At 44.3% G+C, this 59,792-nt stretch overlaps 3 protein-coding genes across 3 annotated transcripts; all 3 read left to right on the forward strand.

Moving 5' to 3' along the window:
- Window positions 1–6,287: 6,287 nt before the first annotated feature.
- LOC123239372 (zinc finger protein 260-like) lies at window positions 6,288–18,189 on the forward strand. The gene is made up of 7 exons (XM_044666644.1): window positions 6,288–6,394; window positions 6,512–6,622; window positions 7,255–7,378; window positions 7,493–7,645; window positions 12,002–12,128; window positions 15,089–15,093; window positions 16,158–18,189. The coding sequence occupies exons 1-7, from the start codon at window positions 6,288–6,290 to the stop codon at window positions 17,580–17,582; spliced, it is 2,052 nt and encodes a 683-aa protein (XP_044522579.1). The 3' UTR covers window positions 17,583–18,189.
- Window positions 18,190–25,412: 7,223 nt separating this feature from the next.
- Window positions 25,413–42,380, forward strand: LOC123239375 (zinc finger protein 69-like). The gene is made up of 5 exons (XM_044666646.1): window positions 25,413–25,439; window positions 25,902–26,024; window positions 31,283–31,436; window positions 34,101–34,222; window positions 42,225–42,380. The coding sequence occupies exons 2-5, from the start codon at window positions 25,992–25,994 to the stop codon at window positions 42,378–42,380; spliced, it is 465 nt and encodes a 154-aa protein (XP_044522581.1). The 5' UTR covers window positions 25,413–25,439; window positions 25,902–25,991.
- A 5,502-nt stretch (window positions 42,381–47,882) lies between these two features.
- Window positions 47,883–49,898, forward strand: LOC123239761 (zinc finger protein 665-like; the record flags this gene model as incomplete). Its single annotated transcript, XM_044667054.1, has 2 exons — window positions 47,883–48,450; window positions 49,207–49,898. Coding segments are annotated over 2 exons (1,260 nt in total), but the record flags the coding sequence as incomplete, so codon positions are not given.
- Window positions 49,899–59,792: the final 9,894 nt, after the last annotated feature.

Genomic DNA, 59,792 nt, shown 5'->3' on the forward strand with positions numbered 1-59,792 from the left:
CAAAGATGAAAAGGGAGACCTCACCTCTAATGAAGGGGAAATTAAGGCAATCATTAAAAACTATTTCGCCCAATTACATGGCAACAAATATAACAATTTAGGAGATATGGATGAATATTTACAAAAATATAAACTGCCTAGATTAACAGCAGAAGAAATAGAATACCTAAATAACCCCATATCAGAAAGACAAATTGAACAAGCCATCAAAGAACTCCCTAAGAAAAAATCACCAGGACCTGATGGATTCACAAGTGAATTCTATCAGACATTCAAAGAGCAACTAATCCCAATACTATACAAATTATTTGATATGATAAGCAAAGAAGGAGTCCTACCAAATTCCTCTTATGACACAAATATGGTACTGATTCCAAAGCCAGGGAGATCAAAAACAGAGAAAGAAAACCATAGACCAATCTCCCTAATGAACATAGATGTAAAAATCCTAAATAGAATACTAGCAAAGAGACTCCAGCAAGTAATTAAGAAGATCATCCACCATGATCAGGTGGGATTTATACCAGGAATGCAAGGATGGTTCAACATCAGGAAAACCATCCACATAATTGACCATATCAACAGTCTAACAAACAAAAACCACATGATTATCTCAATAGATGCTGAAAAAGCCTTTGACAAAATACAGCATCCATTCCTATTGAAAACATTGAAAAGTATAGGAATAGAAGGACCCTTCCTAAAAATAATAAACAATATATACCTAAAACCATTAACAAGCATCATATGCAATGGGGATAAATTAGAAGCCTTCCCAATAAGATCAGGAGTAAAACAAGGATGCCCATTATCACCTCTATTATTCAACATAGTACTAGAAACGCTAGCAGTTAGAATTAGAGAAGAAAAAGAAATTGAAGGTATCAAAATAGGCAATGAGGAGACTAAGCTATCACTCTTTGCAGATGATATGATGGTCTACTTAAAAAATCCTAGAGAATCAACTAAGAAGCTTGTAGAAATAATCAACAACTTTAGCAAAGTTGCAGGATACAAAATAAATGCACATAAATCATCAGCATTTCTATACATTTCCAACACATTAGAGCAGCAGGAGGTAGAAAGAGAAACACCATTTAAAATCACCCTAGACAATATAAAGTACTTAGGAATCTATCTACCAAAACAAACAGCAATTATACGAAAACAACTACAAAACACTTTCCAAACAAATACAAGTGGATCTCAACAATTGGAAAGCCATTGATTGCTCATGGGTAGGACAAGCTAACATAATAAAAATGACCATTCTACCCAAATTAATTTACCTATTTAGCGCCATACCTATCAAATTACAAAAAACTCCTTTACTGAATTAGGAAAAACTATAATAAAGTTCATTTGGAATAACAAAAGATCAAGAATATAAAGGGAAATAATGGAGAAAAATGTGAAGGAAGGGGGCCTAGGAGTACCAGATATTAAACTATACTATAAAGCAGCAGTCATCAAAACAATATGGTACTGGCTAAGAGACAGAGAGGAGGATCAATGGAATAGACTTGGGATAAATGACATCAGCAAGACAGTGTATGATAAACCCAAAGAGCCCAACTTTTGGGAAATGAATCCACTATTTGACAAAAACTGCTGGGAAATTTGGAAAACAATATGGGAGAGATTAGGTCTAGATCAACATCTCACACCCTACACCAAGATAAATTCAGAATGGGTGAATGACCTGAATATAAAGAGGGAAACTATAAATAAGTTAAGTGAACACAAAATAGTATACCTGTCAGATCTCTGGGAAAGGAAAGATTTTAAAACCAAGCAAGAGTTAGAGAAAATTACAAAATGTAAATTAAATGGTTTTGATTATATTAAGCTAAAAAGCTTTAGTACAAACAAAAACAATGTAGTCAAAATCAGAAGGGAAACAACAAATTGGGAAAAAAATCTTTATAACAAAAAACTCTGACAGGGGTCTAATTACTCAAATATACAAGGAGTTAAATCAATTGTATAAAAAATCAAGCCATTCCCCAATTGATAAATGGGCAAGAGACATGAATAGGCAATTTTTAGGTAAAGAAATCAAAAGTATTAATAAGCACATGAGAAAGTGTTCTAAATCTCTAATAATTAGAGAAATGCAAATCAAAACAACTCTGAGGTATCACCACACACCTAGCAGATTGGCTAAAATGAAAGAAGGGGAGAGTAATGAATGTTGGAGGGGATGTGGCAAAATTGGGACATTAATGCATTGCTGGTGGAGTTGTGAACTAATCCAACCATTCTGGCTGGCAATTTGGAACTATGCTCAAAGGGCTATAAAAGAATGCCTGCCCTTTGATCCAGCCACAGCATTGTTGGGTTTGTACCCCAAAGAGATTATAGATAAACAGACTTGTACGAAAATATTTATAGCTGCGCTTTTTGTGGTAGCAAAAAACTGGAAAATGAGGGTATGTCCTTCAATTGGGGAATGGCTGAACAAATTGGGGTATCTGCTGGTGATGGAATACTATTGTCTCAAAGGAATAATAAACTGGAGGAATTCCATGTGAACTGGAAAGACTTCCAGGTATTGATGCAGAGCGATAGGAGCAGAGCCAGAAGAACATTGTACACAGAGACTGATATACTGTGGTAAAATAGAACATAATGGACTTCTGTACTAGTAGCAATACAATGACCCAGGACAATTCTGAGGGATTTATGGTAAAGAACGCTGCCCACATTCAGAGGAAGGACTGCAGGAGAGGAAACATATAAGAAAAACAACTGCTTGAACATATGGTTCGGGGTGGACATGATTGGGGATGTAGACTCGAAACTACCACACCAATGCAACTACCAACAATTTGGAAATAGGTCTTGAACAAGGACACATGATAAAACCAGTGGAAATGTGCGTCAGCATGGTTGTGGGGGGTTCGGGGGGTGAAGGGGAAAGTAGGAGCATGAATCATGTAACCATGTTAAAAATTAATATTAATAAACGTTTAAAAAAAAAAGGAAAAAAATGTGGCATTTATGGCTGTCACGGCCAAAAAGGTTGCCGACCTCTGGTATAGAGAGAGGGCCAAGCTGAGTGGGGCTGCTCAGGACAGAAAGGATAGATGCCAAGGCAGTGACCAGCACTTTAGCTATGGTCAGGGGCTTAGCAAGTGTAGGGGAGGGTTTGGGGTGCCCTCCTGGCCCTCTCCCTGATACCTCTGCTCTTCCCACCTCTTCATGGTCCCCTCACCAGACACCATGTCCTTACCCTTTCTCTCCTCATCCGCTCCCATGTGTCCCACTCTCCCCCCCCCCCTCTTATTGGCAAACTAAAGTTGTCAGGGGTTAAACGGATTTGTGGGAGTTGGATGGAAGGCTGCAAGCAGTTTGATCCAATCTTTCTATTTTCTTCTATGGTGAAGAGGTAGGGAGAGACACAGGAGGATAGAGAGTAGGAGGTAGGACTAGGATAGGATATCTCTTAACTTTACACTAAAAGATCTAAGTAGAATCCCCCCAAATCTGGCTGCTTTCATTGCAGCTTCTTCTTAGCCAAAGCCAACCTACACTGATCTACTCTTACTAAGATAATAATTTCTCTGTCTAATCCTAAGCTTAGAAAAATGAATCTTTATCTTCTTAAACCTCCTTGAAGCAACCTATGAAAACCAAAAGGCTGTCTGAAACCAACTGTCAGATCAAACAGTCAAAGTCACTGGGCAGACAGACCCCGAGTGCCTGCTCCAAGCCAGAGCGAGGGGACTGAGCCCCCTCTGGCTGCTCTTTCTCACTGCAGCAGAAGAAGCTCTCAGTCACAGACTTTTACTCAAAGTCCTAGATGTTTCCCAAACTCTCAAAGTAACTGTCTCAAAAATAAGGAACATCTTCTCAGAGAAATGATCCAGCAACCTTCTCCGAAGGAAGTCAGAAAGACTGGAGGCCCAGAACTCACAGCATTCTCTTTTATGATTGGCCTCTTAAAGAGCCCTCATCAGGATTGTCTGCTTTGTTTCTTAAAGGAGACAGCATGATAGGAATAAAACTTCTGCTCTTAATGACAGAATAACCTTAATAAAACTCCTTATAACACCTCTACCCTGGAGCTCCTCTGAGCAGATGCCCAGGTCCCCTTGGCCCCGCAATCCTCAGGGAGCCGTCCCCCTCCCTCTGCACTGTCCTTCCTCCCCAGGTAGGTCCTTCCTCCCCTCCCACACCATCAGAGGTGCTCACTCTTCTTCCAGACCAATGACAGGGTTGGACTCCGTCTCCAAGAAGAGCTAACATTTAGAGAATGCTTCCTGGGTGCCAGGCCCCGTGCTGAGGGCTTTACAATGACCACCTCAGTGACCCTGGGCAAGTCATTTAACTTCTCTCTGGTTTTCCCTCTCCGTACAATGGGGTGTTAAGAGCAGCTTCGTCTCAGGGTTGAGGGGAGGATTGAGGGAGGTGATCTTTGTAAGACGCTGGGCGAGCCTTCCCTCCCTGTGGCAATGCTGGCTTTGGCAGGACTACGACTCCTTGGGGTGCCCGAGTCCCAGGAGAGACAGCAGAGAAAACACTGAGGCTGGCGTGGCTTCCTTCTTCATTCAAAGGGATATTCAGAAAAGAGTAGAGGAAGTAGCTGCCATGGGCAGGCCCTGGGCTTAGAGGTGGGGCCAGCGTTGATGCTTCCTCCTGCTATGACTGACATTATCTTGAGAGACTGATGTGGGGTCAGAAGTGTCCGTTTATTGGTTAGACCAGCGTCACCCCTGAGAAGCGGCAGCGAGATCGCTGGCCCTCTGCAATGGCCTCAGATCTTGGTCAGGCAGCTGAACAAATACTTTGGGGAGCCCATCATTCAGCCCCTCCCTTGGGCCCCCCAACATGTCTATTCACCAATTGGGGAACGTCTGATTAGCAGACGGTTCCTCGGACCCTCAGCCCTTTGCCCACAGACAGGGTGGACGAGCGAAGGACCAGCATGTCGCCCCGAAGAGCAGGAGCCATTCCTCATGCCTGCGGGCTGAGAGATGAGCTCACTGGAGACAGATCAGAGGAGCCACGAAGAAGATGGGCTCCTGGAGGGGGGAAGAATTCACCCGCACCCGGGGCCCAGCGGACTGCAGAAGACAAGCTGAGCAAGCCTTGTTGTTAGAAAAAGTGCATCCGTGATGGAAAGGGAAGCCGTTAGCCGGGACAGGCCTCGTACCAGGCATGGAAAGGGCAGACGCTCATCCCGGAGAGCCACATGAAGGACGGAGACGACGGACGAGGCTGCGAATGGCCAGCCTTTCCTTTGGTCTTTGGATCGGTTCTAAGGTGGAAGAGCTGAGAAGGTCAAGCCATGGAGTCAGTGACTTGCACAGGATGACGCAGCCCGGCAGTGTCTGAGTTTAGACTTTTCAAAGAGAGAAATGCAGATTATGAACTAGCAGATGGGAAATGATCTCCCTGTAGAAGCACTCCTGGAAGTCACTAATCCCTGGAAGGACTTCCAGCGGGATAAAGGGGACGAGAATCACAAATAGGGAAGTTATGTTCCTCAGTTGTGCATTTCTTACAAGTTTTTCCCTTTTTCACCTGGGAAGAGGCCGATCGGTCCGGGAGAAAATATATGTAATATATCAATACCACATTTAAACAAAAGTACTGCAAATCAATACTAGAAAACTACAAACTAAATTATCTCTCAGGCTCTACCTTGCCCCCATGCTGTTGACAAAGTCAACAGGGGGAGCATTAAAAGGGCTTTGGGAAAATAGGTTTCAGCCCAGATCTTGGGGGTTCCAGGCCCAGGAGGGCAGCCCCCGAATCACCCGATTGATCCAACCAGGGATAGAGTTGGCCCCTCCTTTGGGGAGCCCCCAAGATTGCCCCCAAAAGCAGAAGGAGCAGCAGGAAGTTCAGAGAGATCCCTGAAGGAGGGGAACGTGGTGGGGGGGGCCTTAGGACTGGGCCCGGACTGTCAGCTGCTGCCCCCTGCCTCAGTTTCCTTCTCTGTCAAAAGGGAAGATCCTAGCACCCCTTCCTCAGGTCCTGGGGGGGGATGGATCCATTCACTGATCAGTCAATCAATAGACACTTATTAGGCACCTGCTGTGTGCCAGGCTCTAGCCTGAGGCAGCCTTCAGTGTAAAGAAGCAGCAGCAGGGCTGGAGGGGAGATGGGGGAGGGGAGAAGGTTGCAGCCCCCAACTTTGGGAAACATTTCCTTTATAGTTCCTCCCCCAGCAGGCCTCTAAACTGAGGGGCTCTGGCCGCGGGATTCCATTTCCCAGAATGCCTGTCAGGACATCCCGCCAGTCTTCCCCCTCCCCTTGGAGGACTCCATTTCCCACAATGCCGTTTCCTGAGTTCTCCCCAGTCTTGGCTCCTCCTCACCGTGGCAGCCCCAAGGCATGCTGGGAATCTCCTGTGGGCTGTGTCAGCTCCTGGAAGTCTCACAGGTGTGCTTCTAGGATCTTTGCTGGTTGAGAGGGGGATGGGAGGGAGTCTCTGCGCAGGCGCGGCTCTGGCTCCCTGCTCTGGCTACTGAGACTTTCTCCTCCCTAACTTTTGGCTAGCGGGAAGACCCGGGTGGACCAGTTCCTGGTTAATGAGTTTGGGCGTGGGGGGGGCGTGTGCGCATGTGCGGCAAGAGAGGCGGGGCAGGAGCCCCTGCGTAAGTGCTTGTGGTGGGGGGAGGGGCTGTCTCAGAGTGTCTCCCTGTCTGTCCTCACCTTAAAGGACCACAGAAAAGGGCCAAAAACGGAAGTGCCTCTTCTGGCCGGGCGGCTCTGGACTGGGAGCCATGTCGGGGCTTTGCCCTCCCCACAGCTGAACCAGGAGGCAGCTGGGGGCGGGAGTGCAGTCATAGGCTGGGGGCGGGGCTGGTCCCGGCCCTTCCCCAGAGGGGACGTTCAGGTCAGAACATACTAGGGAGAAGCTGCCCGCTGGAGCCCAGTCAGGGAGCAGCGGGGTGCCCGTGCCCACGTGCCAGGGAAGGAGCCCCGATCTCGGGCTCTGAGGAAATGCCAGCACGCTCTCCCCGCCCCCACCTGATGCCCGACTCTCCCTCCAGCCCCCCCCATTCCCAGTAGCCCCTCCCCCCCAGCAGTCTCCCTCAATCCCCCCAGAGCAGCTTCTGAATGGACTGAAGCCAAAGATGGCTTGGGGGGGGCGGGGTTCTTCCTGGCCAGTCCAAGGCCCTCTCCAAGCCTGAGGCTCCCTGTTCCCCGCTGTGGGGGAGGGGCTCCTCTGAGGCCGGGGAAGGGCCCCGGGGTGGGGGCCCCTCTGAGCCCTCCCCCTCTCTCTTTCCTCACTGTAGGCGCACAAGCAGGAAGTCTCCCCCCACCTCGGGGCTCCACCCCCTGAAGGAACCCCGTGTGGCCCCAGCAGAGAGCCCGCAGGCACAGGGAATGGCCCCCGGGACCCCGAGGCCCCCCTCCCAGGTGAGTGCAGCCCATCCCCAGCCCTGGCCAGGCTCCCCCAGGCTGAAATCCAACAGAACTCAGCGCTGTGTCTCCGCCAGGCCTCCAGGGGGCGCCATCCCTGCTTGTCCTCAGGGGGAGCTCCAGGGTCAGCCCTGGCTGCCCCCCATCCCCCGTGTTCTGGGGTTTCCCGGCCTCAGGAGCCCCTGCCAGAAGGAGATGGCCCAGGTTGCAGCCACACAGGCCCAGGCGCTGCCCTCCCCCTCAGCGGGCATGGCCAGGGGCAAGGCAGGGGCTGCTCAGGACATCTGGGCCCTCCTTCTGTCCTCCCAGCAAAGGCAACCTCCAGGGCAGTCCCTGAGGTTCTCCCCCACATTCCCTGCTCACAGCCATTCCTCACTGGCTCCAGGAGGGCCTCAGGGGAGGTGCTGGGAGGGGGGATGACAGACGGGATGGGGCTTCCTCAGCTGGAGGAGGAAAGAGCCTGGGAGGGGCTGGCACCAGGTTGGGCAGGGAGGGGTGCCAGGGGAGGGGGCTGGGCTGGCTGAGGAGAGCTGCCCCAGGGAGGAGAGCAGGCCTGGGTGGGAGCTGGGGAGGGAGGGAGGCAGGGCCTGGCAGGAAGGTGGCGTCCAAGCGCCCTTCTTGTTCTTGGAAGGCCAGTCAGGGACAGGGCGGCCAACTGACCTGAGGGACCACCCCCACCCCCTCCCGGCCAGGTTGGTTCCTGCAGTTCATCCATGTTTGTTCCCTCCATGGAAAATATTGTGAGGATCAGAGCCATCTCTGGGCCATCCTACTGAGCTGAAGATCCAAACTTTAGTTGTGGTCAGTGGAAGCTGGAGATGGCAGGCAGCCCCCCTGCAGCAAAGGCCCCTTGAACCACTTGGTTCATGATCAGTAATACAAAGGCAGTCAAACAATCTTTCTTTTACTGTGTATAAGATCAGTTGTAGGAAATCAAACAGAGAAAATGGGTCCATCAGGTTTTCCTGTAGAAAATTAGATGTTTGTCCAGACCTGAAGGAATCCAGTGCACTCGGGAGGCAGAAACTAGAGGGGATAGTAGTGAAGGCTGGGGAGGAGGCTGAGAAACCTGGGAAAATGCAAGATTGGGAGATGGAGAGTCTTGTATAAGGGACTAGAAAGGATCCAGTGTCACTGGATTCATCGAATGTGGAAGGGAATAAAGAGAGAGAGAGGAGACGAAGAGAGAGAGAGCCTTGTTGGTGGCATCCCAAGTAGAATACCAAGCCCTGGGGAAGTTTAGATACCTGGAAGGAGTCTAGACTCAAGAGGGTCATACTGGTGGCAGAGACTTGGGGTGGAGACTGGCAGGGTCCTGAGGCCTTGTGTGCCATTGGAGGACAGCTATGATCACAGGATGTCAGAGGCAGGGCAGGTAGGGCCTTGGGGGCTACCAGGAACCACCCACAGTAGACAAGTTCCAAACAAGAAGTTGTCCTCTTTCCTTGGGACTGAGGTCTCTGCATTCTTCCCTTTAAGCCCAGATTTCTGTGCTTTTCTTTGGGACTGAAATCTTTCTCCCTATTGGTTCTAGCTGTATCTGAATGAAGACCTTTTGCTACCCCTGTTTCTGGTGGCTGCCCTTTCCACTGGGCCTTGTCTTTCCTGTCTGAACTCTTTGAATGTCTTTCAGATATGTCAGGAGCAATTCTCCCTCCCAGGCCTGGCTCCAGGGGCAGTTCTCTGCCCCTGCTACTGTTGTGGGAGAAGGAATGCTGGTCTTGGCCCAAAAAGTGGCAGCTCCAACCCATTCCTCTCAAAACATGAAAGTATCTATTGAAGGAAGTTATACTTAGTGTAGTTATGGGAATGGAAAAAGCCATTGCAGGGCCAATAGAGTATCCTCTGGATAACTGTAGAGGACAGTGGAATGGCCCCTATAGTGTTTCAGGTTTCTAGATTGTATTGAGTTTCTGGGGAATTGTGTCTTCCAATGCTTGGAAACTCAGCCTTTCCACAGACTATTCCTCTCCTGGATATTCCAGGCTGAAAAATAGGGAATGGGTTTGGAAGGGGTGAAATGGAAGAAGAGTTTCCAATACCAACTACACCCTGTGTTTTCCATGGAGCAAACTAGAAAAATAGCAGAGCCCTGCCAAGAGGCATGTTATTGTCAGATCTGGCCACTGCCTGGCCAGTTATTCCTCAGTCAGCCCCTTAACTTCTTGACCCCTGATCCTCAGGTTTCCCTAGTTACAGGGCTCTACTTAGATCCTTTACTATTTATAAATGAACTGTTTTTGAAAATAAATGTTTAATTCTGATGTTTTTGTGGAATAAATTTCCCTTTAACCTGGCTAAGGTTAGAGCTCCAGAATTGCTGTCCCCTTCATCCCAAGTTATGAAACTAAGGGGGAACCTCTTTTCTTATGTTAAGCTCAAAGGATTAAGGGCAGGACAGTGTGAAGAGTGAATCAAACTTTCTTTGTCTATCATTCAGCAACTTCTAAATTAGTCAATCAAAAACTTAAACACTGCTACTTAACACTAAGTAAGAGTGTTGCAAGTCACTTGCTAAAGTAGGTAATAACTTCAGAGGCCACTGCCCTGCCCCTGGGCAGTGCTGGGTAAATTCAAAGACTGCAATTCATTCCTGTAAAGTGGAGGAAGGGACAGGAAGTGATGTAGAAAAAAGGACTCTTAAAAAGTCCTGAACTAGGGCAGCTGGGTAGCTCAGTGGATTGAGAGCCAGGCCTAGAGACAGGAGGTCCTAGGTTCAAATCCGGCCACAGACACTTCCCAGCTGTGTGACCCTGGGCAAGTCACTTGACCCCCATTGCCTACCCTTACCACTCTTCCACCTATAAGTCAATACACAGAAGTTAAGGGTTTAAAATTAAAAAAAAAAAAAAAAGTCCTGAACTTCTTGTCCAAGGGATTTTGACTTGGCCTTGGGATTTCTTCAGTCTTGGCCTTGGGACTGATCTTGAGACTACCTTTTGTACTTCTCCCTGGATCCTGGGTCAGTGAGCTGGGTGAGTAACTGGCCCTCCTTTCCCGGGTTCTGGAGAGATTGGTTCCAGGCAGGCCTTCCTTTTCTGGAGGAGGCTGCATTGGTAGAACCCTTTCTGAAGATACCACCGGGCTTCTGGCTGAGGACTTCTGGAAAATCCATGTGGGGACAAGGGATGTGGTGAAGCCCTGTCAAAGTTGAGCCCCACACTGGAGCAGTGCTTAGGGTGACAGGCTAGATAATTCTCTACCTTCTTATATTTTCCCACTTTCACTCTTTCCACCTCTTTGTAAATAAAGCTACTAAAAGTAATTTTGACTAAAGTTATAATATCTTTAAATCGGCAACCACAATAGTACTAGAGAATTCTGATATTTCAGATAAAACCTAAATTTTAAATTCTTACAACTAACAAGCCTCAGTGAACCTTGACACATTCTGAGAGTGTACTAGGCCAGCCACAAGGCTATGGAAAGCTTGGACTGACATCTTTCTATGAACAATGACCTGCTTCTCCTATGATGTAGTAATAAGGGAGGAGTTGAGATCTCCTAAGCTCCCTTTCAGTGCTTACTTATGAATCTGATGCTAGGGGATGTCTAGGGGAGGGAATGAGTGGTGAGCTCACCAGGGAAATATATATATATATATATATAATGAGAGAGAGAGAGAATGACAAAGACAGAGATAGAGAGATAAAGACAAAAGACCTGTGCTAGAGGAGAGAACTACCGTTTTTCTTTATTTTTGATATTGGCAAGTCACCTGAACACATTAAATGACCAGTCAATTCATAAATTATTTAAAATGAAGAAATTCTGCTTCTTGATAATTCTACCAATTATACTCATAAAATCCTTCTTTTGAATTAGCTCAGTCCTCAATCCCAGTTAATAAAATGTTATATTTTAAAAAGATGAATACCCCTTCATTTCCTCATCATACTTACTCTTTTTTCTGTGTAACTAAATATAAAATGACTGAATATATTTTCTAGTAACAAATGATATCCATCATAAAGCAAAGACTGAATGTTTTGGCCATGGTACAACCTACTCACTGGTTCCCAAATTCTCAATATAGCACAAGGCTGTGCTTCTTCACTTAGCTAGAGTCAGCATTGGAACCCATATAGCTTTGTGGAATACTCTTTATGCTTTCATCTGGATAAGAGTATTTCAGCCTTTTAAGAAATGAAGTCGAGAATTCCTTTTTTTCTCCTCATTAATCACTGGTAATATTTTCCTTAGGATACACAGTACATGCTCCATTCTCAGAAACTCTTCAAAAAAATATTATCAGATCAATTCTGACAATTGTGATTAGGAGGAATTTCAGATCACCTTCTCTCTTTCTCCTCTACAGAATCTCCCACCTCACTCAGACAGCACTTCCCATCTCCATTGTTCCACAGGGGAAAACAATTTAGAGTAAGACACTCCTTCAGGTTTTACTCTTCCAAGATCATTCTTACTTCAGACAAAACATGCCTTTGTCAGTATTCCACTTGACTGAATGAGTGGTCTCCAGTGCTGGCTTTGACACTCTTCAAGGTTAGGAGTTTGGGTAAATCCTTTGTGTGCTTCAGTTTCTTCCACTCTGATGAGGGTTATACTATATGAATTCTGAAGGTTTAGTTCTAACTTTCATGACTTTTGCTGGTTCAGGGGTCAGTAACCCTCAAAGATGTGGCCGTGTACTTCACCCAGGAGGAGTGGCCCTTATTGGACCATTCTCAGAAAGAGCTGTACCTGGAGGTCATGCTGGAGAATGTGCAGAATCTACTCTCTGTGGGTAAGGACCATTTCTTCTATTATTCCTGAATCTGCCATTAAGGGAATGTCATCATTCCATGCCAGTTATACAGCATATTTAGTCTTTGTCAATTATTAAAAAGTAAAAGTGCAGGGGCAGCTGGGTAGCTCAGTGTAGTGAGAGTCAGGCCTAGAGACAGGAGGTCCTAGGTTCAAACCCGGCCTCAGCCACTTCCCAGCAGTGTGACCCTGGGCAAGTCACTTGACCCCCATTGCCCACCCTTACCAATCTTCCACCTATGAGACAATACACCGAAGTACAAGGGTTAAAAAAAAAAAGTAAAAGTGCTGATCTCTGCCCTGGGTTCTCCTCCTGCCTGCTTTTCATGAAAATAATCAAATCAATAAGAATCCAAATCATTCCCTAGTTGACAAATGGTGAAAAGTTATGAATAAGCAGTTTTCAGGTGAAGAAATCAAAGCTCTCCCTAACCATATGAAAAATTGTTCTAAATCCCTCTTAATTAGGGAATTAAATTAGAAGAACTCTGAGGTACCATCTCAGCTTTACCAGATTGGCCAGTATGGCAATAAAGGAAAATGACAAAGATTGGAATGGATGCAGCGAAACTGGCACATTTAATGCATAGCTGGTGGAGTTGTGAACTCATCCATCCATTCTGGAGGGCAATTTGGAATGACTGCCAAAGGGCTATAAAAGAATGCACCCCTTTTGATCTAGTAATACCACTACTAGGTCTCTACCCCAAAGAGATCCGGAATAAAAGGGGAAAGGAGCTACTTGTAGGAAAATATTTGTAACTGGTCTTTTGGTGGTAGCAAAGAATTTGAATTTGAAGACATCTATCAGTTGATGAATGGCTGAACAAATTGTGGTATGTGGTAGAGATTGAATACTATCGTGCTGTAAGGAATGATGACCAGGATGATTTCAGAAAGAGCTGGAAAGACTGACATGATCTGATGCAAAGTGAATTAAGCAGAACCAGGAGAACATTGTGCACAGTAACAGTAATATTGTGGAATGATCAACTGTGATAAACGTGGCTATTCTCAGTAATACAGTGATCCAGTGCAATGTTTCAGTTGTTGATTTGGGTTTTTGTTTTTAGGTTGTGGTTTTATATTCTCATTCACTTACAAAACTAAACAATATAGCCATTCACATAATTGACCATTGTTAAAAGAATATGTGGCTTGAAAGGTATGGGCTTGATTTGGTGAGGGAGAGAGAGCATACTGTTATCCACAGGCCTCTGAGTGAATGCTGATGGCAGAAAGGCTATGCCTCTCCCCACCTGACAGGCTTTGATGGATTAAGCCTGTCAGCTGTTCTCTTTTAACAGTGGCCCAGGCAGGGAACCACTGAGAAGTTTTATGTGTAGTGTTATGATTATAATAAATATAGATGGATATTAAAAGAAGTATTAATATTTTAATTAAGACCATGTTGGTAAAATATATGATGACCACATGCCTGCTAAGATCTAATTCAAATTCCTCGCCATACCTTTTCCCATTTGGCTCCCTTGTACCAAAAAAGGACGCCTCCAGTCACCTTGGGAGTCTTATACTGTTCTTTTACGTAATCATACTTCCTGTCTACCTGCATTACAAGAGGAATCATGGGAAATGTAGTTTCCAAGTCCCCTAAACATCCACAGGAAGTTTTTCATATATCTAAATATTTTAAGGCTCAAATGAACTGCAAATAACTCAATGGAACCCCAAAATTCCAAATAACACAACAGTTAACTTCTCTAGTTCCTCAGCCAGGGGTTGGAATGATTATTGATAAGGGCTATTGGTGAGCTGAGCAGATAAAGATGAGGATCTGACAGTGTGACTGCCTCCCCTTCCCAAGGGCTTTTGGTATATTCACCACTCAGGAAAGGTACTTATAACTAAACACTATATTTCATTCTAATTAAAGAGATTAGGAACAAGGGCAAGGATAGAGGATTTGGGAACCTTATTGCTAATTGCCTAAACTAAAGATCAAGCTGTGGAGATTGCTTGATTAGGTAGAGACTGCAGGTTCTTCACCCTCTCACTAACTCTGGCCTGACTTGGCCAGAGCCAAGCCAAAGATTAGGGAAGGCTATTGATGATCTTTGGTTAACAGTATCACTGTTCTCTCTCAGCTCTATTGTTGATGATTGTAATAGCTCTCTAGCTCTCTCAGTAAGACAGATGGGTTGCAGGTTCAGGTCTACCCTCCCTCTTTACCTCCCACCTCCCAAATTCTGCTCCAGACTGAGCCATCTTGTGCTGTCCCTGGTGGGTATTTATAGGGTTGGCTTCAACTGACTTTTGCCTTGGCTCATGGCACCTAGGTACATTCTGAGGTTCTCAGCTGCCAGTCTTATCACTCAAAGTGGTATCCATTTTGTCCCAGAAATTCAGTATAACACTGTATCAATAAATAATCAATAAAAAATCATATCAAAACCGTATCAATCAATAATCAAAAAAATCAATAAAACAGAAATTACATGATTATCTTAATAGAGGCAGAAAAACTGACAAACTACAACCCACATTCCTATTAAAAACAGTAGAAAATATAGGAATAGAAGGATCCTTCATCAGAATAACAAACAGTATTTATTTAAAATCATCTGTAAGTATTATCTGTAATAGGGATAATTTAGGAGTCTTCCCAGTAAGATCAGGAGGGAAGCAAGGATGCCCATTATCACCACTGTCATTTAATACTGTACTAGAAACACTAGCTGTAGCAATTAGAGAAGAGAAAGAAATTGAAGGGATTAAAGTAGACAATGAGGAAACTAAACTATCACTTTCTGCGTGTGATATGATGGTATACCTAGAAAATTTTATCTCCTATATTCAGCAAGAGGAAGCACCATGGCTGCCAGAGCAAAAAGACCCAAGAAGCTTTTGTCCAGGTGAATGAGGTGAAAGCAGATGTTTAAGGGCTGTTATCACAAAAGACTTTTATTTTTTGTAGTGAAGGTAGTGTTAGACTTGGGGGTTAGCAGAACATCACTGAAGCATGCTGTTCATTTCCCAAGAGATGGATGATGGACTCCGTATAGAGTGTTAGACACAATATATGGTAGCTCATGAAATAAGATGTACATTTAGTGTGTCCACACTCAGTGGCATAATAACTTTGCATCTGTAGAGAAAAGAAAAAAACATTCCATTTGAAAATTATTGCATGAGAGTTTAAAAAAGGTGAAGTTGTTTCTCTGCTTAGCTTATAAAATAAAAAAAAAAAAACTGGTTCTTGTATAAATTTGAAAACTCCTTTTGGGGAAATAGAATAAAAATCAGTTTACTTTCTGCAATCAGAGAAAAGAACTTCTATTTTTTTGCGTTCTCTTTCCTTCTGTGTTTATATCATTATTTGTTTTCTTCAGAGGCTGAGACTACTTTTGAAGTGAAGGAGATGATTACAAAGCTGAGTCTTTTTGTGGAAGGATGTGGCCCCCAAAGATGTATGAATGAGGGTCCCTTTGACTTCATTTTGAGAGAAATCTTTGACTCTAATATCAAGGCAAATAAAAATCCAAAGAGTGACAGTGTATTTGATGAGACTACAGAGAAATTCAACCAATATTTAATCCTCAATAAGTATATGAAATTGACCTCAGGAAATGACTGTTGTCAAGATAGTGAATATGTCAAATGCCCTCCTGAAGAAATAGGACTCATTCAGTCACCTGAGAAATGTCATAAAATGTCTATGTATCAAGATGACCTAGAGGGAAGGGCTTTTCACTATATTTCAGACCTCATTAGACATCCAAAAAGGAAATGTGTAAAGATGGTTTCTATGAATAATAAAGGTGGGAAACCTTCCAGTCAGAACTCTGAGCTTGCTGCATATCAAATAATGCACTGTAGAGAGACCCCATATGAATGTAAACAGCATGGAAAGGTTTTCCCAGATAGAAGCTCTCTTGCTAAACATCAGAGAATCCACAGTGGACAGAAACCTTATGAATGTATACAGTGTGGAAAGGCTTTCACAAAGAGGGGCCATCTTGCTACACATCAGAGAATCCACACTGGAGAGAAACCTTATGAATGTAAACACTGTGGAAAGGCTTTCCCAGATAGCAGCTCTCTTGCTAGACATCAGAGAATTCACACAGGAGAGAAACCATATAAATGTAAACACTGTGGAAAGTCTTTCACTCAGAGGAGCTCTCTTGTTACACATCAGAGAATCCACACTGGAGAGAAACCTTATGAATGTAAACACTGTGGAAAGGCTTTCACAAATGGCAGCTCTCTTGCTAAACATCAGAGAAGCCACAGTGGAGAGAAACCTTATGAATGTGAACAGTGTGGAAAGGCTTTCACGGAGAAATGTTCTCTTTCTGTTCATCAGAGAATACACAGTGGAGAGAAACCTTATGAATGTAAACACTGTGGAAAGGCTTTCACAAAGAGGGGCCATCTTGCCAGTCATCAGAGAATGCACACTGGAGAGAAACCTTATGAATGTAAACATTGTGGAAAGACTTTTACATGGAAGGTCTCTTTTACTGAACATCAAAGAATACATACAGGAGAGAAACCTTATGAATGTAAACACTGTGGAAAGGCTTTCACAAGGAGGCATCTTGCCAGTCATCAGAGAATACACACTGGAGAGAAACCTTACAAATGTAAACACTGTGGAAAGGCTTTCACTCAGAGGACCCACCTTGCTACACATCAAAGAATCCACACTGGAGAGAAACGTTATGAATGTAAACACTGTGGAAAAGCTTTCCCAGATAGCAGCTCTCTTGCTAGACATCAGAGAATTCACACAGGAGAGAAACCTTATGAATGTAAACAGTGTGGAAAGGCTTTCACAGAGAGGGGCTCTCTTGCTAAACATCAGAGAATTCACACAGGAGAGAAACCTTATGAATGTAAACACTGTGGAAAGGCTTTCACAGAGAGGGGTTCTCTTGCTGTACATCAGAGAATCCACAGTGGAGAGAAACCTTATGAGTGTAAACAATGTGGAAAGGCTTTCACATATAGTAGCTCTCTTGCTACACATCAGAGAATCCACAGTGGAGAGAAACCTTATGAATGTAAACACTGTGGAAAGGCTTTCACAAATAGCAGCTCTCTTGCTAAACATCAGAGAAGCCACAGTGGAGAGAAACCTTATGAATGTAAACACTGTGGAAAGTCTTTCACAGAGAGGAGTTCTCTTTCTGTACATCAGAGAATCCACAGTGGAGAGAAACCTTATGAGTGTAAACAATGTGGAAAGACTTTCACACAGAGAGGCTCTCTTGCCATTCATCAAAGAAGCCACAATGGAGAGAAGCCTTATGAATGTAAACAATGTGGAAAGGCTTTCACAACTAGAAACAATGTTGCCAAACATCAGGGAATCCACAATGGAGAGAAACCTTATGTATCTAAGCAATGTGGAAAAGCTTTCACATGGTGGGAGTCTCTTACCCGACATCAGAGCATCCACACTGGATAGAAACTTTGTGAATATCATTAATTTTGATAGGCTTTCATATAAAATACCACAGTTTTTCCATATCAGAAAATCTTCACTGGAGAGAAGCCTCATTAGTGAGACCAAGCTTATATTTGCCACTTTTAGATCATTTAACATAAGAGGATCCACATTAGAGAGAAATGTTAGGAATATTATAAATGTGGTAAGTCCTTCAGGCAACAATCTTCTCTTATTCCCAAGCAAGAATTCCTTTGGGATAGAAATCTTATTACTGTCATGGATGAAGAAAGACATTGAAATGGAGAGTCCTGAGCTTGTTGAGTATGAGAAAATGTTTTCTGAACAGACCAGTTCCCAGTGGATTCCCTGGGGGAAGACTTTCAGCCAGGATCCTAGCTTTTACTTTATATCAGAGTATTTATAGTGCAGAAAATATCTAACCATTGTGGTCAAGTTGTATGTATTTTGCTCAGGAGGGTAATCACTATTATTCAGGGAAATGCAAATTATAATAAGGTTGAGGGATCACCCCATATCTTTTAGATTTGGCATTATGACAGAAAAGGAAAGTGACAAAGTTGGAGGAGATGTGAGAAAACTGAGATACTAATGAACTGTTGAGGGATTTGTGAACTGATTCAGCAATTCTGGAGAGAGCAATTTGGAACTATATCCAAAGGTTATTAAAAAAAAAAAAGGAAAGGTATGTATAGGTATTGGAAAAAAAAACACTTAAACCTGCTCTTTTTGGGGTAACTTCATATAGGATTACATGAATTTCTCACTCCATAGACTTACATTCTGTCAAAGAATTAGTACTATGTGTTTGTTCCAAGACAGAAGAATGATAAGGCTGGGCAATGGGGGTTAAAGTCCTTACCCAAATTCACAAAACAAGGAAGTGTCTGAGGTCAGTGTTTGAACCTTGGAGCTCCCATCTCTAAGCTTGGCACCTGTATTCATTGAGTATCCATTGAACCATCTAACCATCTAGGTGCCCCTACTTCACTAATTTCATTATTTCTATTAAGTTTGCTTATTGCCTGCAGTCCCACATTTGGGAAGCATTGTAGATAAATTAATAGGTAGGGGTTAATGTTTAAGATTAGGTATTATTAGGCTTATCAAGCGAGGCTGGAGAATTCTAAATGGAATGGAGAAGCAGGAAATGGCTCTCTCTCCCGGGATGGACTCCATGTTAGCTGGGTGCAGGTTGTAAGTGACCAACTCATTCAGTGGGAGATCTCAAGGGAAGTGAAGATTTGTATCCTGAAGGAAGAGTCATCTACCTGTGGGAAGTTAGGTTGAGAATAACAAAGCTGACCTGGGCTGCTGGTCATCTCAGGATGGGTTAACTTTACTGGCTGAGGACCTGGGAGAGCCATGTCATCACTGGATATGGACAGGACTCAACTGTGAGGATCACACTTCCATCCCTGCTAGCCAGCTATGCCTGGATATAGCCTATAGTTAGTGTAGATAAGTTCCTTCCCTGACCCAGAGACTTGCCCATATATTTGTTAGAATAGAAACCTCTTTCCCTTCCTTCAAACCAAAGTTTATCTAATTAAACCTATTTGTTTACCTAATCCCTGTGTTAAACTGTGTGTCAGTTGGAGATCAACTGTCATTCCCTCAAACTGCCATACCTATTCTTGATGTGTATGTAAGTTATTCCCAGTCTATTGCCTCCTTCTCCCCTTTCTCTAAGCCCCTATATTTGTTAGTCACCCACCAATATTTTTTCATTACAGTTTTTGGCACCCCAGATAAGGGTTGAGAAAGGAGGAGGAAGTTACCTCTTGAGCAGTCAGGCTGGACTGGAAGTACTGTTAACCTGAACATTCTATTCCACCCTCCTGGTGGTTGGCTGAGGCTTCAACATTCTAAGTCAATCAGTAAAGGCTACTCCCACCTCTCAACTCAGTCATAAAATTTCTCTGGAGTATTTTCACTGCCCCAGAGCCATTTTTAAAGCTACTAGGAAGAGACATTAACTTTTTTCTGCCATTTTTTTTCTTGATTTTTTTCCCCCTGATTTTTTCTTTTGCTGTTTTAATTGTTCTTGGTCTGTTGTATTATTATTGTTTTAGTATAATTACTGTTGTGTGTGTTAATTAACTGTGTAACGGTGGAGTTCTATACTAGTGAGTTATTGCCAAGCTTGTAGGTAATACCAATTGTGATAAAATGTTATAGAAGATATGATAGACTATTGTTTGGCGTATTGTTGGTTTATTTTGCAGTCCATTCCTGTATTCATATTTACTGGTATTCCTAAATATGTGAAAATAGGAATAGATTTTAAGTTAATGCAACCAGTAGGGAAACAACTATTCTTGATGTGGTGTCACATAGTCCTGTACTGCTATTCTTTGGTTATATTTTGTACCATATGAGATGGATGGCAAAATGTATGTTGTAAACTGTTAAGGTTATTGTACAATGGTATAACAGGGATTCAGAGTTAAAGGTTATGATAAGGCTTTTACAAATACAAGTTAATAACTTCGAGTTGCATATGAAAAAGGATGAAGTTATGGACAACAGTTATGGTCAAGCTCCTGGTACAAATGTTAATGAAGATAAGGTTATTAATTCAGGGATTTCTAAAGCAGAACTGGAACAGAGGCATGTCTATCTGCCCTGAGGCTGCCTCTCCAGACCAGGAACTTTTCCACCTGCAGCCCCTTAAATGGGGCTTTTCTCTGGAAGTTCGAAGTTCACCTGCTTAGTGCAGGGAATGTCTCACTTTGGGGTGGATTTTCCTGGGCTGTTTGTGTTTTCCTTAGTTCTGGCCTGGGCAGGAGGAAGAACCTCCTCAGTGATTTCTGTGCAGCAAAGGCCCAGCCCCTTCCCCATCCTCTCCCCTCTGCCTCCTCCTTCCCTCCCCCTCTCAGCCCTCCCAGCCCAGCTTCCTTGGGGGGATCCTCAGAGAGAGTCTCAGGGCCTCTGCTGGGAGAAAAGGAGGTGCTGGGAATCCTGGAGGCCTAGCTTTCCCCTCCCTGCTATTCCCCAGGAGGGAGTTTTTCAGAGGCCCTGGGTTCAGATTCTGCCTGTGACACGTGTCTGTCTCTTCTGGGGCCTCTGTGTGTTCTTTTGTGAAATAGGAGTCAGCCCAGGGGACATCCAGCCTCCCTTCCAGGTGAAATTCAGTGTCCAGAAGAGATGGCTGGAGGCCACACACATACACACACACTCATGTCCACTGTACATGTGTGTTCTATGTTTGAAAATCAGCTTGTGCAACAAGAAACAAGCCCACTGGCTTGGGACTCCTCAATCCCTGATACAAATCCTGTCTCCGCCCCTTATTATTGCCTCAGTTGGGGGGGGGGGCAGGAGGGCCCTTCTAGTGTTATGGGGTTATAACCAGGTGGGGTGCAATGGTGAACCCTAGGGTTCAGGAAGGATCCCTTTTGCAAGAATGGGAGACTCCAAAATTTAGCTTAAAAGTAAAAAGAGAGATTTATTAGTAAGACAGGATGAATGGCCAGCAAGAGGGAATGAGTGGAACCCCCCCCCCCGGGGGTTGCTCCCAGAATGCCTCAGTTCAGGGGTTTTTATAGCCTTTACAACAGTGAGTCCATGAGGTTGTGTCAGGGTGTGGATGTGACTCTAGAGTGGTAAGCACTTAGGTAGTTGGTGGGGTGTTCTGTCATCTGACCAGGGTCTACCTGGAGACCCTCATGGTTTGGAGAACAGATGGAGGCCTGAGATCCAGCCTAATGGTATCAAGGTGTGGCCTGGAGGTGCCTCTCTTTGTCCCGCCCCACCTAAAGGACCATCCGAGGATGACAGTGATCTCGGGGTCTCAGAGACCCTCAGATGTTCTGGGTGGGGTCATGAGGACAGAAGGGAGCAGGGAATGTCCCCGTTTCCAGTTTGCCTGAGTTAAGGGGTTCAGTGTCCATGCCATCTCCCTCCCACGCCCATGCCACTAGGACCCACACATGGGTCAAGCTGGTCTCATTTAATGTCCTTTCACTCACATTTCATTGTTTCATTCACATAAAATGAGGGCCAACCTCTTCTGGCTAGCAAGGGTGGGTGGGAGACCTCAGGGCCTTCATGTGAATTCCATGGAAAGGAAACATGGAATCAAGATTTGGGGTGGAATCACACCTGAGACACTTGGTGGCTGTGTGACCCTGGAGAAGTCACTTCATCTCTGCCTCACTTTCTTCATATGTAAAATGGGGCATCTACCTAGCAAGGTGACAAATCCCTGAGGGCCCTAGAAATGCTGGCTGTGATGACTTCCTCTCCTGTGGAATAAGGGGCACAAAATTACTGACTGAATCCCAAGGAGAAGAGAGGCAGAATGATGTTGGGCTGTAAGAGGAGGGTGTAGACAGAGGGCCAAGCTGGGCAAGGCTGCTCAGAACAGGAAGGATAGATGCCAAGGCAGTGACCAGCACTGTGTCATCAAGGGCTTAGCAAGAGGAGGATAAGGTTTGGGGTGCCCTCCTGGCCCTCTCCCTGATACCTCTAATCTTCCCACCTCTTTATGGTCCCCTCAGCAGACATCATATCCTTACCCTTTCTCTCCTCATCTGCTCCCACGTGTTCCACTCTCCCCCCCTGTTATTGTCAAACTAAAGCTTGCATTTGATCAGCTAAAGTTGATATATATATATATATATATATATATATATATATATATATAAGCTAAAGCTGTCAGGGGTTAAACGGATTTGTGGGAGGTGGATGGAAGGTTGCAATCAGTTTGATCCAACCTTTTTTATTTTCTTCTATAGTGAAGAGGCAGGGAGAGACAGGAGGATAGAAACTAGGAGGTAGGACTAGGATAGGATATCTCTTAACTTTACACTAAAAGATCTAACTAGAATCCCCCCAAATCTGGCTGCTTTCATTGCAGCTTCTTCTTAGCCAAAGCCAACCTACACTGATCTACTCTTACTAAGATAATAATTTCTCTGTCTAATCCTAAGCTTAGAAAAATGAATCTTTATCTTCTTAAACCTCCTTGAAGCAACCTATGAAAACCAAAAGGCTGTCTGAAACCAACTGTCAGATCAAACAGTCAAAGTCACTGGGCAGACAGACCCCGAGTGCTGACCTGCTGACACCGCGCTATAGTTGTTTCTCTGGGCTCCTTCTATGTCTCCCTCTCTCGTTCTTAATCTTTACCCGTTGCCTTCGCAGTCTTCAGCTTCCCTCCAGAGGTGATCAAACCAACAGGAGAATAGTACGGAGAGGCTGGTCCGTGTCACTGCCCCTGACAGGCATCACTCCCGAGCCCTTTCCTTGGATCCTAGCTGAGGGGTTTCAGTGAAAATATGAAAGATGTAGTTGTTGAACTGTAAAACACAGAACTATAAAATGGTCAGAGAAACCACGTCTTTCATTGAGGACAGGAGTTCGGCACTTTCCTCAAGGCCTCCACACAGAGCCCTGAGACTCCGGCCACTCTGGCTACTGACCCCTGGCAGTGCCAGCCATGCCAGATGGACAGCTCCAAAGGACAAAAGATTTCGGGGAACTTCTATACCTTTTAGCTGAACTGAGGAACAGTGAAAGGTAATTGACATGATCATGGCTACACGGAAATGGGTGTGTTCAAACTACAGAGACAGGATACAGTCAGGTTTGGGACAGGAAGCCTAGCAGAGGCTGGGGCACAGGGGAGTGGGACTGCTTACAATGGACACTAAAAGGGAAACATCCAGACAAGGGCTGGGCTAGGGCTCTGGCCCCATGGGAGAAACTACTGGGACAAAAGGTATTGGGCATATGCTCAGGCCTGCCAGCTCCCCCTAAGTTAGTTTTATCATTTACTTTAAGGTCTATTATTCAGTCTGAGACTAGCAGAATCCCTGACCTCCCCAGAGGCAAACTCTCAGGGGACAAGAGGACAAACTTGGGGTCTCCATCTTTCCAGCTAACTAAACTTGGGGTTGCTAGATCCCCAATAAACCCAGATATGGGGTCCTCAGATGACATGTTGACATGTTCAAAAGCTGACTCCACCGAGCACAGTCAGTGGTCGTGGATCCGACACCTCTGGATAGAGCTCTACTATTTCACAGGGTCGCTAAATACGGAATCTTTCCATCGCTTTGGGTGTCAATTCGTTGGGCAAAGAAATCGTACTTCAAAGAAATGAAGCTGCAGCCGGCGGGCAGGCTGGGAAAGGCTCCTCTTGGACCTGTCGGGCTGAACCTGAACACCTGAAAGAGCCTCGAACAGGTTCTGGGGAGCAGAAGGTTTTCACCAGGCAGGAAGGCCGAGCTGATGATTCTTCCTGGGCCATGGCTGAACCTTTGCGTTGCCACCTGTTTCAGCATCGTTGTCGTTGGACACCCCCTTTCCTCTCCCAGGGAGCCAATCAGGCCTCAGACCAAATCCTGCTCTGCTCCAGTCACTGGAAGATGGGGGCCATCTTTGCCCTAAGCTACCCCCCAACCACAGGAAGTTGGTGTCTGCCAGAGCTCAGGCTGGAGTCAGGGAGGCCTGAGATCACCCTCTGCAGGACCCTGGACAAGTCACTTTAGCCTGCTTGCCTCAGTTTCCTCCCCTGTCCAATGGGTTGCAGAAGGTCACAGCAAAGCTGCCCAGCCTCTGCCCAGAAAGCCCCAAAGGGGTGGAAGAGTCAGACAGGCCTGACCAGCCTGAGCCCAGCAGCCCTGCAGACAGACACACAGACACCCCCAGACTGTCCTCTGTCCATCCAGGCTCAGAGCCTGGGCTCAGAGGCTGCTGCTGCCTTCTGTGGCCTCCTCAAGGACAGGAGGGGAGTTCCTGGGCCTCCTGGGCTGGGGGCGCTGCTGAAGGAGACCCTCCTGAGCTGGTCCAGAGGCCTCAGGCTTTAGGCCCAGAGTCCCACCCAGAGGAAGCAGCTCTGTTTGCCCCCAGATCCACTCTGGAACCCCTTCCACAGCCCCCAGGCTCAGGCTCGGATTCTCTGGATGTCACAATGGGGGAAACTGAGGTAAAGGCTAGGGAAGGGCTTTGGCCAGCCTCCCCCAGCTGGGCAGGGTCTGAGGCCAGGTTTGAACCCAGATCTTGGGGGTTCCAGGCCCAGGAGGGCAGCCCCAGAGTCACCTGATTCCTCCAACTGGGGATGGAGTTTGCCCCGCCTTTGGGGAGTCCCCCCAAAGCAGAAGCAGCAGCAGGATGTTCAGAGAGCTCCCTGGAGGAGGGAACTGTGGGAGGGGGGCCTGGGCCTGGGCTGTCAGCTGCTGTCCCCTGCCTCAGTTTCCTTCTCTGTCAGAAGGGAGATCCTAGCAGCCCCTCCTCAGGTCCTGGGGAGGATGGATCCATTCACTGATCAGTCCATCAAGAGACACTTATTAGGCACCTGCTGTGTGCCAGGCTCTAGCCTGAGGCAGCCTCCAGTGTAAAGAAGCAGCAGCAGGGCTGGAGGGGAAATGGGGGCGGGGAGGAGGCTGCAGCCCCCCAGGCTGGGGAACATTTCCTGTATGACCCCCTCCCCCAGCAGGGGGCTAAACCCAGGGCCCAGGCTGCGGGACTCCATTTCCCAGAATGCCTGTGTCATTACATCCTGGGAGTCCTGGCCCTTCCCTTGGAGGACTCCATTTCCCAGAATGCCGTTACCTAACTTCTGCCTAATTTTGGCTCCTCCCCACTGTGGCAGCCTCAAAGCATGCTGGGAATCTCCTGTGGGCAGTGTCAGTTCTTGGAACTCTCACAGCTGTGCTTCTTTGATCTTTGCTGGTTGAGAGGGGGATGGGAGGGAGTCAATGCGCAGGCGCGGCTCTGGCTCCTTGCTCTGGCAGTTGAGACTTTCGGCTCTCTACCTTTTGGGGAGTAGAAAGACCGGTTGGGAATTTTGGGGGACGCGTGCGCATGTGCACCAAGATAGGCGGGGCAGAAGCCCCGGGCCCCAGCGTAAGTGCTTGTCGTGGGGGAGGAGCTGTCCCAGTGTGTCTCTGGATTTGTCCACCACTTTAAAGGACCTCCGAAAAGGGACCAACTCGGAAGCGCTTGGTCAGGCCGGGGTGGCTCTGTCTGGACCCGGAGCCATGACGGGGCTTTTCCCTCCTCCCCCTCGGGAGCCGGGAGGCAGCTGGGGGCAGGGCTGTTCTGGGCTCTTCCCCAGAGGGGATCGTTCAGATCAGAACCTGTCTAGGGGACAAGCAGCCCACAGGAGCCTGGTCAGGGGGGAGGGGGGGTGCCTGTGACCACGTGCCAGGGAAGGAGCCCCGATCTCCGGCTATGAGGAAATGGCCGCACGCTCTCCCCGCCCCCACCTGATGTCCTGCTCTCCCTCCAGCCATCCCCACTTTCCTCAGAGGCTGGGGAAGGGCCCAGGAGCCCCTCTGAGTCCTCCCCCTCTCCCCTCCCCCACAGGCGCACAAACGGGAAGTCCCCCCCACCTCTGGGCTCCACCCCCTGAAGGACCCCCGTGTGGCCCCAGCAGAGAGCCCGCAGCCAGAGGGAATGGCGCCCGGGACCCCGAGGCCCCCCTCCCAGGTGAGTGCAGCCCATCCCCGGCCCTGGCCAGGTATGAGGAACTCCAGAGGTGTGACCAAAGGCATCTAAGGGGAAGTAACCTTGAAAGACTCTGGAGGTGATTTGTTAAGCCTTTTCAGACTCCCTTGTTTTATTGACGTTAACTCTTTCAGTTTTGTTCCCCTCCTTATAGTGAACAAGTCTTTATTGGAATTGGAGAAAAGGACTTTTGACTTCAGTGCCCGTATCCTGTCACACTTACCGTATTTGCTGATGGTTTTCAGATTTCAATTTGGTTCTAAGTTTATATATTAGTTTAATCTATTATATTCTGTTGCATTATCTTTATTTGTACCTTCCACTATGACTGTACTGAGGAACATATCATTGTAAACGCCCCCAGGCAACTTGCACAAACCCTTTCCATGACAAAATCATAGGTCCTGCTGGATGCTGGCTTTGCCACCAGATCCATCGAGGTCACATGTTGCCTTATTGGTTTTTTCTTCATTTTTGCCACAAAGACAATGATGGATGGACTCCAGCACACGGGTCACGACCTGTATATGACCTTTGGAGAATTTAATGAGTTAAATATCTCAGTTGATTGTAAGAGGTCTTCAGAAGTGATTTTCAGATATCTAGTAGCACCAGTACCTCTGACTGATCATTTACCTGCCTCTGAGTTCTTTGTAACAAGAGGCAAGGGTCCATTTAGTAGTTGAAGTGAAGGGCAATAGCACTGGTTTATCTCTCCATTTCCACATTTATTAAAAATGTAGTGGATGAGGCATCTGAAGTGATTTTCACTATTTAGCCCTTGGCTCCACGTTTAAATGGATGGGACATATTGAGACAGGTCTCTTGCACTGTTACAGTCTCATACAAGAGGGAGAGAGGTCCTCAAAAAGGGGCTTAGTTACCCTGTAATGGGTTATAATCTCATCCAGGAGGTGGGAAGGATTTTCCTGGGAAGCCTGGTAGCTTCTGAATGGGTTTGTAAGTCTTCAACTTACTCTACTCTTCTACCGGAATGATCTAAATTTTAGACCCAAAAGGTTTTCATCAGCAGTACGCAGATTTGTGTTTTTCTGAGCTCTCTTGCCAAATTTAGGAATGATGGCAGTAATAGACTTCGTTAAAAAATATTTCAGCTTAGGTTGAAAGATTGGCTAGATCTGTAGAACTTGTGGCAAGTATCCAAGAATTCATAGGTTTTTTTAAAATGTCACACAGCAACACATGTGAATCCTAATAATACTGAGTTTGTTTGCTGTTGTCATTACCTGGGCTATTATGACTTTGGGGAATTTTGGTACTTCTTTGAATGTGCATTACCTGATGTACTACTGTTTTATAAAGCTGTTACTTGGTGAAAATCATTTGCACTCACACTGTGGATCATGGCCACAGGAAACCTTCTTTGGTGGGCTTTCTCAAGGATTTCTGAATTCTTGAATTGGATAGGACTTAAATTTTGTGGAACTTAAAAATTAAGCCTCTATTTTATCTTCAGTCTGAAAGCTAGCAGACAAGTTCTAAAGGTCCTTTGTAATGTCAAAGACCTACACTTAACAGCTGAATAAGTTTGGGGCCAGTGGTCTGGGAAGAAGAAGGTTTGATCAAAGTCAGGAAGGAATTGGAAATGAGCTTCTTTCCTAGGCATCCTGTGGTGCTGTTGTGTTGCTAACCATTTCCCTTTATCTTGTGTTAAATTTAAATGAATATCAATAACTCCAAGTATTATTATTTTATGAGATTTATTAGTAATCACTTGAAGTAGAAGAAATAAAAGAACAAAGTACAAACCTTAAGAATAACCAGGTGAGTAAACTTTCCTGGCAAGCTCTGCCCCCAGCCTCCACAGCCAAGTTCAGAGAAGGAGAGAGAGGGGATGGGGTTACATCAAAATATATCTTCCCTTCCTTAGCATGTAAAGTGAAAAGTATAATAATAAAAGAGAGCCAGTTGACCAATATTATGATAGAAGGGAGAGAGAGAGAGAGAGAGAGAGAGTTTGAGGTGAGACTCTCTTCTAGCTCTCCCCTCCTGCCATATATAGACTCTGAGACAAAACTGGGTGACCTGGATGGTCATGCGGCTCCACAGAAGTTGAGAACCAGGCTTCTCTATAAGATGAAGTATTGGGTGCCCCAATCCGATTCTGAATGAGGGTGGGGTACACACAAGCCTCCCCCCCCCCAGGTCAGTCAACTTCACAGCGGGTGGCCTGGCTTCAAGATGGAGACAGCCAGACCAAGCTGTGATTCCCCTCCCCCTCATCTCTCAGGCACTCTGGAATGCTACCTGACTAATGAATGGCTTTTATTGATATCAATATAGGGATTGGGGAAAGGGGTGAAGGGTAGAGGGATTTGGGGTGCCCTCTTCTCTATTTCTATGGGGTCCATCACTCGGGTGGGAACCCTAAGGGTCTCTCCCTTTGTCCCTTTGTTATGCCCAGAGGAGTATCCCAATAAATGAGTCTTGAGCCAACAACAAGATGCAAAGGGACTTTATTGTCTAGCTGGAGCTAGGGACTCTCAGGAAAAGTTAGTGAGGGACCCCCAGCTGTGCCTGGGCTGGAGTTTTTATGGAGGAGTAGTCTGAAGGGTAGAAGAATGTCTTTAGGTTGGGAAATCCTGCAGATAAGGGGAATGTCCTAAGGTATTCTTGTAGATAAGGGGAATATCTGCAGGGAGGAGGTCCTGGGGAGAAGGGGAAGGTCTGCCAGGTAGATAAGGTCCAGCCCTGGAGAGGGGGGTCTGCAAGGTTGGGATTCCAGTGGATAATAAGAATGGGGCCCATAATGTCATGCAGGGGTCTGGATTTTTAATTCTGACTCTTTCTAGGTTCCACACCTTCTCCTTCTGTTTCTATTTCTATCCTTTTCTATAATTGTAAGTTAGACTGCAAAGGGTCTCTCAGCAAGGTTGGGTAATGGGGAAGGAGCCTAAGAGAATTGCTCCCAAAATGGAGTCTAGACACTTAGCCGGCTCCTTTGTGCAAGTCTTGCTGGGTGAGAAGTGATGGGATGCCTTTGACAGGGAATCCGGGTTTCAGTGTCCAAAGAAAGATCCTCAGGAAGCCCTCAGGACTGGATCCAAGCTGAGATGTTCTCCTCCCTCTCTCCATCCTCTGCCAGAAGTTCTTCCCCTTCCCTTCCTCTCCCGGAGCTTTTCCCAGAATCCTCTCTGCTCTCAACTGTCAGTAACTGTGGCCAACGGCCCTCTTCTGGCTCTTTTTGTCCCATCGTCCATCCTTACGGTATCCCGGTTTGTGAGTATCACTATTTCCTATTCCCATCTCATGTTCCCCCTCCCTCCTGAATAATACGTCCTTATCTTGTCACTATACTAATGATCTACCCAATTCTCAGATGGCTTTGGGAGAGCTCGGTGAGGGGACGAGGGTTGTGTGATGTTATACGGAGGTCACTCATGTCTATTGGGTGGATATGAAGATGGAGCCCAGAGAGATCCTAGGATGGCGCTTCTCCTTTATAGCAGTTGCCCAGGCAGGATCCTGCAGGTCAAAGTGTTTTATCCCTCAGGACCCACCTGAGTTAATTGATATGAATTATTGGGCTCTTCAGCTGAGGTAACGTTGGTCATCTGACTGCGGGACTCCCTTCCCAAATAAGTTTTGGAAACCAATTCAGGAAGGGGCTTTAAACTGAATATATTTGATACAGAAGGATAAGGGTAAAGGACTGAGGTATTGGGAGACCCTCCTTTAAATGGACACAATGAATCTCTTAACAGCAGGCAATGAAGAATCAAGATGGCAGCTTCCCTCTGGTGCAGCCTGGCCAGGGCTAAACCAGAGCAGGCAAACTGTGGGGAAATCTTCAGCTTCTTCTTCAGTAGATCTTAAGCCTGATCAGTTGAGATTTCTGCCCTTTCCGCCCTCTTCTTCTTCTCCTGCCCACTTCCCGGATGCCTCCCGGGCCCTGGGAAGCCTCGATGACTAGATGACGAAGTTCCTAATAACTATTTACACTGTAGACATGTATACATTTTGTTTCTTCACAATCTTCAGACACTCGCTTATTTACACGAGGTTTTGACTAGATACCAGCTTTGTGCTGTGTTTTGTGTTCTCTTTTATGTACTGTGCATGCAAAATACTCTCGTTTTCCAAGCTGTCAATTTTCTTCATGTTGCCCGTAGATTTCTCTTGTATCTTGATGCTCTGTACTGTGGCCGCATTTTCCCTACAGTGTGAGGTTAATTTGTGTTTTTGTGCTATCGCCGCATCAGTCTTATATAAATTGTTTCCTTCTGTCTTCTTCTTTGTGCAATTGTCCCTTTTTTGGCAAAGTTCAAAAGTTTTTCACAGAGTCTTTTCAAGTATTCTTTTCTTGCATCTTTTTTCTTGGTGATTTTCTTGATTTTCTTTTCTTGATGCTTTTCCCCTTCTCTGTTTCTCCATCACATGTTGTCTGTCATCATACATGTTGTCGGACTTGGAATCTCATGTCAAACCTTTGCTGCTTCCTTTGTTCCAGGGACACCCCGAAAACCCCCAGAGCTAAAAAAGGTATAACAAACTGGTCAGAGACACACTCACTGACAGCACCCTGCAGATTTCTGGGTCTCTGGTCTGTTATTTTCTGTAGGTGTCTCCTTCCCTAGTCCTAAAGCCCCTGCCCCATTGTTTTCCAGGCTTTGGCTTCCCTCCAGGGTGAAAGAATCCGTGCAGGATTTTTTAGACAGCCTGGACCTGTTCCCTGGGGGGGCTGTGCGGTTCCCAGGAGCAATCTAGTCCCCAGCATGAGGCTGTGCGCGAAGCAGGGAAGAGCCTGGTCCCTGCTGTTCCCTGAGTGACTCTCCCAGGGCTGTCACCCTCATTCCTGGAGGAGGCTGCAGAGGCCAGATGGGCCCCCTAAGATCAGGGGAGACAAGAGGGTCCCCTGAGGGCTTGGGGGATGGAGGAGGTGTAATGTTGATAGGTTTAGGGGATGGGATTAGATGTTTCATTAGGGCCAGTAACAGATTAAAGTATTTGGGAAGGCCACCCAAGCCCAGTGCAGATAGGTCTGACAGAGCACTAAGATATTAAATAAAAGTTGGTTTAATTAACAAGGGAAAGGTTAGAAGGGATTTGCCTAAACTTAATTTCTAATGGCAACTAGCTAAAACCCAGACCTAAATTTCTCTTCACAGAGATTCCTTCAGAGTGATTTTCCTTGTCTACTCCTCTCCTCACTATCTAAAACCCCAATTCCTGTTCTTGACCAAACTAACACTACCCCCCCCCCCTTTGCTGATTTTAAGGAAAGGGTCTGTGTAAGCCTGACAAAGCCCAAAGAAGGTCCAAGATCCAAAAGGATCCAGGCCTGGTCTCACAATCAGATGCCAGATGGCTCAGGATCACCAGGAACTCAGCAGATATCAACCAGCCAGCAGGGAAGCAGGATAACAGCAGCAGGTAGGATGGGAAGACAAGGTAGAAAACAGCCCCCGGGAAATAGCCAGCCTTTACCAGGTCAAAAGCCCAGAGAGAAAGACCGAGCTCAAGGCCCAACTGCACAATTCCAGAGCCTTTCACTCTGCTGCCCCATGCCTCTGCCCTCTGCAAACTTACACACTTTCCTCCTTAACTTAACTTTTCCTTATGTCAGTGGTCAAGGTTGACCCGTAAAGAAGGGGGGTCAAAAGGGTTCTGAGCAGTCCTGATCCAGAAGCTGCTATTCCTTACCTCGAGAGAGAGCCCCGGAGCCCCTCGTCCCCCCAACCTCCTCTCTTTGCCTCTAAAAACCTATCAGGGCCCATGAGGGGGGGCTCAGAGCCAAGGAGGGCATCTGCAGACTTTGGCCTCCTTTCCTGGCCATCCAATGGAGGCAGATGTGGCTCAGAGACGCCTTGGCCCAGTCTGCTTCTCTGCTGCCCCTCCCTGTGTCTGCATATCTTCATGTACCCATTATTCGGGCTTCCTCTTCCTCCCAGACACCCCCTTTCCTCTCCCAGGGAGCCAATCCTGCTCTACTCCAGTCCCTGGAGGATGGGGGCCATCTTTGCCCTAAGCTACCCTCCAGCCTAGGAAGTTGGTGTCTGCCAGAGCTCAGGCTGGAGTCAGGGAGGCCTGAGATCACCCCCTGCAGGACCCTGGACAAGTCACTTTAGCCTGCTTGCCTCAGTTTCCTCCCCTGTCCAATGGGTTGCAGAAGGCAACAGCAAAGCTGCCCAGCCTCTGCTCAGAAAGCCCCAAAGGGGTGGAAGAGTCAGACAGGCCTGAACAGCCTGAGCCCTGCAGACAGACACACAGACACCCCCAGACTGTCCTCTGTCCATCCGGGCTCAGAGCCTGGGCTCAGCAGCTGCTGCTGCCTTCTGTGGCCTCCTCAAGGGCAGGAGGGGAGTTCCTGGGCCTCCTCCAGGCCTCTGCAGGGTCTTTGGGCCTCCTGGGCTGGGGGCGCTGCTGAAGGAGACCCTCCTGAGCTGGCCCAGAGGCCTCAGGCTTTAGGCCCAGAGTCCCACCCAGAGGAAGCAGCTCTGTTGGCCCCCAGATCCACTCTGGAACCCCTTCCACAGCCCCCAGGCTCAGGCTCTGGTTCTCTGGATGTCACAATGGGGGAAACTGAGGTAAAAGCTGGGGAAGGGCCTTGGCCAGGCTCCCCCAGCTGGGCAGGGTCTGAGGCCAGGTTTGAGCCCAGATCTTGGGGGTTCCAGGCCCAGGAGGGCAGCCCCCGAGTCATTCAATTCCTCCAACTGGGGATTGGGTTTGCCCCGCCTTTGGGGTGCCCCCAAAGCAGAAGCAGCAGCAGGATGTTCAGAGAGCTCCCTGGAGGAGGGAACCTATGGGAGGGGGGCCTGGGCCTGGGCTGTCAGCTGCTGCCCCCTGCCTCAGTTTCCTTCTCTGTCAGAAGGGAGATCCTAGCACCCCCTCCTCAGGTCCTGGGGGAGGATGGATCCATTCACTGATCAGTCCATCAAGAGACACTTATTAGGCACCTGCTGTGTGCCAGGCTCTAGTCTGAGGCAGCCTCCAGTGTAAAGAAGCAGCAGCAGGGCTGGAGGGGAAATGGGGGAGGGGAGGAGGCTGCAGCCCCCCAGGCTGGGGAACATTTCCTGTATGACCCCTCCCCCAGCAGGGGGCTAAACCCAGGGCCCAGGCAGCGGGACTCCATTTCCCAGAATGCCTGTGTCATGACATCGTGGGAGTTTTGGCCCTCCCCCTAGTAAGACTCCATTTCCCAGAATGCCACTTCCAGACTTCTCCCTAGTCTTGGCTCCTCCCCACCGTGGTGGCCCCAAAGCATGCTGGGAATCTCCTGGGGGGCGGTCTCATCTCCTGGAATAAAGGCGTTTCCGACGTTTCTGGTTGAGGGGGGAGGGGAGGGAGTCAGTGGGCCGCGGCGCCCCGCGCTCCCTGCTCTGGTGCTGAGACTTTCAGCTCTTAGACTTTTGGCCTGCGGGAAGCCCCGGGTGGGCCTACTTCTAGTGACCGAGCTTGGGAGTGGCGGGGCGTGTGCACGTGTGCCCAGAGAGGCGGGGCAGGAGCCCCGCTATAAGTGCTCCTGGTGGGGGGAGGGGCTGTCCTAGCGTGTGTCCACATTAAAGGACCTCCGAAAAGGGACAAACACGAAAGTCGCGGGTCGGGCCGCGGCGGCTCAATCTGTACCCGGAGACATGTTGGGGCTTTGCCCTCCCTGCATCTGAGCCAGGATGTAGCTGGGGGCGGGGCTGGTCCGGGCTCTTCCCCGGAGATGCTCTGTTCAGAACCCACGTGGGGAGCAGCAGCCCGCGGGAGCCTGGGCAGGGGGCAGCGGGGGTGGCTGTGTCACATGCCAGGGAAGGAGCCCGGATCTCGGGGTCTGAGGAAATGCCAGCACGCTCTCCCCGCCCCCACCTGATGCCCGTCTCCCCCTCCATCGCCCCCCCATTCCCAGTAGCCCCTCCCCCCCAGTGCAGCTTCTGAATGGACTGAAGCCAAAGATGGCTGGGGGGGGGGGCGGGGTTCTTCCTGGCCAAGCCAAGGCCCTCTCCAAGCCTGAGGCTCCCTGTTCCCCACTGTGGGGGAGGGGCTCCCCTGAGGATGGGAAAGGGCCTGGGAGCCCCTCTGAGCCCTCCCCCCTCTCTCCCTCCCCCACAGGAGCACAAGCAGGAAGTCCCCCCACCTCCGGGCTCCACCCCCTGAAGGACCCCCCTGTGGCCCCAGCAGAGAGCCCACAGCCAGAGGGAATGGCCCCCGGGACCCCGAGGCCCCCCTCCCAGGTGAGTGCAGCCCAGCCCCAGCCCCGCCAGTCTCCCCGCAGCTGGAATCCAGCAGAACTCAGCGCTGTGTCTCCGCCAGGCCTCCAGGGGGCGCCATCCCTGCTTGTCCTCAGGGGGAGCTCCAAGGTCATTCCCGGCTACCCCCCATCCCCCGTGTTCTGGGGTTTCCCGCCTCGGGAGCCCCTGCCTGAAGGAAGTGGCCCAGGTTGCAGCCACACAGGCCCAGGTGCTGCCATTCATTCCTCCCCCCTAGTGTGACGCCCCACCTCAGCGGGGATGGCTGGGGGGGCGTCCCCCAGCTCCAGGGAGGGTCCAGGGACAGGCTGTGCTGCTGAGCTCCAGGCCCTGGGCTTGGGCGGCTCCATCAGGCCTGCCAGGGAGGCTTCAGGGGAGGCCCAGACAGGAAAAGGAGCGTTTTTAGCAGAAGGAAAGGGCTGGGCATGGCGGGCAGGGCTGGAAGGGCTGCTGAGAAGGGCTCCATCCAGGCTCCTTCCTCCAGGCCAGAGGACTCGGGGCTGCTTCGTGGCTCAGGCAGGGGCTCAGCCTTGGCCAGGCCTCTGTGCCTCATTAGACAGGAAAAAGAAGCAGGTGAGGGCCAGGGTCAGGGCAGGGGCTGCTCAGGACATCCGGGCCCTCCTTCTGTCCTCCCTGCAAAGGTAGCCTCCAGGCCAGTCACTGAGGTTCTCCCCCACATTCCCTGCTCACAGCCATTCCTCACTGGCTCCAGGAGGGCCTCAGGGGGAGGTGCTGGGGAATGGGGGGGTGACGGGTCCTTAGCAAAGCCACTAACAGTCTGGAGGGTCCAGAGGACAGCAGGAAGCGGGCTGTGGGGTTTGGTGTCGAGGGCTGGAACCTTGGATCCAGAGTCCTCAGCCCAGTACGAGGTTCAGAGAAGAGAATGGAATGAATCCTCCAGAACTGTCACATGACTTGGGTCACAGGAGCCTTTCTGGGCCACAGTGGTTTGGGAGCTTCCAGCTGGCTAAATACTCCAAGGATCACGCAGTACCTGAACACATCAAAGTTGTTTTCCTGTGATCTCAGGCTGGCTGTAGACTCACCATTCCCAGGGAAGCAGCTCCTTCTGCAGGGCTTTCCTAGATAACTACACAGACCTAAAGCTCTCATTCTCCCAACAGAAGTCTTCAGTATCATTCATTGCTATGATATTCTTTTTTTAATATTTTTTCCCAGAGTTACATGATTCTTGTTCTCTCCCTCCTATCTTCCCCTCCCCCTCCTGGAGCTGACAAGCAGTTCCCCTGGGTTCTACCTATATTATCACTCAAAACCCACTTCCATATTATTCCTTTTTGTAATAATCTTTCAAAACCAAAAACCCCCAATCCTTGCCCATAAAACAGGTGATAAATCATTTGTTTTCTCCTGGATTTCTGCTCCTCCAGTTCTTTTTCTGCTCTGATATTCTAATACACCAAACTCCATCCCTTCCAATTCTGTGTCCAATATTCCACTATTTGCTTGATATCTCATACACAGTGGAATAACCGGGTCTAACTCTTTAAACAGTGTAATTGTAGGCACTGATCTAAAGGCTTCTCTGTGACCACTTGGTTCATGATCTGTAATATAAAGGCTGTACAACAATCTTTTACTGTGTATAAGATCAGTTGTAGGAAATCAAACAGAGAAAATGGGTCCATCACATTTTCCTGTAGAAAATTAGATGTTTGTCCAGACCTGAAGGAATCCAGTGCACTCAGGAGGCAGAAACTAGAGGGGATAGTAGTGAAGGCTGGGGAGGAGCCTGTAAAGGTTAAAATTAATGCTTGAACAATGATTATATGAAATTATGTGGATGCCAGTGTTTATTATATCTTGAGTCAGAAATTTATTTACAAATATATACAAATAGAGAAGAAACAATAAAGAAGAAAAATGTGAGGGGGTTAGAGAGGTTATCTATCCTATCAACCTAAATGTTTTACTCTGGGACTCTTTAATCCAGGCAGAGATTAATTAGCTCTCAACCAGGAAGGCTGGTAGTGAGTAAACACATGACCTTCTCCAAGATGGAAGCTAGTCTCTTCAGAAACTAGGAAAGCAGTCAACCTTTCACTCACCCAAGGAAGCAGTCCAGCAGTCAGAGTGCAAATTGAAACCTAGCTCCAAGCCCAGGATCCAAGTTGCAGTCTCCAGGGAAGCTCCCTGGAAGTCTATCTCCAACCAGAAGATTATCTCCAGAAGACAATCCCCTCAGACTACCTTCTCTAAGACAATCTTCCCTGAAGGAGTTCAAGGCTTGCTTTTTTTGGTGACTTCTTGTCCCTGCCCCTTTTCAGAAGAGCCAATCACAGCTTCCTAATTGCCTAGCACTGCCCAGGGGACAGTATTTGTAGGATCAACTCACCTTCTGAAAATTAAGTTCTTATCAAAAAGATTGACTGATTCCCAGCTGATTGAATATCTAAAGGTGTGAATTCTCTAAGTTCCTTGCTCACTTTTCACCTAGTACTAAGTAGGGTATTTAATCTTTTGTTGATTCAATTCAAAAGTAGACAAAGGAGTGTTAATCTTGTTTTCACAATATAGTGAGGCACTAAGTAGGGGTTTTAAAGTTATTGTTAACTCAGGATAGACTAAAGAATTCTCTTTCACTAGGCTGAGGAATCAGGGGAAATGCAAGATCAGGAGATGGGGAATCTCCTGTGAGGAACAAGAAAGGGCCCAGTGGCACTGGATTCATAAAGTATGGAAGGGAATAAGGGGAGAGGATAGGAGAGAGTGAGAGTCTTGTAGGTGGCTGCCCAGGTGGAATACCAAGCCCTGGGTTGGTTTAGATGCCTAAGAGGAGTCTAGACTGAAGAGGGTTCATTCTGGTGGCAGTGGCATTCCAGATAATAGAGGGCAGAGCTTGGAGTGGAGAGGCTGGCAGGATCCTGAGGTCCTGACCTTGTGTGCCATTGGAGGACAGCTGTGATCACAGGATGTCAGAGGCAGGACAGTTAGGGCCTTGGGGGCTACCAGGAACCACCCACAGGAGACAAGTTCCAAACAAGAAGCTGTCTTCTTTCCTTGGGACTGAGGTCTCTGCATTCTTCCCTTTAAGCCCAGATTTCTGTGCTTTTTTTTGGGACTGAAATCTTTCTCCCAATTGATTCTAGCTGTATCTGAATGAAGACCTTTTGCTTCCCCTGCTTCTGGTGGCTGCCCTTTCCACTGGGCCTTGTCTTTCCCGTCTTAACTCTTTGAATGTCCTTCAGATATGTCAGGAGCAATTCTCCCAGACCTGGCTCCAGGGGCAGTTCTCTACTCCTGCTACTGTTGTGGGAGAGGAATGCTGGTTCTAAGCCAAGGAATTGCAGCTCCGACCCATTCCTCTCAAGACATGAAGGTGTCTATTGAAGGAAATTACACTTAGTGTAGTCATGGGACTGGAAAAAGCCATTGCATGGGGATTGAATAGCTCCTGTATAACTGTAGAGGACAGTGGAATGGCCCCTATGGTTTTTCAGGTTTCTAGATTGTTTTGAGGTTCTGGCGAATTGTGTCTTCCAATGCTTGGAAACTTTCAGCCTTTCCTCAGACTATTCCTCTCTTGGATATTCCAGGCTGAAAAATAGGGAATGGGTTTGGAAGGGGTGAGATGAAGGAGTTTCTAATAACAATTTTACTCTGTGTTTTCCATGGAGCAAATTGGAAAAGTAGAAGAGCCCCATGTAATTGGAATCTTGCACAGAGGTAGATGGAATGTTGCAGAGAGATTTGAAGGATAGGAGAGGCAGTTGGAAAGAGAGCAGAGGCTTCTGGGAAAGGAACGGTCTCACAGAGGTTCCTTCCTGGACCCTGAACTGGACAGAGCTGTTTCTCACTGGAGAAACTGAATCCCCTGAATACCTGATAATTTCCCAACCTTTACCTTGTACTTGAAACACCTATGGATAATATCTGTTGCTCTTAGACAACAACCTTAAGAGGACTGGCTGAACATTTTCATTGGCTTGAGGGACAGAAAGCACACTGAGCCAGTCCGAAGAAGAACTTGTCTCTGTGCCAATCTATATAAAGATATTTGTGACCTGTCATTTTCCTAAATTAGGTTAGCAACATAGGAAAGAAGGAGGAACTGAAGAACGCTTTCTGGTCAGAGCCTTTTGGTCTTTGACTTAGGCCAAAAGAGACTCCAAACCAATCTTGAGTTTAGACTAGGGCATTCCTGGTCCCACTCTCCAAATCCTTTCCTTGAACCTGTATATTAAACCATCTTTTTAGTTGAAAAATCTAATGCAGTCAGATAGTACCTTTGTGAGGGAAAAGAGCTTGAAAGATGAAGGGTTTTATTAAGGGGAAGAACTCTCTTTAATCTCAAGTTAAATCAAGTCTTGGGGTGCCCAAAATTGCTCTTCCTCTAGCAGGTGCTTGGCCAGGAGGGACATTTGGGGAATGTTAGGCATAAAAACAAAGCCCTTACCAAAAGCCAAATTCAATTCCTTCAGTCTCCTCAGCATGGTGCAGGTCCCTGTTTGACCTTGTACCTTCATCATACCACACAATGATAGAGAACAGCCATTGTCTCTGTCAGAAAGGAAAGAGGTTTCCCTTGAGGTCAGCTAGTCAGTTCATCTTGATCAGAGCCAAATAACATCATCTAAGGAACCTATTTTTTGCCTTTTCATACTCTAGTACTTAGGTTTATCTTCTCCATTAGAGATCTAGGTTTTACAGAGGGCAGCCATTAGCATTTGCCCAAATGGGAAGGGAGTCTCCCTAAGAGTTTGATCATTAACTCCCTCAAACCAACCTACAAATCAATCACACCAGGGATTCCCCCCTCTCATCCTTTTAATACCTGCCAAGAGGCGTGTTTTTGTCAGATCTGACCACTACCTTGTCAGTTATTCCTCTGTCAGTCTCTTAACTTCTTGACCCTTGATCCTCAGTTTTCCATAGTTACAGGGCTCTACTTAGATCCTTTGCTTTTCACAAATGAACTGTTTTTGAAAAATTAATGTTGCGGGGGCAGGGGGTGATGAAGGGGAAAGTAAGAGCATGAATCATGTAACCATGTTAACTTTTCTAAAAAATAAATATTATTAAATGTTTAAAAAAAAGAATTAATGTTGAATTGTGATATTTTTGTGGAATAAATTTCCCTTTAACCTGGCTAAGTTTGGAGCTCCAGATTTGCTATCCCCTTCATCCCAAGTTATGAAACTAAGGGGGAACCTCCTTTCTTATGTTAAGCTCAAAGGATTAAGGGCAGTTCTATGTGAAGAATGAGTCAAACTTTCTTTGTCTATCAATCAGCAACTTCTAAATTAACAAAAAACTTCAGCACTGATACTTAAGTAAGAATGTTGCAAGTCACTTGCTAAAGTGAGTGATAACTCCAGAGGCCCCTGCCCTGCCCCTGGGCAGTGCTAGGTAAATTGAAAGACTGCAATTAGTTCCTGTAAAGTGGAAAAAGGGACAGGAAGTGATGTGAAAAAAAAGGACTACAAAAAATCCTGAACTTCCTGTCCAAGGGATTTTTCTCCTTTGGAGCTTCGCCTTGTGACATGGCCTTGGAACTTCTTCAGTCTTGCTCTTGTGACTTCCCCCTGGATCTTCTCCTTGGGACTGCTCTTGAGACTTCACTTTTTGAACTTCTCCCTGGATCCTGGGTCAGTGAGCTGGGTGAGTAGCTGGCCTTCCTTTCCTGACTTCTGGAGAGATTGGTTCCAGAGAGACCTTCCTTTCCTGGAGGAGATTGCTTTGGGAGAATTCTTGCTGAAGACATCATGAGACTTCTGGCTGAGGATTACTGTAAAATCTAGATGGGAACAAGGGAGGTGGGGAAACCCTGCAGGGGCTAAGCCCCACACCAGAGCAATGCTTAGGGTCACAGGCTAGATGATTCTCTACCTTCTTATATTTTCCCACTTTCACTCTTTCCACCTCTTTGTAAATAAAACTACTAAAAGTAATTTTATTTAACTTATAATATCTTTAAATTGGTGACCACAATATTACTATAGAATTCTCGTATTTAGTATAAAACCTAAATTTTAAATTCTTACACCTGTCAAGCCTCAATGAAACTTGACACTTTCTGAGAGTGTGCTAGGGCAGCCACAAGGCTGAGGAAAGCTTGGATTGACACCTTCATTATATGGGCAATGACCTGCTTCTCCTGTGATGAAGTAATGAGGGAGGAGTTGAGGTCTCCTAAGCCCCCTTTCAGTGGTTATTTATGAATCTGATATGTTAGGGGATGTCTAGGGGAGGGACTGAGTAGTGAGCTCTCCAGGGAAATACATTATATATAATGTAAGGCGTAAAAAGGGGTATTTTTTGGATAAATATTCAAAGGATTGGTTGATGTGGAATTGAATGAATATCAATTCCTAATGAGAAAATCATAAGTAAAAATGACTTTTATGGTAGTTTATTTACAGATGAGAAGAGAGAAAGTAAGAAATTTAGAGGATAAGAGAAGATAATTTAACGCACTAATTAATTTTCTCCAGCCCCTGGTAGGATTGACTAGTCCTCAATTGGAGAAAATTCAGCCTTGAGTCAAGGGTCCAGGCCCGAAGGACAAAGGCTGGAGATGAATGAAGCAAAAGCTTTGGTCAGGAAACCTTTCTTGAAAGATGAGTTCCTTCAGAGAAATCCAGGAAAAGCCAGTTTTTGCACTCAGCATGTGTAATTCTAATAAAAGAGACTTAAAATCAGTCTCACCACATACAAACTCCCAGCCAGACAGCCAAAGCTCCTTCAGGTCCAAGACACAAACAAGAAGAGAGCTACAGGAGGTTGTAACTCCCTTTAAAATGTACTTCTTTTTCATCACTTCCTGTGCCTTCCTCCTAGTTTACATGCCCAATTACAACAGATGCTTTGCTTAGGACTGGCCAGGGGATCAATTCTAATTTGTCACCCACTTTAGCACACGTGGGTCACAGACCTCCCCACTTGTGAATTAAGTGGGGTTGTTTACAAACTTTTGGTGATTAAATCTAAGAATGGACAGGGCAGATTTAATTTCATTATCACAATGATGTGTGTGTTAGAGAGAGAGAGAGACAGAGAGAGACAGAGAGAGAGAGACAGACAGACAAAAGACCTGTGCTAGAGGAGAGAACTACCGTTTTCCTTTCTTTTTGATATTGGCAAGTCACCTAAACACATTAAATGACCAGTCAATTCATAAATTATTTAAAATGAAGAAATTCTGCCTCTTGAGTATTCCACTCATTACATTCAAAGTATCTTTCTTTTGAATTAGCTCAATCCTCAATCCCAGTTAATAAAATGTTATATTTTAAAAAGATGAACGCCCCTTCATTTCCTCATCATATTTACTCTTCTTTCTGTGTAACTAAATATAAAATAACTGAATATATTCCTGTAACAAATGATATCCATCATAAAGCAAAGACTGGATGTTTTGGCTATGGTACATCCTATTCAGTGGTTCCCCAAATTCTCAATGTAACACAAAGCTGTGCTTCTTCACTTAGCTAGAGTCAACATCTGATCCCATATAACTCTAAGGAATTCTCTTCATGCTTTTGTCTGGATAAGAATATTTCAGCCTTTTAAGAAATGAAGTTGAGAATTCCTTTTTTTTTTTCTCCTTATTAATCAGTACATGCTCCATTCTCAGAAACTCTTCAAAAAGATGTTATCAGATCAACTCTGACAATTGTGATTAGGAGGAATTTCAGATCACCTTCTCTCTTTCTCCTCTACAGAATCTCCCACCTCACTCAGAGAGCACTTCCCATCTCCCTGATTCCATAGGGAAAAGCTTTTCAGAGTAAGACACTTCTCCAGGTTTTACTCTTCCAACATCAATCTTACTTCAGACAAAACATGCTTTTGTCAGTATTCCACTTGACTCTGAATGAGTAGTCTCCAGTGCTGGCTCTGACACTCTTCAAGGTTAGGAGTTTGGGTAAATCCTTTGTGTGCTTCAGTTTCTTCCACTCTGATGAGAGTTATACTATATGAATTCTGAAGGTTTAGTTCTAACTCATGACTTTTGCTGGTTCAGGGGTCAGTAACCCTCAAAGATGTGGCCGTGTACTTCACCCAGGAGGAGTGGCCCTTATTGGACCATTCTCAGAAAGAGCTGTACCTGGAGGTCATGCTGGAGAATGTGCAGAATCTACTCTCTGTGGGTAAGGACCATTTCTTCTGTTATCCCTGAATCTGCCTTTAAGGGATTGTCATCATTCCATGCCAGATATACAGCATATTTAGTCTTTGTCAATGATTAAAAAGTAAAACTGTTGGTCTCTGCCCTGGGTTCTCCTCCTGCCTGCTTTTCATGAAAATAATCAAATTAATAAGAATCCAAATCATTCCCTAGTTGACAAATGGTGAAAAGTTATGAATAAGCAATTTTCAGATGAAGAAATAAATCAAAGCTCTCCCTAACCATATGAAAAAATGTTCTAAATCCCTCTTAATTGGGGAAAAGTAAATTAGAAGAACTCTGAGGTACCGCCTCAGCCTTACCAGATTGGCCAGTATAACAATAAAGGAAAATGACAAAGAATGGAGTGAATACATCAAAATTAATTGGCATTGCTGGTGGAGTTGTGAACTCATCCATCCATTCTGGAGGGCAATTTGGAATGACTGCCAAAGGGCTATAAAAGAATGCACCCCTTTTGATCCAGTAATACCAATACTAGGTCTATATCCCAAAGAGATCAGAAAAAAGAGGGGAAAGGAGCTACTTGTAGGAAAATATTTGTATCTGGTCTTTTGGTGTTAGCAAAGAATTTGAATTTGAATACATATCTATTAGTTGATGAATGGCTGAACAAATTGTGGTATGTGATAGAGATGGAATGCTATTGTGCTGTAAGGAATCGTGACCAGGATGATTTCAGAAAGAGCTGGAAAGACTGACATGAACTGATGCAGAGTGAAATAAGCAGAACCAGAACAAGTGCATAGTAACAGTAATATTGTGGAATGATCAACTGTGATAGACTTGGCTATTCTCAGTAATACAATGATCCAGTAAAATGTTTTAGTTGTTGATTTGGGTTTTTGTTTTTAGGTTGTGGTTTTATATTCTTATTCACTTACAAAACTAAACAATAAAAAAAAAACTAAACAATATAACGATCCAAATAATTGACTGTATCAATAAACAAACAGAAATCACATGATTATCTCAATAGACGCAGAAAAACTGACAAAATACAACCTCCATTCCTATTAAAAACAGTAGAAAATATAGGAATAGAAGGGTCCTTCATCAGAACAACAAACAGTATTTATTTAAAATCATTTGCAAGTATCATCAGTAATGAGGATAAGTTAGGAGCCTTCAAGGGAAGCAAGGATGCCCATTATCACCACTGTCATTTAATACTGTACTAGAAACACTAGCTGTAGCAATTAGAGAAGAGAGAAATTGAAGGGATTAAAGTAGACAATGAGGAAACTAAACTATCATTTTTTGCATGTGATATGATGGTATGCATAGAAAAACCAAGAAAATTAACTAAAAAGCTTGTGGAAATCATTAATAATTTTAGCAAAATTGCAGGATACAAATTAAATGCACATAAATCATCAGCATTTCTATTTATTTCCAATAAAACTCAGCATCAAGGGTAAAAAGAAACTCCACTTAAAATCACTCTTGGTAATATAAAATATTTGGGAATCTATCTGCCAAGACAAACGCAGGAATTATATGAACAAAACTACAAAACACTTTTCACACAAATAAAACTACATCTTAATGATTGAAAAAACAATAATTATTCATGGGGAGGATAAGCTAATATAATAAAAATGATAGTCCTACCTAAACTAATTTACTTATTCAATGCCATGCCTGTCAAAGTACCGAAAAACTTTTTTATAGAATTAGAAAAAATTGTAACAAAATTCATTTGGAAGAACAAAATATCCAGAATATTAAGGGAACTAATAAAAAAAAAAGTGAAGTATGGGGGCCTAGCATTACCATGTCTCAAACTATGCTATAAAGCAGTGATCATCCAAACAATATGATACTGGCTAAGAGAGAGAAGGATAGATCAGTGGAATAGACTTGGGATAAATGACCTTAGCAAGACAGTGTTTGATAAACCCAAAGATCTCACCTCACACCTAATAGATTGGACAATATGATAGTAAAGAAAAATAATAAATGTTGGAGGGGTTGTGGCAAAAAAAAAACACAAATGTGTTGCTGGTGAAGTTGTGAATTGATCTAGCCATTCTGGAGGCAATTTGGAACTCTGCCCAAAGGACTTAAAATAATACCCTTTGGTCCAGTAATACCACTACTCGGTTTGTACTGTAAAGAGATAATCAGGAAAATGTTTGTACAAAAATATTCATAGCCATGCTCTTTGTGGTGACAAAAAATTGGAAAATGATGTGGTGTCTCTTGATTGGGGAATAGCTGAACAAATTGAGTTATATGATGGTGAGGGAATACTACTATGCTTTAAGGGATGATGAACTAGAGGATTTCTATGTGAACTGGAAGAACCCCTAGGAGCTGATGCAGTAAAATCAGCAGAACTACGAGAACATTATATACAGAAACTGAAATATTGTGGAATAATATAATGTAATGGACTTTGATAATACAAGGCAATGCCAAGGGACTTATAAGAAAAAATGCTTTCCACATCAAGAGAAAGAACTGTGAAAATAGAAACAGAAGAAAAACAAATGATTAATCATTTGTTTATATGGACATATGATTTGTGGATTTGGGTTTTAAAATGTTGTTCTGTTGCAAAAATTAATAATATGGAAATAGTTATGAATGATACCATTTGTATAACCCAGTGGAAATGCTAATGGGAGCTGGGAGGAGGAGGGGAAAAAAAGAAAAATAAATATGTAAACACGGAAAAATGTTTTAAAACAAAATTTTTTTAATTTAAAATATACAGTAAAAAAAAACATAAACAAAATAGGAGGCAGCTGTGTGGCTCATTAGATTGAGAGCCAGGCCCAGAGATGGGAGGTCCTAGGTTAAAATCTGGCCTGAGAAACTTCCTAGCTGTGTGACCCTGGGCAAGTTTTTTAGCCCCCATTGCCTAGCCCTTACCACTATTCTGCCTTGGAACCTATACACAGTATTGATTCTAAGACAGAAGGTAAGGGTCCTATAAATAAATAAATAACATTATGGAAGAGGAGTACTAAATTATAGCTCACAACCCCTAATTCTGCCTACTCTAGTAGTTCTATGTCCATTGCTGGGTAAGGAAATTCATAATTCTCATTAATTTCCCAGCATCTCTGTGAATTTGATACTCTTATTGTCCTCAATTCATAGTTGAGGCAACTAAGGCAAAGAGAGGTTAAATAACTTGCCCAGGAGCACCCCCTTACCATCTCTCTGAGGCTAGATTAAATTTGTTTTTCTGACTCCCAAGTTCTGATCTTTTCACCCTTTACTACCAGCTACCTTTTATTTCTAGATAATGGAGGTTGTGGAATGTGTCTATCCTTCTATTACAAGATGTAAATAAAGATGGAATTTGCTTACAAATGGTTTCCATGAACTCTGCCCTACTACAAATGTCCCAACAGTGAATACAACAGAAATCATTCTGTAGGCCTTATTTGCATGACCCCTTTCCATTAAGAATTTTTTTTAAATTTTCAAACATTTATTAATATTCATTTTTAACATGGTTACATGATTCATGCTCCTACTTTCCCCTTCACCCCCCCGCTCTCACCCCACCCATGGCCAATGCACATTTCCACTGGTTTTAACATGTGTTATTGATCAAGATCTATTTCCAAATTGTTGTTAGTTGCATTGGTGTGGTAGTTTCGAGTCTACATCCCCAATCATGTCCACCTCATCCCATGCGTTCAAGCAGTTGTTTTTCTTATATGTTTCCTCTCCTGCAGTCCTTCCTCTGAATGTGGGTCACATTCTTTATCATAAATCCCTCAGAACTGTCCTGTGTCATTGCATTGCTGCTGGTACAGAAGTCCATTACATTCGATTTTACCACAGTATATCAGTCTCTGTGTACAGTGTTCTTGTGGCTCTGCTCCTTTCGCTCTGCATCAGTTCCTGGAGGTCTTTCCAGTTCACCTGGAACTCCTCTAGTTTATTATTCCTTTTAGTACAATAGAGACGGAAGGGAGGATCAGTGGAATAGACTTGGGGTTATTGACATCAGCAAGACAGTGTATGATAAACCCAAAGAGCCCAACTTTTGGGACATGAATCCATTAAGAATTTTTAAAATTTTTCACTGTTGAACACTTGCTTCTTTTTATGTCCAGCACTTCCAGTTTCTAAAGAAAATTTTATATCCTGTATTCAGCAAGGGGAAGCACCATGGCTGTTAAAGCAAAAAGACCCAAGGAGCTCTTGTTATTTTTTGTAGTGAAGTGACTGCTAAACTTGGGGACTGGCAGACCACCACTGAAGCATGCTGTTCATTTCCCAAGAGATGGATGATGGACTCCGTATAGCGTATGAGACACAATATATTGTAGCTCATAAAATAAGATGAACATTTAGTGTGTCTACACTAAATGGCATAATATCTTTGCATCTGTAGAGAAAAGAAAAAAACATTCCACTTGAAAATTACTGCATGAGAGTTAAAAAAAGGTGAAGTTGTTTCTCTGCTTAGCTGATAAAATTTAAAAAAAAAAACTTGTTTCTCTTGTATAAATTTGAAAACTCCTTTTGGGGAAATTGAATAAAAATCAGTTTATTTTCTGCAATCACAGAAAAGCACTCTAAACTGGATAAAGCATGTTCAGGCACAGGGTTTGATTCGAAATCTCTCTGCCAGGAAATTGGTAAGGTCATTCCTCCATTCTTTATTCATGTCATGAGTTGCAAACTATGATGAGAATCTTGGGCCTGCCTGTGTCCCAGGTCCATTGTGAGAGTTCATTATTATTGTATGTGAAAGTCTCTCTAAAATCATCTATCTTGCAGATATGATGAATTAGCATATCCAATGACTGGTTCCTCTTCTTTAAATTTGAAAACTCCTTTTGAGGAAATAGAATGAAAATCAGTTTACTTTCTGCCATCAGAGAAAAGAACTTCTATTTCTTTGTGTTCTCCTTCCTTCTGTGTTTATATCATTATTTGTTTTCTTCAGAGGCTGAGACTACTTTTGAAGTGAAGGAGATGACTACAAAGCTGAGTCTTTTTGTGGAAAGATGTGGCCCCCAAAGATGTATGAATGAGGGTCCCTTTGACTTCATTTTGAGAGAAATCTTTAACTTTAATATCAAGGCAAATAAAAATCCAAAGAGTGACAGTGTATTTGATGAGACTACAGAGAAATTCAACCAATATTTAATCCTCAATCAGTATATGAAATTGACCTCAGGAAATGACTGTTGTCAAGATAGTGAATATGTCAAATGCCCTCCAGAAGAAGTAGGATTTATTCAGTCACCTGGGAAACCTCCTGAAATGCCCATGTATCAAGGTGATCTAGAGGGAATGGCCCTTGAGTGTAGTTCAGACCTCGTTAGACATCAAAAAAGGAAATATGTAAAGATGGTTTCTATGAATGATGAAGGTGGGAAACCTTCCAGTCAGAACTCTGAACTTGTTGCACATCAAATAATGCACTGTGGAGAGAAACCTTATGAATGTAAACAGTGTGGAAAGGCTTTCACAGAGAGGGGCTCTCTTGCTAAACATCAGAGAATTCACACAGGAGAGAAACCTTATGAATGTAAACAGTGTGGAAAGGCTTTCACACAGAGGGGCCATCTTGCCAGTCATCTGAGAATACACACTGGAGAGAAACCTTATGAATGTAAACACTGTGGAAAGGCTTTCCCAGATAGCAGCTCTCTTGCTAGACATCAGAGAATTCACACAGGAGAGAAACCATATAAATGTAAACACTGTGGAAAGTCTTTCACTCAGAGGAGCTCTCTTGTTACACATCAGAGAATCCACACTGGAGAGAAACCTTATGAATGTAAACAGTGTGGAAAGGCTTTCATATATAGTAGCTATCTTGCTACACATCAGATAATCCACACTGGAGAGAAACCTTATGAATGTAAACAGTGTGGAAAGGCTTTCACACAGAGGGGCTCTCTTACTAAACATCAGAGAATTCACACAGGAGAGAAACCTTATGAATGTAAACAGTGTGGAAAGGCTTTCACATATAGTAGCTATCTTGCTACACATCAGATAATCCACACTGGAGAGAAACCTTATGAATGTAAACAATGTGGAAAGGCTTTCCCAGTTAGCAGCTCTCTTGCTCGACATCAGAGAATTCACACAGTAGAGAAACCTTATGAATGTAAACATTGTGGAAAGGCTTTCACACAGAGGAGCTATCTTGCTACACATCAGAAAATCCACATTGGAGAGAAGCCTTATGAATGTAAACAGTGTGGAAAGTCTTTCCCAGTTAGCAGCTGTCTTGCTCGACATCAGAGAATTCACACAGGAGAGAAACCTTATGAATGTAAACATTGTGGAAAGGCTTTCACACAGAAGAGCTATCTTGCTGCACATCAGAAAATCCACACTGGAGAGAAGCCTTATGAATGTAAACAGTGTGGAAAGTCTTTCACAGAGAGGGGCTCTCTTGGTGTACATCAGAGAATTCACACAGGAGAGAAACCTTATGAATGTAAACAGTGTGGAAAGGCTTTCACACAGAGGAACACTCTTGCTCAACATCAGAGAAGCCACAGTGGAGAGAAACCTTTTGAATGTAAACACTGTGGAAAGGCTTTCATACAGAGGAACACTCTTGCTACACATCAGATAATCCACACTGGAGAGAAACCTTTTGAATGTAAACACTGTGGAAAGACTTTCACTCGGAAGAGCCATCTTACTCGACATCAGAGAATTCACATAGGAGAGAAACCTTATGAATGTAAACATTGTGGAAAGTCTTTCACAGAGAGGGGCTCTCTTGATGTACATCAGAGAATTCACACAGGAGAGAAACCTTATGAATGTAAACACTGTGGAGAGGCTTTCAGAAAAAGGGACCATCTTGCTATACATCAGAGAATCCACACTGGAGAGAAACCTTATGAATGTAAACAGTGTGGAAAGGCTTTTAAATGGAAGGTCTCTTTTACTGAACATCAGAGAATCCACACTGGAGAGAAACCTTATGAGTGTAAACAATGTGGAAAGGCTTTCACATATAGCAGCTCTCTTGCTAAACATCAGAGAAGTCACAGTGGAGAGAAACCTTATGAATGTAAACAGTGTGGAAAGGCTTTCAACTGGAATTGTAATCTTGCCCTACATCAGAGAATCCACACTGGAGAGAAACCATATGAATGTAAGCAGTGTGGAAAGGCTTTCACAGAGAGGGGCTCTCTTGCTAAACATCAGAGAATTCACACAGGACAGAAACCTTATGAATGTAAACGCTGTGGAAAGGCTTTCACTCAGAAGAGCTATCTTGCTGTACATCAGAGAATCCACACTGGAGAGAAACCATATGAATGTAAACAGTGTGGAAAGGCTTTCACAGAGAGGAGCTATCTTGCTGTACATCAGAGAATCCACACTGGAGAGAAACCTTATAAATGTAAACACTGTGGAAAGGCTTTCACAGTTAGAGGCAATCATACCATTCATCAGCGAATACACACTGGAGAGAAACCTTATGAGTGTAAACAATGTGAAAAGGCTTTCACAGATAACAGCTCTCTTGCTAAACATCAGAGAAGCCACAGTGGAGAGAAGCCTTATGAATGTAAACACTGTGGAAAGGCTTTCACAGATAACAGCTCTCTTGTTAAACATCAGAGAATACACAGTGGAGAGAAACCTTATAAATGTAAAGAATGTGGAAAGGCTTTCACATGGAGTCATTCTCTTGCCAGACATCAGAGCATTCACACTGGATAGAAACTGAATATCATTATTTAGGATAGACTTTCATATAAAGAACCATAGTTGTTTTATATCAGAAAATCTTCACTGGAGAGAAGCCTCATAAGTGAGACCAACCTTATATTTGCTTCTTTTAGATACATAAGAGGATCCACATTAGAAAGAAATGTTAGGAATATTGTGAATGTGGTAAGTCCTTCAGACAACAATCTTATTCCCAAGCAAGAATTCCTTTGGGATAGAAATCTTATTACTGTCATGGTTGAAGAAAGACATTGAAATTGAGAGTCTTGAGCTTGTTCAGTATGAGAAAATGTTTTCTGAACAGGCCAATTCCAAATGGATTCCCTGGGGGAAAGCTTTCAGCTAGGATCCTACCTTTTACTTTATGTCAGAGTATTTATAGTGCAGAAAATACCTAAGCAGTGTGATCAAGTTGTATGTATTTTCCTCAGGAGGGCTATCACTATTATTCAGGGAAATGCAAATTATAATAAGGTTGAGGGATCACCCCATATCTTTAAGATTTGGCATTATGACAGAAAAGGAAAGTGACAAAGTTGGAGGAGATGTGAGAAAACTGAGATACTAATGAACTGTTGAGGGATTCAGCAATTCTGGAGAGAGCAATTTGGAACTATGTCCAAAGGTTATTAAAAAAAAAAATAACGAAAATGAAAAGGACTTATAGGTATTGGGGAAAAAACACAAAGCTGCTCTTTTTGGGGTAACTTCATATAGAATGACATGAATTTCTTTTAGTACTATGTATTTGTTCCAAGACAGAAGAAAGATAAGGCTGGGCAATGGGGGTTAAAGTCCTTACCCAGATTCACAAAACAAGGAAGTGTCTGAGGCCAGTGTTTGAACCTTGGAACTCCCATCTCTTAGCTTGGTACCTGTATCCATTGAGTATCCATTGAACCATCTAACCATCTAGGTGCCCCTACTTCACTATTCATCATTTCTATTAACTTTTGTTTTTGCTTGCAGTCCCACATTTGGGAAGCGTTGTAGATAAATTAATAGGTAGGGTTATATGTTTAAGATTAAGTATTATTAGGAGACTTATCAAGCGAGGCTGGAGAATTCTAAATGGAATGGAGAAGCAGGAAATGGCTCTCTCTCCTGGGATGGACTCCATGTTAGGTGGGTGCAGGTTGTAACTGACCAACATTCAGTGGGAGACCTCAGGGGAAGTGAAGATTTGTATCCTGAAGGAAGAGTCATCTACCTGTGGGAAGTTAGGTTGAGAATAACAAAGCTGACTGGGCTGCTGGCCATCTCAGAATGGGTTAACTCCCTAACTTTACCCATCTCAGGATTACTGGCTGAGGACCTGGGAGAGCCATGTCATCACTGGATGTGGACAGGACTCAACTGTGAGGATCACACTTCCATCCCTGCTAGCCAGCTATGCCTGGATATAGCCTATAGTTAGTGTAGATAAGTTCCTTCCCTGACCTAGAGACTTGCCCATATATTTGTTAGAATAGAAACCCCTTTCCCTTCCTTCAAACCAAAGTTTATTTAATTAAACCTATTTGTTTACTTAATCCCTATGTTAAACTCTGTGTCACTTGGATCTCAACTGTCATTCCTTCAGACTGCCATACCTATTCTTGATGTGTATGTAAGTTATTCCCAGTCTATTGCCTCCTTCTCCCCTTTCTCTAAGCCCCTATATTTGTTAGTCACCCACCAATATTTTTTCATTACAGTTTTTGGCACCCCAGATAAGGGTTGAGAAAGGAGGAGGAAGTTACCTCTAGGGCAGTCAGGCTGGACTGGAAGTACTGTTAACCTGAACATTCTATTCCACCCTCCTGGTGGTTGGCTGAGGCTTCAACATTCTAAGCCAGTCAGTTAAGGCTACTCCCACCTCTCAACTCAGTCATAGAATTTCTCTGGAGTATTTTCACTGCCCCAGAGCCATTTTTAAAGCTACTGGGAAGAGACTTTAACTTTTCTTTTTCTCCTGATTTTTTCTTTTGCTGTTTTTATTGTTCTTGGTCTGTTGTATTGTTATTGTTTTAGTATAATTACTCTTGTGTGTGTTAATTAACTATAACAGTGGAGTTTTAATACTACTAGTGAGTTATTGCCAAGCTTGTGAGTAATACCAATTGTGATAAAAGTTGTTATGGAAGATATGATAGACTATTGTTTGGTGTATTTTTGGTTTATTTTGCGGTCCATTCCTGTATTCATATTTACTGGTATTCCTAAATATGTGTAAATAGGAATAGATTTTAAATTGATGCAACCAGTGTGGGAAACATCTATACTTGATGTGGTGTCACATATTCCTATACTGCTATACTTTGGTTATATTTTGTACTCCATGAGATTGATGGTAAAATTCATGTTGTACACTGTTAAGGTTATTGTACAATGGTATAACAGGGATTCAGAGTTAAAGGTTATGATGAGGCTTTTACAAATACAAGTTAATAACATCGAGTTGTATATGAAAAAGGATAAAGTTATGGACAGCGGTTCTGGTAAGCTCCTGGTTCAAATGTTAATGATGATAAGGTTATTAATTCAGGGATTTCTAAAGCAGAACTGGAATAGAGAACATTGAATGAGGGGGACAAACCAATTAATTTATTTCCACTATGTGATTTGCTAGTTGTTAGAGAAGATGGAATATTCCATGTCAGGCAACATACAAGATTTAGAATGGAGGAAATAGATAATTTAAAGAGAAAGATCCTTAATTTCTATGATGATCCAGGGAAATTCATTAAGATCTATAGGACCTTTGTTAAGGCTCAAAACCCTGATTTTCAAGATTGTTGGTTTATATTATTAGGGGAGATATTATCACATCATGACAGAGATAAATGTATTGAAGAAACAAGGAACAGAGAAGGGTTGACACCATGGAGAGGAGACTCTTAGTTTTCAAGCTTTTTAAGTTCCACTCCTGCCTGTCTTATCCCATATTGTCAACTGCTCAAAACATCAGATAAATTAGTAGACGTTTTCCTGTTATAACCAGAGTGAAAAAATATGCTTATAAAAAAGAACAGCTTTTCTAAGGAACCTTTTTAATCCCTGAGTTTATATGCTACTGTCAACATGGAATCTAGAAACCCCCAAACTTGTAGCCCTAGTAAGATCCAACGAACCCCAGGTTTTAGAACTAGCTTATAAGTTGGAGATCCCAAAGCTTGTATTTGTTCCCTGCTCCCTGAGAATCTACCCTGAAGAGAATCTCAGGCTAATAGTTTCAGACTGAATTCGCAATCCAAGGTAAATTTGCAATGCCAGTCCCAGTTAGGTAGGTCTAAGCAAATGCTAAGTACTCTTTTTGTCTTAGTCTCCCATGGTATCAAAAACCCTTTCCCAAGAAGACCCAGAGCTGGGCTGGGACTATCTTTTTAGTCTCCATTGTAAATAGCCCCTTCCCTTACACCCTAGCCTCTAGCTATGATTCCTTTTCCAAGCTTGATAGTATCCTGTCTATAGTTTGAACACTCCCATTTCCTTGTAGCTATGGTGATGTCAATCATCTTTCCCTGCCCCTGGATCCCCCAAATGGTATATAGGTCCCCCAAATTCTTTTGTTCCTCAGAGTTGTCAATCTAGCGGGGTTGGCTCTCCCAGGGGTCATAACCAGAACAACCAGGGTCTTTGAACTCTGCATTGTTTTGTAGTGCATAGCTCTAAGTGGAGGCTTTGAGAAAAGCACTGAACCCCTTTCCTTAATTTAAGAGTGGTTTTTCTGATTATTTAATAGTTCTGCTTTTTTCAAGTTAACACTACTTAAACAAACCTGTATTTAATTTTGCATTAACAGTTGTGGAAAACATCTACATAGCTTTACTCTGTTTGCATTTATACCTGTTTTTATTAGGTTAGCTGAGCTGACTGTCTTCAAAATTCTTTGTCCTGTGGCTGTTTTCAATTTGCAACCCTAGCAGAAAAGCTTTAATGAGTTAACTTTGTTAGGGCATGAGTAATCAAGCCCAGACAGGATTCTTGACCAAGAGGGACAACTTAGCATGGAAAAATGAAGCAGGGAGCAGGATAGAGGGTTTGAGCAGAGCACTGTACTGATGCTCCAGATTGAGGGATTTATCAGGAAAATCATTAAACATTGATATATGATGGAGGTGGGTCACTGACANTTGAGCAGAGCACTGTACTGATGCTCCAGATTGAGGGATTTATTAGGAAAATCATTACACATTGATACATGATGGATGTGGGTCACTGACAGACAAGGGGAGGCAATAAAGAGACAACTTCAAAGGAATACTTTAAGGATACAAAGTCCGTATTCTACACGGATTTGTCAAATCTTTATGAGCAAAGCTCATAAATTCATGACTATGTGGCTAGGGATAAGGAGGATGAGGAGGGGGAAGGTCACTCAGAACACATCCTAGGGACATGGTGAGGTGCCTGTGAGTCTGGGAGAAGTGGACCATCTGTAAAAGTTTCAAACTTGTGAGGTCCTGTTGCTATTAAGATATGTTAAAAGAATGGAGGTCCAGATAAAAATATCTATTTGAGATTCTGTTTCTCTTGTTCTCCCACATTAAGGATGTTTGATATGCTATGCAGGAAGAACTTAGAGATGTTTGTAATGCTGAATGGGAAGTTTCCTGACTTGGAAAGAATCTCATCTTGATGCTAATATAAACACCTTTTGAAGGGGCCAAAGGTGGATTGTTTATTCAGCCAGTAATGCAAAGGATGAACTTTTGGTTATGTAGATTGCCCCCCCCCCAATTCTTTCCTATAAGTAGAAGGTCAAGACTTCTTTTCTGATATTGTCACAACAAGAAAATGCTTTTGCAATAATCCTGTGTTTTTTACTGAATCCTTGCTTTGGTCATGAGATGGAGTATGCCAACATCATTTTTCTCATGGTATTTCCTGTGTTGTGACCCCTTCAAATTCTAATCTGATTCTGGCAAGGCACAGTCCCTGGGTTCAAAGACCAAAAAGAAAACGAAGAAATGGATTCCTAATATGTATGCTATTATAGAGCCCTGAAGAGCATCCTAATCAGCATTCATCTAGTGTTTGATGGACATTATGGGGCAGAAGAACAATAAGGGTTAGGCAATGGGATTTCAGCACCTTGCCCAGGGTGACACAGCGTGGAAGTGTCTAAGGGCACATTTGAACCCAAGACCCCCCACCTGTAGGCCTGACTCAAACTCCTGAGCCTCCTAACTGCCTCCCTAATACCTTGTTTCAATTCCAAATAGAAGGAGTACTAGTTGCCTCAGTGCATTCTGGAACTTGTATTCAGAATTTACAGTTATTAAGAATTCTCTCTGTCTCTCTTTGTCTGTCCCTTTCTGTCTCTGTCTCTCTCTCCCATCTTTATCTCTCTTTCTCTTGTCTTTATTTTTGTCTCTTGTTTTTGTTTGTCTCTCGATGGGCCCTAAGCTAGGAGGCCACTAGGTAAGGTCCACAGTACATTGAATAAGCCTAAGTGACCTAGGATTGAACTAAGAACAGTCTGGGCCTGTAGAGAAGACATCATCTCTGTGTGTCAAGATCCTCCAATCACTGTATGAGATTGTGCTAATAGATCCAAACCCTGACAGGATATAGGGTTCTCCTCAAGATCCTCTGTGATTGGTTGTTTGTTACTACTAACTACCTGTAGCTCTGTGTATGGGTCCACAACAGTTTCCTATAAATGTCAGCACCCTCCTCATTAAACTTGTCATTGGCCACTTGCTTGCCATCAGCCCTCCTGAGCCCATCTGCATTGTTACCCCTCGGGACCCCCAACCAGGTGGTCATTGGTGGGCTCTAACATTCTCTTGTGTTTTTTTTTTCTTTTTTTCCTCTATCTCTTGTCTTTGTCTCTTTTTCTGCCTCTTGTTATTATCTTCCTCTGTCTGTCTTTGTCTCTTTTCCCCACCCCCCAACAATGGGTTTTAGACAGAGGGCAAAATATCTTCTTAAATTAATCAAAACTAAGCAGACAAGTACTGCCCATACTCTTGGCTCCTGAAACTGTGCATTGCTCCCTAGTGTCCGTGTCTCCTCCATCAGTTCACTGTCCACTCTCGGAATATTCTGCCACCCTAGACCAGTTATTGGTTTAGCTTCCTTGGCCATCTCAGTCCTTTTTCTTTTTCTCCAGTTCAGCCAACAACTAAGAACAAACCACTCTGTTCCTGTACCTGAATGAAGGATGTCAGTCTGTGCCCTGAGGCCACCCTCTCCATATCAGGAACTTTTCTAGCCAAAAGCCCCCTCAATGCATGCTCTTCTCTGGAAGTTCAGCTGCTGAGCACAGGAAATGTTTTTACTTTGGGGTGGATGTTCCTGGGGCTCTTTGTATTTTCCTTAGCTCTGGCCTGGGCCTGAAGAAGAATCTCCTCAAGGATTTCTATGCAGAAAAGGTCCAACCTCCTTCCCCATCCTCTCCCAGCTGCCTCCTCATTCCCTCCCTTCTCAGCCCTCCCAGCCCAACTTCCTGTGTTTGGATCCTCACACACAGTCACACTGTGTCTGATCCAGGATCCCCTCTGAGGTCCTCTGCTGAGAGAGGAAAGGAGGTGGCTGGTAGTCCTGAAGACCAGGCATTCCACTCCCTCCTGTTCCCCACAAGGGATCCATTTTAAGACCTGAGTTCAAATTCTAGTTTTGACATGTGTCTCTTCTGTGGTCTCAGTGTGTTCTTGTCTGAAACAAAGGAGTAAGTGTGACATCCAGCATCCCTTCCAGGAGAAACTTAGTGACCACAGGAGATGGCCAAAGGCATGCATATACACACACATGTCCACTGGTACATGTGTGTTATATGTTTGAGAATCGGCTTGGTGCAACAGGAAACAAGCCCACTGAGCTGGGACTCCACAATACCTGGTTCAAATCCGGCCTCTGCCTCTTATTAGCCTCAGTTGGGGTGGGCAGGATGGCCCTTCTAGGACACACACATGGATCAAGCTTGTCTCATTTAATGTCCTTTCACTCACATTTCATTGTTTCATTCACATAAAATGAGGGCCAACCCCTGCTGCACTATGTTGTGTTTGTGAAAGAAGGAAGTAGGGATGATGATGATGATGATGATGGGAGAAGGAAGGGAAAGGAAGGTAAGGAAAGGGAGGCAGGGTAGCCCCTTAGCCCTGGTGGGGAAATTAACTGAGCCCTTCAGAGCTGAACAAAACCAGGCTAGATGATAGGAATATTAAGCTGGGTTTATTTAGGGTTTAGTAAAACAAGGATTTGGTAAAGCCAGGGAAAATTAGATCTCCAGCAGGTAGTTGGGACCAAGGCTCTCTGGGGAAAAAGGCTCTCCTCCGTTCTGGGGAAAAGGTATCAAAACCTGCGCCTCTCTTCTTTTTATATCTTTTTTTTTTTCAGACACCTCCCACAAAGGAAGTGAGATGTGTCTGAGGAAGTTATGGTAGAGAGTCCTGCATCTCTCAGGGCTTAAAGTCATTTATAAATGCACATTCCCTTCTGTGATCCTTTGGGAGATCAATCTCCCCAAAGGATCATAACAAATACAAATAAATTTAAAATCACAATAAAATAAAAGGTATATACATAAATAAAGGGGGAAATGGCAACAATTTTTACAACAAAAGAAAATCAAATACAGCAGTTTTTTTATAAAAAAAATCAGGGGGCAGTCCCCTTATTTCACAACAAAATATATAAATATAAAACAAATGCATTTAAAACAAAAAATTTAACACAAGAAATGATTTTTTTTTCATTTTTTTAAACCCTTAACTTCTGTGTATTTAGGTGGAAGAGTGGTAAGGGTGGGCAATGGGGGTCAAGTGACTTGCCCAGGGTCACACAGCTGGGAAGTGTCTGAGGCTGGATTTGAACCTATGACCTCCCATCTCTAGGCCTGACTCTCAATCCACTGAGCTACCCAGCTGCCACCAAAACAAATTAATTTTAAACCTTCAAAAGTTCAAATTTTGCACATCTGGTTTTTCTCTGGAACTCCTAGAGCATCATGCGGTTTCCACAGGCATCTTCATCTGGATTCCAGAAGGCAGTACATTTCTTTCACTAAAATAACCTAGACTTTTCATATAAAATAAAAACACATCCCCCCCCAGGAGGATAGAAAGAAACATGAAAATTACACAGGGAAAACATGGCTGAGGCATAAGGCATATGAATTGCTGCCAATTAAAGTCATCAGAAAAAATAGCACAAAAAAAGCCAAATAACTAGAAAATGAAAAATTCTAAACATTCAATCCTTAATTTTATATGGAAAAAATTCTAAATAAGAAAAAACAAAATTGCAATAGGTCTTTGAATAAAGCCCAATTAAAGTAATCCACATCCTTGCACTTACCCACTCAGCAGCCAGGACCACGGTCAACCACCACAGCAAGAAAATTAGGAAAAGGGACTATATTTTTATTCATTGGTCTGATATTTTATCTTTTCTTCTTTCATTACTTCTTCTGAGAGATAGAATATGGAGCCAGAATAGTCAAGTGTTGATATAAATTTCACAAGGCTTGTAGTACAAGGTGTCCTATGTCTTAACATATGTTAAGCACCGCAACCTTGAGTCTCACACTAGGTTCAAGTTCTTTTTGTATTAGTATAGAAGTCTCAGAAATCCTAGCAGGATTGGTTTCTCTTTTTTGACCTGTGTGCTCTTTTGGCATCATTCAGGTTAAGTGTGTGCTTCTTTGGCACTATGTAGATGTCTTTGACACTGTGTAGATGAGGTCTGTGCTCCTTTGGGATCCCATTTCGTCGAACAGACATATATATACTAAGTCCCATATTATGTAAATACCAATGGCAATTTCAGTAGTCGAAGACTTTTGGGCAGGCAGTTATAGTTAGAACAATGGACATAGTAAACCTACACTAATCTAATAATCAAAAAATCTTTCAATTTAGATAGATGACATGTACTTAGGAAAAATCAAATTGCACATGGAATTATAAAAAATGTGCTAAAAATTCAAATATATATCTCCTATAAACAGTGACAATAAAATATATATGCATATATATATTGCAATTAGTGTCACTTAAGGAGGGGTAGAATATAAAGGTCCTTACCTAAGAATTTAGATGCATTTCCTCTTAACTTAGTCATGGTCCACAGTGTGAATGCAAATGAGGTAGATAAAACAATAGAGGTAAAAAAACAATAATGCATTGAAGAAAATACAGTTGCATTGGTGTGGTAGTTTCGAGTCCACACCCTCAATCATGTCCACCCCAACCCATGCGTTCCTGCAGTCCTTCCTCTGAATGTGGGCAGCATTCTTTACCATAAATCCCTCAGAGCTGTCCTGGGTCATTGCATTGCTGCTGGTACAGAAGTCCATTACATTCAATTTTACCACAGTGTATCAGTCTCTGTGTACAGTGTTCTTGTGGCTCTGCTCCTTTTGCTCTGCATCAGTTCCTGGAGGTCTCTCCAGTTCACCTGGAACTCCTCCAGTTTATTATTCCTTTTAGCACAATAGTATTCCATCACCCGCATATACCACAGTTTGGTCAGCCATTCCCCAATTGAAGGACATACCCTCCTTTTCCAGTTTGTTGCCACCACAAAAAGTGCAGCTATAAATATTTTTGTACAAGTCTATTTATCTATGATCTCTTTGGGGTACAAACCCAGCAATGGTATGGCTGGATCAAAGGGCAGGCATTCTTTTATAGCCCTTTGAGCGTGATTCCAAATTGCCAGCCAGAATGGCTGGATCAGTTCACAACTCCACCAGCAATGCATTAATGTCCCAATTTTGCC

Source organism: Gracilinanus agilis, chromosome 3, assembly GCF_016433145.1.
Source record: "Gracilinanus agilis isolate LMUSP501 chromosome 3, AgileGrace, whole genome shotgun sequence".
In the NCBI taxonomy this organism is placed as follows: domain Eukaryota; kingdom Metazoa; phylum Chordata; class Mammalia; order Didelphimorphia; family Didelphidae; genus Gracilinanus; species Gracilinanus agilis.

Excerpts from the sequence above, each read along its gene's own strand:
- LOC123239372 (XM_044666644.1), top strand. The coding sequence starts at position 6,288 with ATGCCGTTTCCTGAGTTCTCCCCAGTCTTGGCTCCTCCTCACCGTGGC. Across the intron at positions 6,395-6,511 it reads AGCTCCTGGAAGTCTCACAG|CGGGAAGACCCGGGTGGACC; the intron begins GTGTGCTTCTAG and ends ACTTTTGGCTAG. Across the intron at positions 6,623-7,254 it reads CCCCTGCGTAAGTGCTTGTG|GCGCACAAGCAGGAAGTCTC; the intron begins GTGGGGGGAGGG and ends TCCTCACTGTAG.
- LOC123239375 (XM_044666646.1), top strand. The coding sequence starts at position 25,992 with ATGGCGCCCGGGACCCCGAGGCCCCCCTCCCAG. Across the intron at positions 26,025-31,282 it reads CCCCGAGGCCCCCCTCCCAG|GAAAGGGTCTGTGTAAGCCT; the intron begins GTGAGTGCAGCC and ends GCTGATTTTAAG. Across the intron at positions 34,223-42,224 it reads CCCCGAGGCCCCCCTCCCAG|GGGTCAGTAACCCTCAAAGA; the intron begins GTGAGTGCAGCC and ends TTGCTGGTTCAG.